Source organism: Cololabis saira, chromosome 16 (assembly GCF_033807715.1).
Source record: "Cololabis saira isolate AMF1-May2022 chromosome 16, fColSai1.1, whole genome shotgun sequence".
NCBI lineage: Eukaryota > Metazoa > Chordata > Actinopteri > Beloniformes > Belonidae > Cololabis > Cololabis saira.
Genome location: NC_084602.1, coordinates 36,699,390 through 36,767,391, shown reverse-complemented (window position 1 = coordinate 36,767,391; position 68,002 = coordinate 36,699,390). Strand labels below are relative to the sequence as shown.

Genomic DNA, 68,002 nt, shown 5'->3' with positions numbered 1-68,002 from the left:
TGTCTAGTGATTATTTAAAAATTTTCTTACACTTTGAAAAGGAAAAGTTTATTAAATTGTTTTGTTTACCAGTTGTTAGAGGCCTCAGTCAGGGTTGCCAGGTTGGGCGGGTTTCAGCCCAATTGAGCTGAAAAATATAGGACGGGGCAGTTGCTAAAATTTGGGCTGCTTTTCCTGGTTTTTACTAAATATTTAGGAGAAATTATTAACAAAAAAGTTTCCATTATGGCAGAGAAAAGTAGAAACTTACACAATAAACTCACTGATATTATATTTGCTTTAATCTACTCAATTTAATTGTAGTCTTTGTTTGGAGCCTGAACTTTTTTTGGCTGAATTTGCTTATGGTTTGAAATTTACTCAACATTTAATAATTTACGGTTTTAACATAGAGAATGTATGATTTGGGCTGGGTTTTCATTATTTCGTCACATTTGGGCTGGATCCTGTCAGATCTGGCAACCTTGACGTCAGCGCTGGATTTCTTAGTGACTTGTCTTTTTGGTCTTAAATTTAGTTTGAAAATGGTATTAAAAAGTAATAAATTGACCTCGGTCCAACCTGAAGACGGCCTGTATTTACCTAAAGGTTCAGCCGGGTTTGTTCAGACTAGCGGAGTTTGATTCAGCCATTGTTATCTTACATTTTTAGATGCACGTCTTATTAAAACGCCTGTGGTTCTCTTGTTTACGACATATTTCACACGTCCAGCCTCTCTGTTTGTTTTTGCAGCAACTTCAGGAGCGCAGTCAAGACCAAGACGACAGAGAATGTCTGAAACAGGCGATTACGGCGATGCTGAACTTCCAGTCCAGCGTGGAGCGAATCTACGCCAAGCACCAGCTCCGCCGCAAGCCCGGGTACACGCCGTCTCCATGACGACGCACATTATTACCGCTTAATCCTGGCCGGCCTTCTCTCCTCGTCATTTCATTTCATTTATTTATTTAGCACAATTTTTTTTTAAAACAGTGCATGGAGGGAACAAAGCCTGAAGGGCTTGTACAGAGTTCATCCCATCAACAACTGTGATGAAATAACAAAGATAATGTACAACAAATTTAAAAAATTATAAATATAAACGTAAAAGAGAAAATGGATACAAGGTCTGGATTACATTAAAGTTAAAGATTGAAGGTTAAGACAGAATAAGATGTTTTTTTAATAACTTTCTGAAGGAGGATAAATATAATGTTGACTTCAGCGACACATTCAAGTCATTCCAGAGTTTTGGATCTAAATGTAATATTAAATTGATGACCAGATGTTCCACAGAAGGGTAAATGAAGATTGCCACTGTGTCTAGTTGGGTATGAATTAAAATCAGATGAAAAAGTAAAAAACTGCTGGAAAGTGACAGGAAGATCTTGTTTTTTCTATTGATAAACTTATGTACAAACAAGCATGAGTGGAAAACAGGAATTTTATGATGGATAATAGTGAATATTTCATAAAAAGAGGTGCAGATGGTTCTACCAGACTGAGAGATTGTTCTTAAGAATCTTTTGTGGATTATTAGTAATTTGTTGAGAATAGTTGGATAAGTTGCAGACCAGACAATATTGCAGTAATTCATAAATGGAAATAGGAAACTTTAATACAGAGTAAAGTGAGCAGAGGGACGGATCAACTTTTTTCAGTATGCCAAGCATTTTCATTGATCTTTTTCAAATTTGATTAATATAATTATTCCAATTTAGACCTTCATCCAAAACATATGGAATGCTGAAACAGTCAAAATCAAATACATTATTAATTAATTCAATCATTAAATAAATGTACAATGAAATAAATAAAATTGGAAATACATAAATATATAATTTATTTAATATACAATAAAAAAAAATTAAATTGTGAATATTTCATTGGATATATATTTCATTATTTCATTACATATTTAATTATTTCATGGTTCCTGCATTGGCTGAAGCACATCATGAATTTATTTAAACCGTCACTTCAACTAATGTATATCCAATTAAATATATATTTATCATTTAATTAGTTAATGATACATTTGATTATTTAATTGTATATTAAAGTATATTTTTATGTATTTCCAATTATATTTATTTCATTGTACATTTATTTAATGATTTAATTATTTATTTATTTAATTTTGACTGTTTCAGCGTTCCATAAAAACAACAGCCAGAGATTTTATGTGTGATACTTGAAGGATTTCAGTTCCGTTAATTAATATTTTAGCTGCTTCTTTTGGATAAGGTTTATTTTTGTTGCAGAAGATCATAAAGTTAGATTTCTTTACATTTAGAGTTAGCTTATTGATCTGGAACCAATAGAGGGTCTGCATTGACGTGCAAAATTGCTAATATTCCGGTTGCATGTAAACGTAGTCTGTGAGTACAGTCGCTCGCACAACAGCTCTTTCCCATTTTAGATGTTTTCCAGTTGCTCAAACTGAAAGTTTACGCTTCCACTCAGTCTTTCTGTCACTCAGTCTTTCTGACACTCAGTCTTTCTGCCACTCAGTCTTTCTGACACTCAGTCTTTCTGCCACTCAGTCTTTCTGCCACTCAGTCTTTCTGACACTCAGTCTTTCTGCCACTCAGTCTTTCTGCCACTCAGTCTTTCTGACACTCAGTGTTTCTGACACTCAGTCTTTCTGCCACTCAGTCTTTATGTCTTTCTGCCGCTCAGTCTTACTGCCACTCAGTGGGAGAAACCCGCTGTGAAGTCGCATCTGTGACGTCATGCACATTCTCTCTATTAGAAACAGTTGATAATTCATGATTCCCTATCTCCCTGCAGCGAGCCCATGTACCGGCTGTACAGCCGGCAGATCCGCAGCAAACACCTGGCCATCAAGCGCATGAATGACATCCAGAAGAGCATCGACGGCTGGGAGGGCAAGGACATCGGCCAGTGCTGCAGCGAGTTCATCCTGGAGGGCCCGCTGACGCGCGCCGGCGCCAAGCACGAGCGCCACAACTTCCTGTTCGACGGCCTGATGATCAGCTGCAAGGCCAACCAGAGCTCGCGGCTGCCCGGCACCGGCAGCGGCGCCGAGTACCGGCTCAAGGAGAAGTTCGTGCTGCGGAAGAACCGCATCGTGGACCGCGAGGACTCGCCGGAGCTGCGGCACGCCTTCGAGCTGATCAGCAAGGACGAGAACTGCGTGGTGTTCGGCGCGCGGGCGGCGGAGGAGAAGGCGTCGTGGATGGCGGCGCTGGTGACGCTGCAGTACCGCTCCACGCTGGACCGCATGCTGGACACGGTGCTGCAGACGGAGGAGCAGGGACACCCGCTCAGGCTGCCCTCGCAGGACGTGTACCGCTTCGCCGTGCAGGACTCCGAGGAGAACATCGTGTTCGAGGACAAGGTCCAGAGCAAGACCGGCATCCCCATCATCAAGGCCGGCACCGTGGTCAAGCTCATCGAGAGGCTCACGTACCACATGTATGCTGGTAAGACCACAACGCCGCTGCTGCGGTCGAGTAACAAAAACACCCGTTTATCATATATGTCACTCTTCTGTACTAGGGCTGGGGATCAATTCAAATGTCAAGAATCGATTCGATTCCGATTGTTAAGATTTAGAATCGATTATCAAGATTTGATTCGATTCCGATATTGATTTGGGTTATTGTTATTAAAACGTTTTTTTGAGCTGTTGCATGAATTATATGACTGTAGTTCTGCAAAATATTACTACTAGTATTATATTGAGATTCAACAGCAAGTATTGCAGCTAATGGTGCTGTAAGGACCAATCAGCTCCCAGAATGCTGATAGAACTGCTTTCAGAAACATCATGGGTCAGAATTATCAAACAGATCCAGGGAGGAAACAGAGACGGATGAAATCGGTTTTATTTTTTCCCACATTACGTTTTTATTTGTTCCATTTTCGTCCTTTTGTCTTTTTCGTCTTTTGTCTATTTGGGTTTTTAATTTTTGAGCATTTGGTTTTTAGCATTTTTTGCAAATGTAACCCCAAGACAGTATATAAAGTAATGAAATATAGACAATTTATGCAACTATAACCCTTTAATTATTAACACTTTAATGTTTTCATACCTTTAAACATTTTTAAAGGCAAAAACATGGCACCAGTTATTTTCGTGTCCAACAAAACATTCCTTTTTTGGGGATAAACAAAAAAATAACCAAAAGTGGTAATGATGGAAAAAAAAAACATAAATAAAAAAAAAAAAAAAAAATCGATCTTTAGACATAGGAATCGATTTTTAGGAATTAATATGAGAATCGATTTAGAATTGGGAAATCGATTTTTTCAACACAGGCCTATTTTGTACTCTTTTCTCATTACTCTAATACTGTATTTGACCCGGTCTTTGTACGTTTTGACCGTATAGAAACGTAATTCTCGTCAGTTGTGTAAAATAAGAAAAATAGAAGCAAGATATCCAGGCACTTGGGACGAGGTGGATAAAAAGATAAAAAGCCTTTATTCAAAGACGGCTGCCAACATGTTTCGGCCTATCTGGCCTTCATCAGGGCAAAAGCAACACAGAGAAAGGAACCCGTATAAATAACCACAGGTGTGGTAATGAGCACAGGTGAAAATAATCACTCATCAAGGCGAAAACACAAGTGAGCCATATAGCAACATTTTAAGGTGGTATGGGGAGTTAAACTCATCACAACAAATAATCATTGGAATAAAACATCCATATAGCACACAAAAAAAGCGCTGCACGTATGAGCAAAAATGTCTCAAACCTGTGTTCAATAAGGTCTGAAAAAGAAAAAAGAAACACTACACAACATGAAACCAAAATCAAAAGGAAAGAACATGACACAAGCCAACAAGGGACGGCATATACCGGTAATTAAAATAGGCTACAGCAGCCATGACCACAAGGTATACAGGACTGTCTCAGAAAATTAGAATATTGTGATGAAGTTCTTTATTTTCTGTAACGCAATTACAAAAACAAAAATGTCATCCATTCTGGATTCATTACAAATCAACTGAAATATTGCAAGCCTTTTATTGTTTTAATATTGCTGATTATGGTTTACAGTTTAAGATTAAGATTCCCAGAATATTCAAATTTTTTTAGATAGGATATTTGAGTTTTCTTAAGCTGTAAATCATGATCAGCAATATTAAAATAATAAAAGGCTTGCAATATTTCAGTTGATTTGTAATGTATCCAGAATGTATGACATTTTTGTTTTTGTAATTGCATTACAGAAAATCACAATATTCTAGTTTTCTGAGACAGTCCTGTATGTCACTCTTTTTTACTCTTTTCTCATTACTCTAATACTGTATTTGACCTGGTCTTTGTACGTTTTGACCGTATAGAAACGTAATTCTCGTTAGTTGTGTAAAATAAGACCTGTAAACAGGCATTGTGGCATAAAATTGTCAAATTGGTTTAATTCACCGTAAAATTTTTACAGATTACTTTTGTAATACTGTATTTGACCTGGTCTTTGTACGTTTTGACGGTATAGAAACGTAATTCTTGCCATTGTAAGAATGAGATGTACCTGCTGTATTCTACTGCCCTTACTTTTTAACAACTTGTTTTTTTATTATTTTACCTCTTATCATTTTATTTCATTGTATTTGTTATTTACTGTTTAATTGTGTCTTGCCGCTTTTAATATTGATGTAAAGCACTTTGAATTACCTTGTGTTGAATTGTGCTGTACAAATAAACTTGCCTTGCCTTTTTCCTCAGATCCCAACTTTGTGCGCACATTTCTAACGACCTACCGATCGTTCTGCAAACCCCAGGAGCTTCTCACTCTGCTCATAGAAAGGTACCGTCATCTCTGAAATGTTCGGCTCTTGTAAATTGCACCTCCACCTTTCTGATGATGACGACCTACGGAGAGAAAATCCACTCCAAACATTTGTGTATTATCGGATTTGTGCGTATTATTAGATTTGTCCGTAACTTGCTCAAAGTTACGGACAAAACGATAATTACAAATTCAAAAAGCCTCCTACACACACAAATCCTTAAATACGCACAAATGTTTTGAGACGTTTTCCTCCAAGAAGCCTCACAGATTCGTCTGTACATGGTGCGTTTAAGGTCTGGTGGAAAGCTGGGTCATCTGAGTTTTCATCTGAGTCCAGCGTTATTTCCTCAATACTTAGTTAATTCCCATAAGTAGGTAAACCTACTACAGACCACCTTATCCAACCGTGATGACCGTCTTCTTGCCTCCAGATTTGACCGTCAGCCAAAAAACAAGTCCACCATCTAATTACATTTGTAAGGCTCATAAATGCAGATCTGTCCATATAATGAATTATAGACTATTACAAAGTAAATCTAATTATAATCAAATGTTGGAATACAACGTTGTTCCAACCTCACACTTCAGGTGTCGCTATCGCTGGCAACGATGAACCAATCAGAGAACAGGTTTATCATGCGCCTTAAAACCCGGTGCGTCTTATGTATGAAAATAGACCTGTTTATTGATATTGCGCCTAATAATGTGGTGCCTAATGGTCTGCAGAATAGTCTGGTAGTTGGTCTGGGTTCCTGCTCATCCGTGGTCGTCGTCTGGAGGGAGGGGCTGCAGGAGGAGTCGTTTCCTCTGCAGGGCGGCTGCACACATCCTTACCCTGCATTCACACTGAGAGCGTCGCGGGCGTCACAGGCAGCCGGCTGCCATTCAGTTTCTACGAAAACGCACCCGAGAGGCAGCAGGGTCAATTTGAAATTGAAAAATCTGAACTTTATGCAAATGAGCAGCGGCGACGCGGAGGCAGCGTCCAATCACAGACCGGGATTCCCGACGCGAGAATCCTCAATGCAGATTGTACTTTCATGTACACACAAACGTACACTCATTCACATGCGTACAGGAGCAGAGCTGTGCACTAACACACTTATTTTATCAGGAATTAATATATTTCATCCAGCAAACTGACATTTTTGTTGATTTGACTGCCGTTTTTACCTGAACTGATCACGCGAAACAATAACTGATGGTTGAGGAGCTGGATGGTCCCAACGATTTTATTTGCTATATTGATCCAACGCAAAATAAATAAAAACCGTGCTTATTAATCACAAAACAGAGTTTAAACATCATGACCAAATCCGCTCCGACCCGCTGTGTCAGTGATCATCGCAGACAGACTGCAGCTTCGCCTGAATTATGGTTCCGCGTTAAATCGATGGCGTAGCCAACGGCGTAGGGTAGCGCTGGGCGATATGGACCAAAAGTCATATCTCGATATTTTCTAGCTGAATGGCGATACTCGATATATATCCATATTTTTTCTGTGACATAATTGGGGTTTCCCCCAAAGCATTATAGCATAGCATCTCTGTTAGCATCTCTGTTAGCATCTCTGTTAGCTTCATTTTTTTCTGAGGCAAACCCTTAAAAAAACAGTAATTTTTAATACAAAGCCTCGTGCCAAATGTCACACAGGTTCCTTTATTAACAGAGGTCTGCACAATATCAAAATGTATAAAACAAATGAAATAAAAATAAACTGCCTGCATATATAGAATAAAAATGCTTCTTGAATAAAATAAAACAAATATCCCTTTCCTGCATAACAATTAAATTAAAATACACTGTGCAATTAATACAATGTAGACAGTAACAGGCAGACTTTTCCACTGAGGTTGACAGTTGTGCAAATAACAAAACATTTGTGCAAATCTCAAATAAAACATTCAAGTCAATTTGTCACAAAATAAGCTATATCAAAATCATTAAAAAAAAATTTAATAATCGATATAAACGATATTGTCTCGTACCATATCGCGTTTGAAAATATATCGATATATATTAAAATCTCGATATATCGTCCAGCCCTTGTGTAGGCTCTGCGTTGGTGTGACACTGAACCATAAATCAACCACCGGGAGCAAGGGCTCGTTGACGGTTGATGTTGATCCAGGACCAAACTTGTTAAGGAGCATCAAACTCACTCTTATCTACGCGGAAATAAGCTAAAATATAAAGAAGGCGTCCCAAAGTGTGATCTATGGTGAAATAGGAAACTGAAGATGTGCAGCTATATGAGTTGGCTGTTCCCACTGTTCCCTCCACTTCTGCAGCGCAGCTTTAGCCCCGCCCCCTGCATCTTTAGCCCCGCCCACTGCAGCCGTCAGTACAGTTGCTTTCAGTATGAATCTACCAAGCAGCCCCTCCGTTAACTGGATGTTGACGTGGTTTGAGCATCAGGACGACATCTTTCATGTGCAACCTGCTAGACGTCCCGGGACGGACCCAGAACAAGCTGGGACAGCGTCTCGGCTGGCCTGGAGACACATCAGTGTCCTCCTAAATTGTGGTGTTTACACAGTGAAACGCAGCGCTTCCTTTTATTTTGGTGTATTAATCATCGTACGGACTATAATCGACTCTAATCAGTCAGGCTCTGCTAATCCCACGTCTCTTCTCAGGATTGAAATCCCCGACCTGGAAAAGGCTGAGGACGACCAGGAGTCTCTCTGGAACGGAGATCATCCGATGGCGGCCGAGGTGCAGAGGTTCCGACGGGAATACGTGCAGCCGGTCCAACTCAGGTACAGCTGGAGTTTACAGGTTTACGTCGGTCCTTTTAAAGGAACCTTCCTGAGTTAAGACAAGTCCAGCAAATTTTGGTTGGGCTCAAACATGAACGTCAACACTTGTCGCATTAAACTTCTGTTTTAAGTTTCTGACAGGCGTCTGAAAGGTCATTTCACTTCAGTAGCTGCGTGGGTACAAACTCCCCCGACAAACTAGCCGTACAAATCCAATATTACGAGAATAAAGTCGTAACATTACGAGAATAAAGTCGTAATATTACGAGAATAAAGTCGTAACATTACGAGAATAAAGTCGTAACATTACGAGAATAAAGTCGTAATATTACGAGAATAAAGTCGTAACATTACGAGAATAAAGTCGTAATATTACGAGAATAAAGTCGTAATATTACGAGAATAAAGTCGTAATTTATGAGAATAAAGTCGTAATATTACGAGAATAAAGTCATAATTTACAAGAACTCTAACAGGAAGAGCAGTCTTCTTCTCCCTGTGTTAAAATGAGGAATATTGAGCATCTTGTGAAGTTATATTTATATATTTATAATATATTTAATAATACGACTTTATTTTTTACAAGGTAGAAATATTTTTGAACATGAACAACTGAACATTTTTTAATTTCCCAGCATTTTTAAATATTCCAGCAGACATTATACCAACAATGCACAATAATTGAAAAAAATAAATTAGCAAAATACATTTTTTGGCCATCTTTGAGCTTACATTGGGCCTATAACTGACTGCTGAAAATTGTAACATAGGCCTTGAAACAAAAACAAAAAATGCATTTAAGTGCATTGTAAAAAAAGTGAAAAAGAAGTGGATAAAACAAAAAAAAGAAAAAGAAAATCACTCCCTTTCCCATACAAGTGTTAATATGGGAAAGGGATTGATTTTCTTTTTCTTTGTTTTGTTTTATCCACTTCTTTTGCATCCTCTAAACATGCCATTATTAATTGTTTGTTTTTTTCCCCACTTATTCCACCGAACAGCAAAAGTGTTTTGTTTTTTTTGCTATTTTCGACCAAACAATTTCAGTTACCGAACATTCGGTGCATCACTAGAAATAAGGTTTGGCCAGGACTTTTGGTTCTGCTCGTCTGCAACAAAGCGCCGTGTCGTGTGAGGAAAAAAGAGGCTTCAGAAACCTGCAGATGAAATCACAGCGGGGTTGTCCAGTTCTTCTTCTACAGTCTACACTCAGAGCCCTGGTCTTCCCCCACTGAAATAAGGCCAGGAGGATGTTTTACATCAGTATGAAAGCTTTTAAATGGCTTTCTTTTTATGTCCTGAAGTCCTTTTACGATGCCACAGAAGTGTGTGTGTGTGTGTGTGTGTGTGTGTGTCTCTGCGTCTCTGCCTCACGGTGTTGTTTGGCTCGTTCACGCTCTCCACTTCATGTTCTCAGTGACTCACAGAATTACTTTTGTCTAGCCGTTGAATTTGTGTCCTTATAAGGAGTAACGGGGTCTGGACCGGTTTTGTTTGGACCATTAAAACCTGAGGGTTTTTAAATGTTACTTACAGGAACAGTTTAAAAAAACACCTGTTCATTTGTCAGGAACGAGTCCAGTGGTACAAACTCTGGAAACACGGCGTCACCTCTGAGCACTGGCTTTAGATAAAGGTCTAAAGGTTTGGTTTATTTTAAAACCAGATCATCCGCTGCATTGTCATATTTCTTTGTATTTACTGTATATGCACCATTACGTTTGATGTCAGATGTCCTTCTAACCAGCAACCAGAAGCATTGATTAGCCGCGTTGTTGCTCCGCAGGGTTCTCAACGTTTTCCGTCAGTGGGTGGAACATCATTTCTACGACTTTGAGAACGACCCCGAGCTGAGAAGTCGTCTGGAGGATTATATCACCAACAAGATCCAGCTCCGAGGTCAGTCTTGATACGTGGAGGCCTGACGTAGCTTAGGTTTGGTTGTGTTTGAATAAATAAAAAAACGAAATAAATCAAACAACCATAAACATACAGTCAAACTGGAACACAAACAGTAGCACCATCATCAACAGACAGTAGATCATCCAGCATACAATCCTAGACATAAGGCCTCCTGCAGATCTACATCTTCTTTCATTTATTTTTAAAAAATAACCAAAATAAACATTCAGCAACATGTTTAGAAATGTCTCCCAGTTCCCAGGCGTTACGTTACAACGTTTCTTCATCATTGATAATTCTGGCCAACATCATTTCCATCCATCGTTTAACATCTGGGGCGACTGGACTCGTCCGTGCTCTAAGAATTTAAAATCCCCCGTTCATATTTACTGTATTTTCCGGACTATAAGTCGCTCCGGAATACAAGTCGCACCAGCTATAAAATGCATAATTAAGAAGGAAAAAACATCTATAAGTCGCACTGGAGTATAAATCGTACTTTTGGGGGAAATTTATTTTATAAAATCCAACACACTGCAAAAACTCAAAATCTTACCACTAATATTTGTCTTATTTCTAGTTAAAATGTCTAATTTTTAGTCAAAAAAATCTCATTTCACTTAAAACAAGAGTCATTACCAGAAAAATTACTTATTTGACAATTTTCACCTGTTTCAAGTAAATTTTCACTTGAAATAAGGAGAAAAATCTTCTAGCGGGACAAGATTTATCTTCTCATTACAAGCAAAAAAATCTTGTTCCACTGGCAGATTTTTCTACTTATTTTAAATGAAAATCTACTTGAAACAGGTGAAAACTGTTGTTTTTTCCAGTGATGAGTCTTGTTTTAAGTGTAATGAGATTTTGTTTGACTAAAAATGAGACATTTTAACTAGAAATAAGACAAATATTCTTGTTAAGATTTTGAGTTTTTGCAGTGCACCAAGAACAGACGTGTCTTGAAAGGCAATTTAAAGTAAAACTAGAATAAAGGCAACAACAGGCTGAATAATTGTACGGTATGCTTACGTTACATGACACAACTAAGAATGTGCCTGGTATGTTAACATAACGTATTAAGAGTTATTCAGATAACTATAGCATAAATAACATGCTAAGAAGTTTACCAAACCATCCGTGTCACTCCAAATAACTAAAATCCAATGAAACCTTCATCCTCGGTGTCACTTTTAAACAACTCCGCTAACTCCAGAGGTAGAAGATGCAGCTTCCTCTTCTTCGTCGCTTACGTCAGACTCATCGTCAGTTGCAGTTTAGTGTGAAAATAACGTGTAAAAGTATATACCGGTAATAATGTGTTAATAATTTCACACATAAGTCGCTATGAAAAACTGAAGAAAAAAAACGCGACGGGAAAATACGGTAGATATATTTACATACAGGTATGGCCTCACAGAGCCATTTACTCACCTGTTCCAGTACTTTCTCCCAAAACACTAGTTTACATCCCCAAATCACACGTAAGAATGTCCCTATTTCACTCTGACACTTAAGATAAATTATTTCCTAATAAGCCCATTTATGAGGTTTTGAAGGAGTGAAATAAAATCTATGAATTATCTTGTACTGAATAAATTTCCCCTTCAACTCTCATGTGTTTCCCTGTATTTAGTAAGATATTTAAGCCTTTAAGACCCACCGGAGCGCCGGCGCTCCCGTTTACATATAGATTTTCAAAATGTATGTACAATTACAACCAAATAAAACAGAAAAAAATTATTTCTGCATGTTAAACAGGAAGAGTTTCACTTGCATATCCTGCATTTAGAGTCCCAGAGTTTTAATCCATTAAATTGTTTGGAAAAATTACATAATAATCCAGTAAAATTGCGGAAATCTTCATAATTGACATTGGGGTTTATTTATAGATCAGGTACGAGTTCACAGCTCGTCCATCGTTGACGTTTGCGTTCTTGCTTTTTATCAGAGATTTTAATGAAAGATTACCCAGCGACACACACACACACACACTACAGACTCACTATACAAGCCCACACACACACACAAACACACACACACACGGTTTACCGTGAGCAAAGCTGAATTCAGGGCCGGATGGAGACGCCATATGTAAACATATATATATATATATATATATATATATATATATATATATATATATATATATATATATATATATATATATAGAGAAAATTATGTATTTAAAAAAAACAACTAGTTTGAATTCATTCTAGATACATTTCCTGAGGTCTGAAAGCCTGATGTTACTTTTTCCATTGACATTTTTTTTTGGTAGTTATTTGCACTTTTTAGCAATTTATTTAGTTAGTATGGACTTCTAACATACAGATTATTAAAGATTGGCTTATATGGGTTGTTTTGATGCATAGCAAATAAAAAAACTCCATAAAATGGCAGTATAGTATGGAGAAATGTAAAAACATGCTTAGGCGACTTGTTGGTAGGTCATAAACGGTTAACCTGCACTTACTAAGATATTTAACCAATCCTCCTCACTCAGATCTAGGTCTTTCTGCCAAATGATCCTCATATTTGAACACATATCTTGTCGTAAACCATTAAATGTCTCGTAGAACCGGCTGCTTTGTGTGTTTTATACTGGGAAGGTCCAAAACTTCCATCACTATATTCTTGTTGTGACTAAATTTGTGTTTTTATTAACGATCACTGAGGCAGGATGCAAACTACGGAAGAGTATCAGGGCCAGGCAGGAGAAAATAAAAATTATATTTTAGAGGAGGAAGATTTTTTTTTTTCATTATACACTTAAGAAAAAAGTCGAAATGTCGAGAAAATAGTTGAAATGTTGAGATTAATGTTGAAGTACAATTTCGAGAAAAAAGTCGAAATGTATTTCAACTTTATTCACAAAATTTCGACTTTATTCTTGAAATTGTATTTCAACATTAATCTCAACATTTTTCTCGACTTTTTTCTCGAAGTGCGCGATAAAAAAAGATCTTCCCCTCATATTTGTTCTCCTGCATGGCGCTAATACTCTTCCGTAGCAAACAGTTGAAGGTGGAAGCAGGGATTTATTTCTCCGATCGTTCTTGATCGTCTCCACGCAGCCGTGTGCCGTCTGATAACTGCGACGGGCTCGTTTTAACTTCAAACGTTTGTTTTTTCAGGCAAGTCCATGAGAAAGTGGGTGGAGTCCATCAACAAGATCATCCGGAGGAAGATGCAGACGCAGACCAACGGCATCAGCCACAACATCACCTTTGAGAGCTCTCCTCCTCCCATCGAGTGGCACATCTGCCGGGCCGGCCAGGTGGACTCGTTCGACCTCATGACCCTCCACCCCATCGAGATCGCCCGGCAGCTCACGCTGATCGAGTCGGAGCTGTACAGGTGAGTGGCTGACGAGGTCTGGAGTAGGGCTGAACGATTTTTGAAAATAATCTAATTGCGATTTTTTTTCCTCAATATTGCGATTGCGATTTAATAGGCGATTATTTTTTTCAAGGTCCTCTTCGCATGTATTTTTCAACTACACAAGCAATACGTCAGTCTGTTTTATAATAAACAATGTCAGATTTATTTAAAGCACAGATTACAACAATAAAGAAAACAAATCTATGGCTTTACCTCTTTAACACGTCTGTACACACGAGTGTTATGGGTCCTCTCTGAACCCAATCACACGACACCAAACAGGGTTAAACTTTAGCCAAAACGAGGCGTAGTTTAATAGAAAAACAAAGAAAAATTCCGACAGGGAACAAAAAAACCTTCCTAACAGGGAACTCAGAACGTCTTCACAAATAATTTAAAAATCACAGAGGAAAAAAAAACACCAGCAAACTAACAAACAAACCAACAAAGCTCAGAGTTAACAAAACGAACCAGCAATGAACAACTGGCAGTCCCGCTGTTTAACCTCTCCTCCTGAAGCCTGAATTATGGTTCCGCGTTAAATCGACGGCGTACCCTACGGCGTAGGCTCTGCGTTGGTGTAACGCGGAACCATAAATCATCCTTGATAAACTGATGAGCTGCAGGTTCAGGCTCACAGCACGACTCCACTGTCCGCCGGCGCCCGCTCGTTCTCGTCACTGCGCGCAGCTCCTCGCCACGCCGACTCCACGCTCATATATTTAATACATTTATAAAGCCCATATATTTATAAATCCCCGCCCAGCCGAGCCCCAACACTGAGGCCATGGTAGATATAAGCCTGAATTATGGTTCTGCTTCGAACCAACGCAGAGCAAACGCTGTCACCGTTACGCCGTCATGAACCCTTCGGACTTCTCCGTCACTCCATTTCTCCGTGGTGCAGTACCCCCCGCGACCACTAATTCGCGATCTTTTCCTGAATGGTTTATCCGACTTTTTCCGGTCACAGTGAATCAAAGAGATAAGGACAACTATTGTGCAAAAAACAAACAAAAAAAAAAAATCACACATACACGAAGAAAAGAGCGCTGAAAGTTCACGACTGCTTCAAACCGGAAATGCGTTGCTACCAAGCGAACCAATCACAGCCTCTCGTCTGCGTTTGGTCTGCGTCGCCTCGACGCGTAGTTACAATTTTTGGGAGGTGCACGTCAGTGACGGCGTCAGTGACGGCGTTTGGTCTGTGTCGACGCGTACCACACGCCGTAGGCACGGCGTCGTTTTGACGCAGAACCATAACTCAAGCTTTAGGCTCTGCTCTTCCCGCTCTGCTCACTCGCACATCACGTGACCAGTCACGTGACCAGATCACGTGACTGGTCAAATCGCAGCCTTTGCGGTTAGAAAATCTAGTTTTATCACATCGCAATATTATCGCAAATGCAGTTAATCGTTCAGCCCTAGTCTGGAGGGGGGAGTAGCCGGTGTAGCTTCAGGACCTCATGACCTCTTTACCCTCAGAGCCGTCCGTCCGTCCGAGCTGGTCGGCAGCGTCTGGACCCGCGAGGACAAGGAGAAGAACTCGCCCAACCTGCTGCGGATGATCCGCCACACCACCAACCTCACGCTGTGGTTTGAAAAGTGCGCCTCGTTGTTCTCTTCGCCTCTTTTCTCGTCTGTGGAGTTTCCCCCGAACAAACGAAGCAAACGTGTGGTGTTTCAGGTGCATCGTGGAGGCGGCCAACGTGGAGGAGCGGGTGGCCGTCTTCTCCAGGATCATAGACATCCTGCAGGTTTTCCAGGAGCTGAACAACTTCAACGGCGTGCTGGAGGTCGTCAGCGCCATCAACTCGGTCCCCGTCTACCGGCTGGACCACACGTTTGAGGTGAGGAGGGAGGGAGGGAGGGGGAGGAACCGACCCGGAAGAACCAAGAATCAGGTCACCAGCAGGTTAGCAGGAGGTCAGATAGGGTTGCCACCCGTCCCGTAAAATACGGAATTGTCCTTTATTTGAGAAAAAAATGTTGCGTCCCCTATTGAAGTAATACGGAACACGATTTGTCCCGTATTTTCATTAACGGCCCAAACACACGTCTGTCAGACACACATCAACACTAAATTTAACAATAATGAACAAAACAAAACACAGAAAACATTAAGGCCAGCAAAATCTTTGTGGCAACAGGACCTGCTGCGCTCTGGGCTCATATCTTTATATTATTAAAAGTTGCGTTCCATATTGAACCAATACGGACATATATTATTCTTATTTATTGATGTCATAATCTACAGGTGAAGGTCGGAAAATTTGAATATATTGCAAAATGTAATTCGTAGTAAATTTAACTAAAGGTGAAACAAATATATTATTTCCCACTACATTCAAAGGGAGATATTTCAAGCCTTTATTTGTTATGATTTTGGTGATTATGGCTCACAGTTTATGAAAACCCCAAATAAAAAATAAATTAGAGAATATTTTATGAAATCAATAAACAATTCCATCATCAAAATTATAACAAATATTTAACATATCTTGCTTTGCATGTAATAAGACTAGAATATATTAGTTTCACCTTTTAAGTTGAATTATTGAAATAAATTAACTTTTACACCATATTCCTCACATGTAGCTATATTCTACATCTTGGCTGATGTTACATACGTAGCATAGGAGGCTATTTCAGTTGCTAGTATGGTTGGCTAGTAATGCTATTAAAGCACTTTAAACTTTAAATCGAAGCATTTTGTTTTTTCATATAAAATAAACATATTTCTATGCAGTTTAGAAGTTTTGGGGCTTTTTTTGGCTCCTGCGCTGCTGAAATCGGGGCCTCCCTTATTTCTATTTCTGAAAGGTGGCAACCCTAAGGTTAGCAGCAGGTTACCAATAGTTTCATCTTTCAAAATAAAAGCCCTGCTAGGAACAGACAGGTTTCTGCAGTCGTTATTTCCAAAGCTTAACCACATGGTCCTGGTGTATCTTGGGTTTTATTCAGCTGCCAAAAGATGCCTTTATTTCAGACTTTGTGTTGTCCTCCGTCTCATTGAACCCGCGTGACTGTTTCCTGCTCACATCCACAGGCAATACCAGAGAGGAAGAGGAAAATCCTGGAAGAAGCCGTGGAGCTGAGCCAGGACCATTTTAAGAAATACTTGGCCAGACTAAAGTCAATAAACCCGCCCTGCGTGCCTTTCTTTGGTAAGTTTCCTACTGGCCTGTGCAGATCTAAGAACATTCAACTTCAGTCCATGTTTTCATTTCAGTCTGTATTTGGCTGCTTTTAGTTTCAGCTATTTAACAGTTCTGCTCCCGTATCCGTCAGGTATCTACCTAACCAACATCCTGAAGACGGAAGAAGGAAACCCGGACTTCCTCCGATGCCACGGCAAAGACTTGATCAACTTCAGCAAACGGAGGAAAGTGGCAGAAATAACGGGAGAGATCCAGCAGTACCAGAACCAGCCGTACTGTCTGAAGGTGGAGCCGGACATCCGGGTGAGAGTTTCCCGCCTGCCGGCCTCCCAGTTCCACTCTCCATCCAGATATCTACAACCTAACGTCTCTTTTCTGCGTTTCAGAGGTTCTTCGAGAACCTGAACCCCATGGGAAACATGAGCGACAAGGAGTTTTCCGACTTCCTGTTCAATATGTCTCTGGAAATTGAGCCAAGGAACTGCAGGCAACCTCCTCGCTTCGTAAGTGGTTTTATTGAGATGTTTAAGAAGTACACTGCAAAAACTCAAAATCTTAACAAGAATGTTTGTCTTATTTCTAGTTAAAATGTCTAATTTTTAGTTAGAAAAATCTCATTAAACTTAAAACAAGAGTCATTACCAGAAAAATAACTTATTTGACAATTTGCACCTTTTTCAAGTAAATTTTCACTTGAAATAAGTAGAAAAATCTGCCAGTGGGACAAGATTTATTTTCTCATTACAAGCAAAAAAAATCTTGTTCCACTGGCAGATTTTTCTACTTATTTTAAGTGAAAATTTACTTGAAACAGGTGAAAATTGTTGTGTTTTCCAGTGATGAGTCTTGTTTTAAGTGTAATGAGATTTTTTGACTAAAAATGAGACATTTTAAATAGAAATAAGACAAATATTCTTGTTAAGATTTTGAGTTTTTGCAGTGTAATGAGACCAGCGCCGGTTTTCCTGGTGGAGGTTTGGTTCTGGGCTGCAGTGGAGCTCAAAGTTACCGACGGAGACAAATTTATTGAACAACAAACTGTCCTGGAAGCTAAAACATCCAAATCAATTGCAATATTACACAAAGTCAAACACCTTCTTAATCAATCATCACTACACACCTTGTACTGCTCCTTCATACTTCCATATATGAGCTACTGTGTGGAAGTGTTGGGGGACACATCTAACCCTGCGTTCACACTGAAAGCGTCACGGGCGTCATAGGCAGCCGGCTGCCATTCATTTTCTATGAAAACGTGCGTCGAGAGGCAGCGAGAGCAGCGGGAGCAGAGCGTCAATTTGAAGTGGAAAAATCTCAACTTTATACAAATGAGCAGCGGCGACGCCGAGGCAGCGTCCAATCAATTTTTGACTAAAGATGAAACATTTTAACTAGAAATAACACAAATATTCTTGTGGATATTTCCCCCTCTACGTTTCGAAAAATCTCTTCATTTACACGAACCTGCATAAATATCTGTTAAGGTGCTATGAGCAGCCAAACCTACAGGGGGCAGTGTAACGAGAAGTAAATAAATAAGATAAAGTCATGCTAGCCATTCAGAATCCTGGAAAAAAACATCAACAAATGACACGTGTAACTTCCAGTTACTTCCAAGATGAACGAGAGTCTTTAGTTTGGAGTGAAAGAGAAGTGGAGTTACTTTTAAGTGTGACTTTAGAATATAAAACAGGTAAAATACAAGAAAATATTGACGGTGGCCAAACAAATTGTAAACACAGGTCGCACACATGACACTGCAAAAACTCAAAATCTTACCAGGAATATTTGTCTTATTTCTTGTTAAAATGTCTCATTTTTAGTCAAAAAATCTCATTACACTTAAAACAAGAGTCATTACCAGAAAAATAACAATTATCACCTGTTTCAAGTAATTTCTCACTTTTTTCCAGTGATGAGTCTTGTTTTAAGTGTAATGAGATTTTTTTTTTACTAAATGAAACATTTTAACTAGAAATAAGACAAATATTCTTGTTAAGATTTTGAGTTTTTGCAGTGTGGTGACGTTTCTGTCTCATAATGTGACGTTCTGAAGCCTAAATGTCCGTTTCTCTCCGTTTACAAGCAAACGTGAAGACGGAGTTTTTGCAAATCTCCACTTTGGCCGGAGTTTTCAGAAATTATGGTTTTTGGTGACTTGGGGCTTCGTTTTCCTGTAACCAAACGGCCAAAACGCATGAAAACACCACCGTTTTTGCTCCGTGGAAACGGGGCCTTAATTTAAACTGTGTTTGAAATATTGAATTCTTCTTCATCTGTAAAAATGACTGATTACGTGCTATTCTCCTCCGTCTCCTCCGCCTGCAGCCCAGGAAGACGTCGTACCCCCTGAAGTCCCCGGGGATCCGGCCCGTGCGGACGTCGTCGTCCGGGACCCTGAAGGGCCACCCCGTCCCCCTGGAGCGGGAGCCGCCCCACAAGACACTCACCTTCCGCAGCATCGCCGAGACGGAGCTGGACACCATGTCGTCCATCTCGGTGCCCACGTCCCCCAACACGCCCACCCCGCCCCAGTCGGCCTCCTCCGACCTCAACTCCGTCTTCATGGAGCACGACCTCAACAGCTCCTACGGCAGTGAGTTCTACCACAAATAACTCACGTCATCCACAATAGCCGGGAGGGAATATGTCAAAAATCATAATCACTTGGTGACAAGTATCTGATATTTGGCATGGTGGTAGGTTTGGACATAAGGTTTTAAAAAACCACCGCAAACAAATTGGGAAAACGGCCCCCTAGTGGCCGGTTTGCAGAAAAGTCATATCTCAGCTTCTCTTAGTCCTAGATCAGCGGTCTCTTTAGCGCTGCCCTAGTGGCTCCTGGAGCATTTTCAGAAATGTTTGACTTTTTTTTCCCTTTATTTTTCTCTTTTTTCCCCCCTTTTTTCTCTTTTTTCCTTTTTTTTCTTTTTTCTCCTTTTTTTCCTTTTTCTCTTTTTTCTTCCTTTTTCCTTCCTTTTTCCTTTCCTTTTTTTAATCTCAACATTTTGACTTTTTTCACGAAATTCTGACTATTTCCTCGACATTTCGACTTTGTTCTCAACATTTCGACTTTTTTCTCGACATTTCGACTTTTCTATCGACATTTTGATTTTTTTCTCAAGATTGTACTTCAACATTAATCTTGTCATTTCAACTTTTTTTCTCGAAATTTCAACTTTTCTATCGACATTTCGACTTTTTTCCCGAACATTTCGACTTTTTTCTCAACATTTTGCCATTTGCCTTCATTCTAAGGCTTATACAAGACTTTTCATTTTTTGTGGCTCCAGACATATTTGTTTTTTGTGTTTTTGGTCTAATATGGCTCTTTCAACATTTTGGGTTGCCGACTGCTGTCCTAGATTGTTGTATATTGTCACTTTCAGGAATTCAATTCTGAGATAAATGTCCTATTTCAAGGTCATGTTGAAGGTCAAATTTAATTTTCAAGGTCATTTGTTGCCCAAAAAACTCCTTATCTCTAGAATTAAGTCACATAGAAAGATTATATAGGGCTCTAGACCTCTTTTTTCACCCCCAAGGAATGCAATTTTCTGTTTATTGGACAGGTCACTATCACTGTAGTGTCAATCTTATTGGGTGAGAACAGTGGCCTTCATTCAGGCTTAAGATGAACAGAACCTTAGAACTAAGTCACAGTGAAAGAATAGGATTTTATTAAAATAACATCAGCTGTGCATATTTAAACTCACTTAACACCTACAACAACAACCTCTATCGCCTCGCTTATTGATTAATTTTGAATTTTCTGCAAACCTGCCATTTTGAACACGTATATAAAAAAAATAAAAATAAACAGTAACATCTCCATATGCACATAGGTTTGAAAAAGAAGTAGGAAGAAGTTTACACTTTTTCCTAGTTCCTACCCCTTTATAACTCTATGAATTTACATTATTGCTATTATTATATCTACACAATATCCATATAAATATAGTCTATATAAATACTACGTAAACATGCCCATTACTACATAATTATCCATATAAGTATATAGAAAATATAAAACGTAAATATTATATCAATATATAGAAAATACAAATATTATATCAATCTATATAAATATACACTATATAAACTACATAAATATCCCTATAAATATATATGTGCTACATACATAATAAATACCGGTATATAACATATATTACATAATTATAACTATCCCTCTCAACATATAATATATACTACATAAATATCCACATAAATATCTAAACATATCTTAAGCAAGTATAATATACCATTTTTCCCTCTTTTATTTGTTAATCACACTCCTCATTAACCCATTTCCTCTTCCATATACCTGTTTATAAATCATTTTATGTTAGTACTTTGTTTCATTTCCTGCTCCAAACTTTTCCACAGATTCTCCACAGTTCCATATGCACATGCTGCACATTGTGGTTCCTACTTTGTTATTTTATGTTATTATAGCCCCTTTCTCTCTCTCTGAACATTCCTCTGATATTTTTTGGTAGTAGATTATTCCTTGCTTTGAACATTATTTGCGCTGTTTTGTATTTAACCAGATCCATAGATTTCAGTGTGTGTGATTTTATAAACAGTGTGTTTGTGTGTTTCTCTGTATCCTGCATTGTTTATTGTCCTTATGTCTCCTAGTAGAGGCTGCAACTAATCATGTCCGTGTGAATTCTACAGGCACCAACTCTGTATTCTCCACAGTTCTCCTACCGCCATCAAGTGAGTCTGACAGATTTCTCTCTTTTACCGTGTTACTTTCCTGTGACGGCGTCCTCCCTCCTTCACCTCCTTCACCTCCTCCTCTGTTCCTCCTCAGAGTACCAGTCCGTCTCCTGCGGCAGCCTCAACCAGCTCGTAGAAGACCGGAAACCGCCTCCTTTACCTCCTCGGAGGAAAGACACCTCGGGTGACTTAAAGGTAAGAGCTCCCTGTCCCCGAACAACACGGAAATGTAACGTAGGAGACTGTCGGTCTGGTCCTGGTTCCTCTAAACACGTAAATGTAACGTAGGAGAACCCCTCGGTACCTTCCTGGTTCCTCTAGAACGGGGGTCGTCAACGCGCGGCTCTTTAGCGCCGCCCTAGTGGCTCCTGGAGCTTTTTCAAAAATATTTGACCTTTTTTCTTTTTTTTCTCTTTTTTAATTTTTTTTCTCCTTTTTTCCTTTTTCTTTTTTTTTTCTTTTTTTCGTCCTTTTTCATATCTCGACTTTTTTCATCAAGTTTTTTCTCGACATTTCAAATTTTTCCTCAACATTTTTACTTTTTTCTCGACATTTCGACTTTTTTCTCAGGATTGTACTTCAACATTAATCTTGACATTTCGACTTTTTTTCTCGCAATTTCAAAATTTTCTCGACATTTCAACTTTTTCCTCGACATTTAGACTTTTTCCTCAATATTTCGACTTTTTCCTCAAGATTGTACTTCAACATTAATCTCGACATTTCGACTTTTTTCTCGAAATTTCGAAATTTTCTCGACATTTCGACTTTTTTCTCGAAGTGCATAATGAAGAAAAAAAATCTTCCCCCAGTTCTAACTAATATAGAAACATGCAGCATGTGTTGCCTTCATTCTAAGGCTGATACAAGACTTTTCATTTTTTGCGGCTCCAGATATATTTGTTTTTTGTGTTTTTGGTCCAATATGGCTCTAAAACATTTTGGGTTGCCGACCCCTGGTGTAAACTGTTTTTCTTCTTCTCCTTGTGTCCCAGCTGAGCTCCAAGTCCGACAACCCTCCGGCCGTCCCCCCCCGGCTGCCCCCCCCTCTGCCGAGGATCCAGCCCCGGCCGCTGGTCTACAACGGGCCGGCCCTGGACGGGCCGCTGCCCAGCCCGCCCCCGCCGCCGCCGCGGGACCCGCTCCCGGACACGCCCCCGCCGGTGCCCCAGCGGCCGCCGGAGATCTTCATCAACTACCCGCTGAACCTGCAGCCGTCGCCGGTGGGCCGCTACCACTGGGACTTCGGCAGCTCGCCCAGCTCGCCCAACACGCCGCCCAGCACGCCGTCGCCGCGCGTCCCGCGCCGGAGCTTCACGCCCAGCGTCAGCCACAGCAGCCTCTTCCCGCTGCCCATCACGGCGCCGCCGGTGCCGCCGCGGCAGAACTCCAGCCCGCAGCTGCCCAAGCTCCCGCCAAAGACGTACAAACGGGAGGCGCCGCCGCCGCTGCAGCCGCCGCTGGAGGGCCTGTCGCTGCTGGAGAACGCCGACGGCAGCCAGTGAGGCAGAACTCAGTCGGACTCAAAAGCTACTGGCCTGAAAGAACAGCGCCGCTCGCCCGGCGACGCCCACTGTGCCTCTCAAGGGATTAGCTCCGCCCCCATCCCCAACCCTCGGCGGCGTCCCGGCTGATTCGAGGTGAAGGGTGAAAACCATAGACCTAAATACGTAGACGCTCCATGGAGCTGCTGCGATACGTCAACGTCGCCGCCATATTGGATGTTCAAGACTGCGCTGTAAACTAATACAAGTAAATGGAATTATTTTCATAAAGCGCCTTTCTACAAAGAAATGTAGGTTTTACGTCTCATTTATTCATTCACACACGCACTAATATACTTGGGAAACAGTTAGGCACCAAATATAATATATTTAATTTTCTCAGATGGTAAAAATAAGAACTTTATTGATCCCACATAGGAGTAATTCATGTTATATCAGCTATAGAGAACAAGGTAGTGCCGAAAAACTATATATATCCTCCCTCACAAAAATAAGAAAAATGGAGAAACGTATTTTCTCATCAACAAAACAAATTTTACATTTTTCAAATAACAAAATAACATATTTGAACCGTTTTTCAGACAATAAAATAACTGAAAAATCTGAAAAATGGTTCAAATATGTTATTTTGAAAATTTGAAAAATTAAAAAAAAAAAATTTTGATGAGAAAATGTTTCTCTATTTTTCTTATTTTTGTGAGGGGGGGATATATATTGTTTTTCAGCACTACCTTGTTCTCAATAGCTGATATAACATGAATTACTCCTATGTGGGATCAATAAAGTTCTTATTTTTGCCATCTGGGAAAATTAAATATATTATATTTGGTGCCTAACTGTTTCCCAAGTATATTAGTGCGTGTGTGAATGAATAAACGAGACGTAAAACGTACATTTCTTTGTAGAAAGGAGCTTTATGAAAATAAGTCCATTTACTTGTATTAGTTTACAGCAGTCTTGAACATCCAATATGGCGGCGACGTTGACGTATCACAGCAGCTCCATGGGAGGATACGTATAGATGTCTACGGCGAGGACTCGCCCGTCTCCACGAAGATCCTCACCGTCGCCGGAGGAGGGCGGGGCCAGCGAGAGGGGGAGGGGCTTTGTTTCTCTTGGGCATTGACTTCGTCGGGATTGTCGTGGGTTCGAATCCGCGTCCACTCATCTGCTTTTTCCTTCAAGCTGAAGACAAAACAGTTGCCAAAGTCTTATTTTTATGCAGGGGGATAAGGGATTAGTTAGTTTCTTTTTTTCAGCAAATGTGACACTAAAACGTCAGAGGTGACACTGAAGCCCCGCCCCCTCCCCCGTGACTCCGCCCCCTTGCATCTCAGCTGTACACTGTGACTGCACCGTAGCAAGTCGAACTGACTGATGATCGTTTTTGTTTTCGTCTGAAGCCACAAAAGCGTTGCCTTTTTTTAAAAAAAAGATTCCAACAGCGGTGACCTCCGACCCCTCCGACGCCTCGGCCCCCAGATCGAGCCCAGAACACTCCGTTTGGGCGAAGTGGGGCGGACGCGAGGCCCGGCCGGCGGTCATCCCGCTCTTCACGAACTGATGTCTTAATCCGACACTGTGCTCTTCTCTTCTCCCCCGAAGAAAAACACCAAACCTTAAAATGATATAAAAAAACCAGAATGAATAAAACGTCTCCCTCCCTCCCGCACTCACACGGCCAGCTCTTCTACATTTGTATTAAAACTTTGCACTGGAAGCGTTTTTCCCACCAAAGCTGGGTCAGCCCCCCCACCATCCCCCCCATAGCGGCTGCTCCAAAAAAACATGAAAAAGAGGAACTTTTTAACCCCGACTTCTTCCTCGCTCACTTTTCTCCTTCATTTTCGCTTGAAACGACCTCGTTTCACTTCAGAAAAGACTCAAATAATCCATGCATCACGCTCAGATGTGCCTTTTTATTTTTGTTTTTCTACTTTCCAGAAATAAGCAAAAGGTGTCTAAATTGCTTGAAAATAAAAGTTGCCTATGTAATGTTTAGAACAAAAGCTATACACTATGAACCTGTACATGTTTGTCCATACTGTGTATATATAACATGTATACACTAACTAAATAATTTGTATAAAGTGACTTCTTTTTTTTTCTTTTTCTTTTTTTTTCTCCCCTCATGTCTCGTAGCTCCGCCCCCCGATCCGCCTCTAATTCATCAATAATCCAACGCTGCTAGTTGGCTTTAAGAAAAAAAAAGAAAAATAGACAAAATGAGAGAAAAACGCAGCTCACTGTCTCTTAACGTACTTAACAGACAATCTCCAGGTGAAACGCTGCAAGGATTTACCCGAGAAAAAGCCATTTTTTTCCAGCCCCCGCTCCCCTTTTTAGGTTTTTTAAAAGCAGCGAAAAATTTAAATATGCCAAGAACTTCACCGAGACGTGGGTTAACGCCTCGTACGTCCCACCAAAGGCCTTTTCTGCTTTTCAGAGACTTTTTCAAGCTCGCAGTCATTGAAACGGAGGTTGCAGTGGACACACACACACACACACACACACACGTAAACACACACACTGCAAAAATCAAAATGTTAACAAGAATATTTGTCTTATTTCTAGTTAAAATGTCTCATTTTTAGTCAAAAAAAATCTCATTACACTTAAAACAAGACTCATCACTGGAAAAAACAACAATTTTCACCTGTTTCAAGTAGATTTTCACTTAAAATAAGTAGAAAAATCTGCATGTGGAACAAGATTTTTTTGCTTGTAATGAGAAGATAAATCTTGTTCCACTGGCAGATTTTTCTACTTATTTCAAGTGAAAATTTACTTGAAACAGGTTAAAATTGTCAAATAAGTTATTTTTCTGGTAATGACTCTTGTTTTAAGTGTAAAGAGATTTTTTGACTAAAAATGAGACATTTTAACTAGAAATAAGACAAATATTCCCGGTAAGATTTTGAGTTTTTGCCGTGCACACACTCGCATTCGGTTGTATGTTTTGAAGCATAGTGAAGAATTGGACTTTTTTTGTTTTGTTTTTCTCTGAGAAACACACTTTGTGCACTTTAGGCTGTACTGTTGAAGAGCCGCGGCTGCTGCGGGTTTTAACGCCGGTCCCGGCCGACCCGAGCAGCCACCCAACTCGCTCTACATGGATCAGGGCAGATATTTTTAAAAAACACGAGTCGACCACCTCACTTCCTCCCCGCCTTCGGCCGGCTCTGACGTCTGGGCGCCTCAACCGGAAGATAAAGTACATAAATCCCCCCGTTCCCCCGTCCCTAAACCCCCAACCCCCTCTCTGCTCTGAGCCGGCAGAGCCGCCGCCGTCGTCATGACGACGGAGGATGAAACTGTTGAACAAACTCGGGATGAGAGGGGAGTCTCTGGAGGATTCCCGTCGCCATCGGCTCACGTTCTGTCCACCTCCCCCGGTTCCCCGTGTCAGTATTGGTGGGGTTTAGTCTTGCAGATATGTCTCTTCTTTGTTTTGTTGTTTTGTTTTTGTTTTTTAATGCTTCATCCTTTTAAAACGCCCATCCCCCGACTGATAACAGGTTGGTTTTTCCTCTTGGTGGCGCTATAACAGCTTGATCCAGCAGTCGGTTTGTTTGATGGTATGTGGCCTTTTAACTGCTTTGTATTAATGGTCTTGATAAGATTAATAAATCACCCAGTCTTATTTTGTACCAAACTTAGTTTTGTCTCTTTATTTCTTGCTGTAAACCTTGTATTTGCAGATGTAGAAGGGGATTACGGAAGAGTATCAGGGCCATGCAGGAGAAAAAATATTTGAGAGGGGAAGATTTTATTTATCTTTTATTGTGCACTTCGAGAAAAAAGTTGAAATGTCGAGATAAATGTTGAAATACATTTCCACTTTTTTCTCGAAATTGTACTTCAACATTATTCTCGACATTTCGACTTTTTTCTCGAAGTGCATAATAAATAAATCTTCCTCCTCTAAAATATTATTTTTATTTTTCTCCTGCCTGGCCCTAATACTCTTCCGTAAGGGATGAAGAGCTGCTCTCTGATTTATCTAAGATTTACACTTTAGTTGATGTAAGTATATTATATTAGAAAGTTACTGTTGAAAAAGTCAATCATTTACTGAAAATTGATGAATGACAATAAGTTGCCATGGAAACTTAAGTGTCCTGTGATGAAATGTTTCAGGTGTCTTCAGTCAGTCTGACTATTTAAAGGGTTAAAAGTGTCCGTCTGCGTCCACCACGCTGAACATGGACCAGAGACGGTGAACGAGGATCAGAAAGAACCTGCTAGACCAGGGGTCGGCAACCCGCGGCTCTAGAGCCGATACAATAGGGCCTTCGCACTGTAAGTGCTCGGGCCCTAATAATAATGGCTTAGATTTATATAGCACCTTCAAGGCACCCAGAGCTTTACAGAGATCATTATTCATTCATACACATTCTCCCCGGTGGTGGTAAGCTACAGTATGTTTGTAGCTACAGCTGCCCTGGGGCAGACTGACAGAAGCGTGGCTGCCATATCGCGCCAAACGGCCCCTCCGACCACCACCAACATTCATACACATTCACACGGGGCAAGGTGGGTTAGGTGTCTTGCCCAAGGACCAGAGGTGTCAAGTAACGAAGTACAAATACTTCGTTACCTTACTTAAGTAGAAATTTTGGTTATCTATACTTCACTGGAGTAATTATTTTTCAGACGACTTTTTACTTTTACTCCTTACATTTTCAGACAATTATCTGTACTTTTTACTCCTTACATTTTAAAAACAGCCTCGTTACTCTATTTCATTTCGGCCTTTAAAAAAAAACTATCCAGTTAAATTGCTCCATCCGGATAGAGTGAATTTGGTTGTGGTTGTTTCAGATGTTCTTGTCCAGTTTTGTTCTTACATCCGTTCCCTCAGATTCCTGCAACTAAACTTGGATGTACATTCCAATAAAGGTTAGGATAAATGATAACATGCCTCTGAAGTTTGACTTTTTGCACCATTACAATACTTATAGGCAACTAGTCATCATATCTCCTGCTCTCTGAAACACATGTTACTGCTCAATAGTACACATATATGGTTCTTTAATATATTTACATTATACTAAGATGCATTCATTTTCAATGGCTTTTGTCCTTAATGGCTTTTTTCCCCCTGACATTACTTTTACTTTTATACTTTAAGTAGTTTTGAAACCAGTACTTTTATACTTTTACTTGAGTAAAAAACTTGAGTTGATACTTCAACTTCTACAGGAGTATTTTTAAACTCTAGTATCTATACTTCTACCTGAGTAATGAATGTGAATACTGAAGACACCTCTGCCAAGGACACTATGACAGCAACTGCGACAGAGCGGGATTCAAACCGCCAACCTTCCGATCATTGGACGACCCGCTCTACCACCTGAGCTACTGCTGCGTCTATGGGGATGCGTGTCTAAGGAAATGCTCTGGATGCTCCATGACCTCTCAGGAGGTTCCTTGACGTCGTTGAGCACTACGGGGAAACATTTGTACATTTCTCATCTAAACAAAAAACGAAAAACTTTATGTTCAGTTTGTTTCATGCAAATGGCTCTTTTTTATTGTCCAAACTGTTCGACTGTTATGTTCAAACATAGACGATCCCAGAGGGACGCCGGTGCTCCATCTCCTCGCTTCAGTTCGGTGTCCCGGTTGTTCCAGGGGGAAGTGAAGTCGTCCCGGATCAAACATCCGATCAACGCCGTGTCCCGGTTTGGTTTTCAGCGAATCTCCTGGAGTCAGACGGTGCTGCAGGGCCCCTCGCTGTCCTCGCTGTCCCACAATCCTACGCTGCTCGGGGCCACGGCGTTGTTCCCCCGCTGCTGAGTCAGCACCGGCCTGTCCAGAGAGATGCAACGGTTCAGAGCCGACGCAGAGGTCCGATCGTGACACGTTACCGTATTGGCCCGAATATAAGACGGTGTTTTTTGCACTGAAATAAGACTGAAAAAGTGGGGGTTCGTCTTCCATTCGGGGTCTAGACATTATACCCATTCACAACGCTAGATGGCGCTAGATGGCGCCAGATATATCTTTAAAGCGAATGCTGAACTTAACTCCCCAGGCCAAAACTACGGAAGAGTATCAGGGCCATGCAGGAGAAAAAATATTTGAGAGGGGAAGATTTTTTTTTATTTTGCACTTCGAGAAAAAAGTCGGAATATCGAGATTAATGTTGAAATACAATTTCAAGAATAAAGTCGAAATTTTGTGAATAAAGTCGAAATTTCGCCTTTTTTCTCAATATTTCAACTTTATTCACGAAATTTTGACTTTTTTCTCAATATTTCAACTTTATTCACGAAATTTTGACTTTTTTCTCAATATTTCAACTTTATTCACGAAATTTTGACTTATCTCAAAATTGTACTTCAACAATAATCTCGACATTGCGACTTTCTTCTCGAAGTGCATAATGAAAAAAAGATCTTCTTCCTCTAAAATATTATTTTTATTTTTCTCCTGCCTTGCCCTAATAATCTTCCATACAAAGTGAACCCCTGTCACAAAGAATAAAAATAAAAATAGCAGTAGCACGAAGAAGAAAAATAAAAATAGCGGTAAGAAAGAAAAGAGAAGAAAATAGGAGAAGAGATAACAGAAGATGGAGAAACGAGAAAAGTGGGTCAAAGATTGGCAGGTAAACCGGCAGCTGAGGAGAAGTTATGATGCAAACTTCAAGATGATGATTGGAATGAGGCAAAATAACATGCTTTTTCTCTCAAATATATTGTTATAATCATTTGTTTCAGATGTACTGTAATTATTTTATGTATAAAAGTTGAATTTGGTGTTCAAAAAGTCTTTCTTCCAACTTTTTTCAAACGTCTTATAATCAGGGTCGTACAGAAGAGTATTAGGGCCAGGCAGGAGAAAAATAAAAATAATGTTTTAGAGGAGGAAGATTTTTTTTTCATTATGCACTTCGAGAAAAAAGTCGAAATGTCGAGATTAATGTTGAAGTACAATTTCGATTTTATTCACGAAATTGTATTTCAACTTTATTCTCAAAATTTTGACTTTATTCTCGACATTTCGACTTTTTTCTCAAAGTGCACAATAAAAAAAAATCTTACCCTCTCAAATATTTTTTCTCCTGCATGGCCCTAATACTCTTCCGTAGTCGTCTTATATTCGGGGTCGTCTTATATTCAGGCCAATACGGTAGGTCCTTTTTTAAAGGAAAAAAAACAACGTAAACACAGTGAAACCTGTCGGATGGTCCCACCTCAAGGTTTCCCTGTTGGGGTGGAAGGTCTGGAAGTTTGGCCTCGCCGGGGCCTGGATCGGGACGAAGCCTTGCCGGTTGTCCTTCTCCGGCGCCGAGTCCGTCTGCTGCGGGTCGTCGGGTCCGAGGAGACAAGACAGAAGAGACGATGTCATCAACGGGAGTGAAACCCGCTGACGTGCAGCCGGAGCTACGGACCTGCTTGGACGGGTCGTCCCAGATGGGCCTGAAGGCACTTTTCAGGTGCAGCGGCGGCGAGCCCTTCCTGACGCTGACCAGTCGCTTGCTCAGGGAGCTGATGAGGCACGGCGTCGGCCCGTCGCCGTACGGCCCCGCAGGGTTCCTGGGCGGGGGGTGCGGGGTCAGTCTGGGGATCTGCCACCTCACGCAGACGGCCCTGCCCCGGGGCGGCGACGGCGATGCCGGAGCCTGCTGGCTGCCCGACGGCTTGAGCAGCACCGGCACCTGTTGTGTAGAGTTAATCAGTGTTGTGCATGAACGCGTTCAAATGAACACGTTCATTGAACACGTTCATTTCTGTGAAAACGTTGAACTGAACGCAACATATTTGCAAATAAAGAACTTGAACGTGAACTTGTTCCTTCTGCAGATCACAAACTGGAACTTGAACTGTTCAGATTATGTGAGTTTCAGCTTCAGTGTTTAGGTCCAATTGTTACGGAATAATCCTTCTCATTTTACCAGCGGGCGGTGCCACACATTTAAAATACTCGATAAGATGACGACTTCACACTACATTACCCACAATGCAGTGCACACACTAGCATAGCAACGGGCACCATCTCCATGGCAACGGCGGTCCGAGCCCGGTGCATGTTTACATGACCAGTGAAGAGAGAGACGTTGCAGACGCAGCGTCAGATGATGCCTCCGTTTATGATTATTTGCGGGAATTTTACACATTGTCTCCCAAAGAGTCCGACGGTAAAAATCTAACCTTTCTAAGCAAATTGTGTCCACCTGCGCTGAGAAAACAAGTCCGAACGTCTGCCTCGTACGTCTGCCTACTAAATTTGAAACGTCATGTGGAATTAAAGCATCCGTCCGGTGTGAGAAAATATCTGCAAGTCCTTGACAATCAAATCAAAGTGATCAGGAAAGACCAAGACCAAAAGCCCCAAACGACCCCAGTCCCCCTGCTGCAGCCAAAGACAAACTGATAATGGACGACATTGTTGGAGATTTACAGCCACTGAGGAAAGTTGAAAACCACTAGGACAATACATGACTGTATACAGCAGGGTCTCCAACCCTGTCCTGCATGTTTTAGATGTTTCCTGCATCATCACACCTGATTCTAATTAATGGTCGTCATCAGCTTGTCATCCAGGTCTGCACAAGTCTGACAGTCATTTTTATCAGGGTTCTGAGGGGAAACATCTCAAATATGCAGGATCAGGGCTGAAGACCACTGGTATACAGTGAACAGTTTTAGGATAGGGGGGCATTTCCTTCGTACTTCTCACCTAAAAATATTGAAATGAACTGAATTTGAACTAGTTGAAAATGAAAATGGTGAACTATGAACATAAACTATTAATTTTTAAACTATATGAACTGAACTTTAAACTAGTTCATGAAAAGTATGAACTTGCACAACACTGAAGTTAATCCAACCTGTTACAGTATAAGCCTGGTTTTGTCTCAGCCAATCAGAGGGCTGGTGGTTAGTACAGTATGTAGGGACCCGGATGTTGTTGTCATTGGTTACTGTTGCTAAGGACGTTGAAGTAAACGGTTAACAGCAAGTCACTCTCTCTAGCTGCGTCCGAAATTCCACACTTCCACCGTGAGATTTTTTAGTGCGTCCGAAATATTAGTACGTACTAAATAGTATGTTCTACCCATACTCATTCCGGAGAAATGTATTAGTATGGATTGATGGACACTAGGGTCTACAATTTTACAAATGTACAATATGTAAAATTGTAGACCCTAGTTTTATAGACTGGGCTGTAACTTCAGAATCATGTAACCCTGTAGGCATTTTTGAGGAAAAGATGGCATACAGCATTTTTTGAAAGATCAATGTGTCCCAAACCAGAATCCACCGTATGCCAAAAAAATTAGACCCCTGGTTTTCTATATTCCCACATTCAAGATGGCCACCCCATATGGTAAATTGGACTGTAAACGCTGTTGCCTATCCTGGTTTAGGCTCATAGATCAAGCAATTCCTAAGTTACAATAATACTGTGTTTGGTATCATTTTAAAGGAGATATTTATAGCTCTCTTTCAAACCTAAAGTTGAACTTTTCTGACATACTTGGAGGTCAATAGAGCTCCAGAAACCCCAGAGAATGTTAATTTTTCACCATTTTCGCCTATGTTATTTTTATTTGTATTAACTCTGTGACACCTAGGAATACCAGAGACATAAAAAACAAGTACAGCAATACTCACTTTCATATACAGTTTCAGAAAATGTATAATATCACCATATTATTTCTATCTTGTGGGTGATTGTGTGCTGGAATTCGTGGGCAGTTAGGATGCTGAAATACCGCAGTCAAGCAGCAGGTGGTGAGTTGCCACAACAACGAGTTAGCAAGACAACTAGCTAACATGGATGTTGCCAGTGCAAATATATGTGGTGGTGTTCATCTCCTCTATTAAGGGTCAGTAACAGTAACAATAATTTTGAAAAGATGAATCATGTGTTTAAGTTAATCAAGTCATTTAAAAAAAATATCAACCAATTTCCTGGATTAAAGTTAAAGTTAAAGGAGCTTGAGGCCGGATTGTGGCAGGATTTATGAAAAAAATCTGTATACATTTTAAGTTTTCTAGTAATAATGTCAGATGAAGCGTTCCAAACCCAAAAGAATGAGCCCTCTAGTGTATCTCTCCTTTGCCTTGAACAGGCTGTGTGCTGCAAAATGTGCTGCAATTCAGTCCCACAGGCCAACATAGCCCGGTAGGACTTCTTCTTCAGTCTGACGGGATCCTGTACTTCCGGTGTCCACCACCGGGTTCTAGGATTGCCGCCACGACAGGCACCGGAGACCTTGAGTCCACAACTTCGAGCCGCCGCGCCGACAATGGAGGCAGAGAACGATGTCCCCCGCCTCCCCCGGGATCCTAGAGAAGTTCTCTCGGAGGTGAGAGTTGAAGATGTCCCTGACAGAGGGCTCAGCCAGAGGTTCCTCACAGACCCTCACAATCCGTTTGGGTCTGTCCGTTCTGTCCACCTTCTTCCTCCTCCGCCAGCGCATCCAACTCACCACCAGGTGGTGATCAGTTGACAGCTCAGCCCCTCTCTTCACCCGAGTGTCCAAGACATGCGGCCGAAGGTCAGATGAAACGACAACAAAGTCGATCATTGACCTCCGGCCTAGGGTGTCTTGGTACCACGTGCACTGATGGACACCCTTATGTTTGAACATGGTTTTCATTATGGACAAACTGTGACTAGCACAGAAGTCCAACAACAAAACACCGCTCGGGTTCAGATCGGGGAGGCCGTTCCTCCCAATCACGCCTCTCCAGGTATCACTGTCATTACCCACGTGAGCGTTGAAGTCCCCCAGTAGAACAATGGAGTCCCCAGTTGGAGCACTATCAAGTACTCCTCCCAGGGACTCCAAGAAGGCCGGGTACTCCCCACTGCTGTTCGGCCCGTAGGCACAAACAACAGTGAGAGACTCGTTTTCCGACCCGAAGGCGCAGGGAAACGACCCTCTCGTTCACCGGGGTGAACTCCAACACATGGCGGCTGAGCTGGGGGGCTATAACCAAGCCCACACCAGCCCGCCGCCTCTCACCCTGGGCAACTCCAGAGTAGTGGAGGGTCCAGCCCCCTTCAAGGAGCTGGGTTCCAGAGCCCAAGCTATGTGTGGAGGTGAGCCCGACTATCTCTAGCCGGTATCTCCCAACCTCACGCACAAGCTCCGGCTCCTTCCCCCCCAGCGAGGTGACATTCCATGTCCCCACTGTGAGGGTTGATGTCCAGGGATTGGGTCGTCGACGCACCCCGCCACGACTGCTACCCAGCCCACAATGCACCGGCCTTTCATGGACCTTCCTGTGGGTGGTGGGCCTACTGGAAGGCGGACCCGCGTCGCCGTTTCGGGCTGAGCCCGGCCGGGTCCCACGGGAAAGACCCGGCCACCAGGCGCTTGCCTACGAGCCCCAACCCCAGGCCTGGCTCCAGGGAGGGGCCCCGGTGACGCCGATCCGGGCGACGTTACGGTCCTTTGTTCTTTCTCCTCCATGATTGGCGTGAACCGCTCTTAGTCTGGCCCGTCTCCTAGGACCCGTTTGCCATGGGAGTCCCTACCAGGGGCGTAATGCCCCTGACAACATAGCTCCTAGGATCACTCGGGCACACAAACCCCTCCACCACAGTAAGGCGGGTGGCGGTTCAAGGAGGTGAAAAATGTGATTGTTCAGTGAAATTTTTGATGAATTAAATTGATGAAAATCACTCAGGCCTTTGAATATTGCTTACTAATAATAGTCTTTACAAAATGCTGGTCCAAAGAATGAATGGTGGTGAATGGGACTGAGCTGGTTACAGCTATTTCAAGCCTTATAATAACTTCTCACAAAGAAAAAGTATGGTTATATCATACATTTCCTGACTCGTCAAAGTCCATTGGGTATTGTGGTTGTTATCTTTTGGGTCGTTGATATCTCTTGATCCCAGAAGATAAAATTAACTAGATAGTTTAGGCGAAAAATTGTATGGAAATGTGTGTAATTTATGGTTTAAGGAGGCCGTGTGACCTCTATGTTTGTCAGAAAAACACAACCATGGGCTCAGATAAAAGCTGAGAAGGTCCCCTTTACATTGATACCAAACAATCATATATCTACTATTGACAAATAGGAAACTGATCACCATTTCTAACTTTAGACGACAAATCAATAGTTGTGCTAATTAATCAATAATTATGACTAAACGATAACTTTGACAGCTTAGCATACGGCAGAAATGGATTCAGCACAAAAAAATCATACAGAAACAATAGAGAAAGTGCTTTTCCTCAAAAATGCCTACCATGTTGTTTTCTAAGGGGCTTTTTCAATTTTCGGCCCTGACTATTAAGCTTAAAGTAAGGTAAGAGCACCTGGCTGTCCTCTTCCTCCTCCTCCTCCTCCTCCTCCTCGTCCTCGCCCTCGGCCTCGCCGCTGGCGCTGTCCGCCTCCCGCCGCAGCGTGCCGTCCGGGCTGCCCGAGGTCACGGAGGAGTAGTCGAAGGCCGAGGTGTCGTCGGGGTCCGTGTCGAGGTCGGCGAGGCCGCGGCGGGCGCGGGGCGCCTCCGGTTCGCCGGCGTACTTGGCCGTGGCCTGGCTGAAGGTGCCCTGGCCCGAGTCGCTGTTCTCCGCCCAGCCGGACGTGTCCGGGGTGAGCAGGGAGCAGTGGGGCTGGCCGCAGTGGTGGCCCGGCTGGCTGGGGGCCGGCGGCTCCCGCCGGCAGCCCTTCCTCCGCACCGGGCTGCACGACCAGCACTCCAGACGCATGTTGGTGAGGTGGGGGGGCGGCGGGCCGTCCCTGGGGGGAGGAAGAGCAGCAGGATACAATGGCAGAAGCAAAAAGGTACAAAAAAAAGGTTTCGTGATCAGTTTTCAACATTTTTATTTACTGTTTTTGCAGGTAAATGCAACTCTCACATGTGGAGTCCCTCAGGGATCGCTGCTTAGACCGCAGCCGTTTATCATTTACATGCTTCTGACTTGTAACAACCGGTTAAATAAGGCAGAAAGCAAACATAACACACTGCAAAAACTCAAAATCTTAACAAGAATATTTGTCTTATTTCTATTTAAAATGTCTCATTTTTAGTTAAAAAAAATCTCATTACACTTAAAACAAGACTCATCACTGGAAAAACAACAATTTTCATCTGTTTCGAGTAGATTTTCACTTAAAATAAGTACAAAAATCTGCCAGTGGAACAAGATTTTTTTGCTTGTAATGAGAAGATAAATCTTGTCCCACTGGCAGATTTTTCTACTTATTTCAAGTGAAAATTTACTTGAAACAGATGAAAATTGTCAAATAACAAGTTATTTTTCTGGTAATGACTCTTGTTTTAAGTGTAATGAAATTTTTTGACTAAAAATGAGACAAATATTCCTGGTAAGATTTTGAATTTTTGCAGTGCAGATCCAACATAGGAGAATTTTTAATCATTTCTTTTCAAAAATAAGGTTAATTCATCAGGTCACTGTAACTCCATGCAAGCGTCCGACTATCGTAGCACTGCGTGACATCGTCTCTCTGTCCATCTCCCTCCAGCAGCTGAACTTTATTGAGGTTTTTGTAGTGAAATGAGGAGGAATCATAGAGATAACTTCTCATTTCAACTAACTGGATCAGCCGTTCCTCATCATGACTGTTTCCTACAGCGCTTTCAACCGGCTTTCAACGTGAGAGACAGGAAGAAAATAGAAGCAGGACGTCCGACAAATGTTCAGCTCAAAACGGCTGCGTCGCTGCGGCGTTAGGACAGTCCAATAGAAAATAAAGCAATGGAATTGATTTTGTCGCTGACGCTCGCATCGCATGCATGACACGGTGTAAAGGCTGATTTATGGTTCCGCGTTACACCAACGCGGAGCCTACGGCGTAGGATCTGTGTCGATTTAACGCAGAACCATAATTCAGGCTTAACTCCGCCGGCCGGAGCGTCCTCCATTTTTTCGTAGCAGTGTATCGCGTCATTCAGGCAGCCAATCAGCACAGAGCCTCATTATCATAGCCCCGCCCACTCAGAATCCTGCATAGATAATGAGGTTAGAAGCGGTAAAGATAAAGACATGGCCCAGAGGCTGAATTTCTAATTTATATAAAAAAAACAATCAAAACCTTGTTTTTAAGACATTCAAGGCCTGTTTAAAATAGACATTAAATGCCATAATAGGTCCCCTTTAAAGCGGCCCCTCGCCTGCCAGCAGTCCCGCCGGTGGCCAGCAGAGGGCGGCACTCACCTGTGAGCAGCGCCGGGCGGCTCGTCCCTGGCCTGCTGGCTCGGGCAGCAGCCTGCGGGAGTTGAACCGGCGACCGCAGCATCACAGGAGCCGCTGCGGAGGAGAGGAGGACACGAGCATCAGCATCGTCCTCTGAGTCGGACCGTATATCTGAGTAAACCCATGTGTACCTGTGTCTGGGCTCGTCTCCGTCCTCCCACCGCACGTCCTCCTGCAGGATCTGGTGGCAGCGGGACAGGACGCTCCTCAGCGCCCGCTCGGCCCCCAGCAGCAGGCTGCAGTCCGGGTGCTCCTTCCCCGTCCACTGCAGCAGGTTCTGGGGGGAGACGACCCAACACGGCAGCCGGGTGGCTGCTTGTTAGTTTGTTTGTCGTCACCGATTTGTTTTGAATGCATCTAAAACTAGGGCTGGGGATCGATTCAAATGTCAAGAATCGATTCCGATTCTTAAGATTCAGAATCGATTATCACGATTTGATTTGATTCGATTCCGATATGGATTTGGGTTAGTGTTATTAAAACAGTTTTTTCAGCTGTTGCATGAATTATATGACTGTAGTTATGCAACATATTAATACTATACTGCAAAAACTCAAAATCTTACCAGGAATATTTGTCTTATTTCTAGTTAAAATGTCTCATTTTTAGTCAAAAAATCTCATTACACTTAAAACAAGAGTCATCACCAGAAAAATAACTTGTTATTTGACAATTTTCACCTGTTTCAAGTAAATTTTCCCTTGAAATAAGTAGAAAAATCTGCCATTGGGACAAGATTTATCTTCTCACACAAGCAAACTTACTACTTATTTTAAGTGAAAATCTACTTGAAACAGGTGAAAATTGTTGTTTTTTCCAGTATATAGTGTTTTTTTCCATATATATATATTCACACACACACATATATTCACACACACACACACACACACACACACACACACACACACACACACACACACACACACACACACACACACACACACACACACACATATATATATATATATGTATATATATAATAAAAATAAATTAATATTTATTAATTATTATTGAATTTGTTGATGTTATAAAATGTATGAATATATATTGTTTTCAATTATATCTAAATGTTAAACTGGTGAATGACTTTTTATTTTTTCTTTATTTTCTATTTTTCCTTTCTTTTTTTCTAGATGCTACCTCTTTAGGTTTGCTTTTAATTTTTGGTTGTAATGTACTGTGGGGTACATTACATTACACAGTACTGTGTAATGTACTGCACTCCCACACATACTGTGTATACTGTATGTGGGACCCTGGGAAGAATAGCTGCAGTTTTGCTGCAGCTAACGGGGATCCAGATAAAGCTATAAAAAGCGTTGCTGCGTACCCACCTGGATGTGACTCAGGTAGCCGTGCACCCGGGCGAGCGGCGCCAACAGCAACGACAGCAGTTTCATTTCCTCCCTCTCCATCTGGCCGCCCTGTGGGAGCAGGCAGAGCATCCGTCTGGTCTCCTCACCGCCACCTCAATATAACCACAAACAAACAACCGTACCTGCAGATGGCGGCTCCTCTCCGGCCGGTTCAGGCCCTGGAACTCCAGAGAGAGGAACGACGCCAAGGTCGTCGTGTAGCCCAGGTACATGTCTGAAAACGCCGTCTGAACGACCCGGAGACAGAGAGAGAGGTCATGACCGGGCGCATTTCCACTAGTACCTACTCAGCCCGACTCCACTCGCCTCGGTTTTGCACTTCTCCACTAGGGGTCTAACGTGCCGAGTAGATACTTTTTCTGTATCTGTAGAGGGAATGTGCATGACGTCACCAGTGGTGTAAAGTAACGAAGTACAAGTACTTCGTTATTGTACTTAAGTAAGATTTTTGAGAATTTGTACTTTATTGATACTTTGATTTTTCTGTACTTTTCTGTACAAAAATTGTACTTTTAATCCGCTATATTTAAAATTGGACACGTCGTTACTCGCTACAAATTAAAGACTTCCATTAAATGAAAATGTAGGCTATTGCCATGAGAACAGCACAGCGGGGGCTGATTTATGGTTCCGCGTTACACCGGCGCAGAGCTACGGCGTAGGGTACGCGGCGACGCACACCCTACGCCGTAGCCTACGGCGTTGAGTGTGCGTCGATTTAACGCGGAACCATAAGGCGGACGGGAAGGAAGGGGTCCGCGTTAAATCGACGCAGAGCCTACACCGTAAGGTACGGCGTAGGTTACGCGGCGAAGCGCACCCTACGGTGCGTGTCGCTGCGTACCTTACGCCGTAGGCTCTGCGTTGGTGTAACGCGGTACCATAAATAAGCCTTGAGCGGCAGCCGACGCGTGTCCATGGGCACCATTCTTTGATTCCACCCCTTCTAAGGTGGTTTTGGCATTAAAAAGTTAAATCAGTTGAAGAGTCTCCTGTCAGCGGGGCCAATGGGGTACAGCAGCAGTGATGAGCAAAGGGAGAAATTAAAATGGAGTAATGGAAACAAACGCTAAAGGGGCCAGAATAATATCACCATTATTTAGAGTTGTAAGCAAATTCTTGGATTCTTCATTTCTTTGCAATCCTTTTGAAAATAATTTTGTACTTTGAATTTTGTACTTTGTACTTTTTACTTTTGTACCTAAGTACATTTTACACCATGTACTTTTGGTACTTTATTATATTTAATTTGAGATACTTTTATACTTTTACTTAAGTAATTTTCTTATTGGGTACTTTTTACTTTTACTTAAGTAATTTTCAAGCAGAAAATTTGTACTTTTACTTAAGTACAATATTTTTGTACTTTTTCCACCTCTGGACGTCACAGATGAGACTTCACAGCGGGTTTAGCCCACTGAGTGTCAGAAAGACTGAGTGACAGAAAGACTGAGTGTCGGAAAGACTGAGTGTCAGAAAGACTGAGTGTCAGAAAGACTGAGTGACAGAAAGACTGAGTGTCGGAAAGACTGAGTGTCAGAAAGACTGAGTGTCAGAAAGACTGAGTGGCAGAAAGACTGAGTGTCAGAAAGACTGAGTGTCAGAAAGACTGAGTGACAGAAAGACTGAGTGTCAGAAAGACTGAGTGGCAGAAAGACTGAGTGTCAGAAAGACTGAGTGACAGAAAGACTGAGTGTCAGAAAGACTGAGTGTCAGAAAGACTGAGTGGCAGAAAGACTGAGTGTCAGAAAGACTGAGTGTCAGAAAGACTGAGTGACAGAAAGACTGAGTGTCAGAAAGACTGAGTGTCAGAAAGACTGAGTGTCAGAAAGACTGAGTGTCAGAAAGACTGAGTGTCAGAAAGACTGAGTGGCAGAAAGACTGAGTGGCAGCGTAAACTTTCAGTTTGAGCAACTAGAAAACATCTAAAATGGGAAAGAGCTGTTGTGCGATCGACTGTACTCGTAGATTTAGCAAGAAATCTGAGTTATCGTTTTACAGACTGCCGAAAAATACGCTTAAGAGAGCAGGGACATTATCCACTGGGAGGTGCCTCTCACCCTTCTTCTCCTTTCCTCTTCCCTTCCTCTCTTCTCCATTTCCATTTTTATTTATTATAAGTATCTCATAGCTATCATTTTTGTCCATCGTTCCTATAGTTTCTTGTGCTGGCCCCCCTTTTTTCTCTTTGTTGCATGTTTGCAGGCCGGAGCTTCAGGAGCTGCGTGCTTGGGGCGGTCCAGGCCACCGCTCCCCAACCCCCGAGCAATAATTGCTCGGGGGTTTATCTTCTGGGTCTCTGAAAAGCGTCTAGAGACAACATCTGTTGTATTAGACGCTATACAAATCAAATTTAATTGAATTGAACACAATCAAATACGTCACAGCAGCTTCACTCCAACCTCCTACTTCTGCTCCAGGATTGTAGTGGAAAAGAAACCAGGCCGAGTAGAGCCGAGTAGGTACCAATGGAAAAGCGCCAGTAGAGGCGGAGTGGACTCACGTCGTTCTGCCCGATGAGCTGCACCAGGATGTCTCCCAGCAGGGACTTCCAGTGCTCGGCGGACAGACGCTCCTGCAGGGTGTTTCTGAAGAGCACGTGTCGCTGCAGCAGCTGCTCCACGAACCTCACGTAGGTCTGGCTGCAGCACAACGGAGACACGCGTCAGAACATCGTCTCTGACCCCAGACTTCTGAGCCTCACAACGGCTCAGTTTCATGCTAATCAGGACCCGTCCCTCTGATGATGATGCCCCTTTTCCACCAAACCGGTTCCAGGGCTGGTTCTGGTTCTGGTTCTGGTTCTGGTTCTGGTTCTGGTTCTGGACCAGTGCTGAGTTTGGAACCAGACTTTCTGTTTCCACTGACAAAGAATTGGCTCCGGTTCCAAGGCACCAACTCTTTGCTGGACTTGAGCGGAGGGGGGGGGGGGGTTATTAAGACCAAATAGCAAGACTGGGAGACGGAGACTAGTGATGTTCAATACCACTGATTTCCTTTCCGATCCGATAGAGTAAAATTCAGGCTGGTATCGGCGATACTGATTCGAAACCGATACATTGTGCAAATACCCCTAATGTGCAGGTGAATCTAAAAAAAATACGTATTTTAGATAGTTTAAAAATACAAAAAATCAGAGTAATTTATTTAGCTACTTATTTTAAAGTCAGAAGTTTACTGAGGTAGCTGAGTGTTTGAAAAAGGTGTTTCCATCACTAAAAAAGATCTTAAGTAAAATAATAAAAGCATTAAAATAAATAAGAGAATAATAAACAAAAATAAGAACTACTATAAAAATGAAAATGAAAAAAGTAGTTTCTACAAGCAGCGTGTCATTTAGACAAAATCTAAATAGTTTAGTTATTTTTCACCGTATTCCTGTTAATAATGATAATAATAGTACATTTTATTTATAATGCACTTTACATTCCTGCGAATCTCAAAGTGTTACAGTTTGATAATTAAAAATGAAGTAGAAATAAAATCAAGATAAAAGGATAAAAAAGTCAAGACATTGGTAAAAAGAGAATAAAACAATTAAAAACAGCAATTAGGAAAAAAAGCAACAGCATTGTTAATGATATACATTAACACAAATAACTGAAGTATCGAAAGTATCGATATTTTAGTTTGAGAATCGATTTTAGAGCAAACAGATCTGGTATCGGAAGTATCGATATTTCAGTTTTGATCTGCACATCATTACTTAGCACCCGAGCTGTGGAAAAGGAAACCAGTTCTCAGCTGGTTCTCAAATTGAACGACTTGTGAACCAGAACCAGCACTGGAACTGGTTTGGTGGAAAAGGTTTCTGAGAAATACTCAAAACTAGTGTCTGATTGATCAGTCAAGTTAGTATTTATCATTCCTTTCATCAGCTTCAGGTCATTTCCATGGCCCCTCCTTCATGGGAGGGTACCAGCGGGCCCTCTGCCTCCGCCCCCCCCTCACCTGCACCGGTACTTACTACGGCTCCAGGCTGGTCTGGTGAGCCGGCGGCGTCTTGTACTTGTCGTAGAGCTGGTTCAGGGTGGAGACGTACTCCCACTCCGAGTGCAGCAGCTGCATGGCCACCTGGTGCCGGGCGTCTGTAACGACACGAGAAGGTTCAGCCTGGACTCCCGGGCCGGGCTCAGCCCGCCACCGCCCCCCCGGCGTGACCTCTGACCTGTGCCTTCGCTCAGGCCGGCCTTGAGCCCCTGCAGGAAGCAGTGCAGCAGCAGTCTCCCCCGGGACGGGCAGGCGGGGGGGGAACCGGGGCAGCCGCAGCACCGCTGCTCCCCTGCAGGATCGCTGCTGACGACAGAGGACGGATGAGGACACGTCGACCTGCTCAAAACGCTCCTCCGCTTCAACAAACACCGCAAACTAACACTTTAATATGCAAGATTATTGCTAAATAATCAAATAAACCTCAAATACTATAACAGCAAAACAAAACAATGGAAAAAAACACATTTAATGATGATATAAAACTTGAAAATGTTTGCTTGACAAGCTTTTCAGGTGCAGCGCCAGCAGGGCAAGACATCAGCCATCCTCTTAGAGAGGTGGTTGTTACCGGGCATCAGTCCGGAGAGGTTTATAAGTCATTTCTGGACTATTTGAAGGTAATCGTTGGCCAGAGAGGACGATCAAACCTTTGAGAAGGTTTCCATTCTTCCCAGGAGTAGAGATCCCAGCAGGTAGGCCGAGGTCTGCCCCCGCAACGCTCAGAGAAACCTTCATCTCAGCCTCTCCAGGCGTCAGCTTGCACAGTAAATGTCCAAGTTCATGAGATTACGATTAGAAAAAGACTGAACCAGGAGATGGGCTTCTCTTTCTTTCTATTTTTATGATGTCATGATGTATAAAACCTAAGCTCCTCGATGGTGAAACGATTCGGTCGACGGTCCGTCAAAGACTTCGATAGAGAGCTAAAGTTACGAGCCACGATTCAACAGTACGGCTTCGGACGGACACTTTCCGTCAAGCAACTGATCCTGCAGGAGCTTCCCGCCACACCGGGAGGAAGAAAGATGAAAGAGAGCAAGCCAAGTCCCAGGACATCAGGAGGAACCTGCCACAAGCCTCTAGAGGTGCAGAGGAGCTGCACGACTCTGCAAAGTACAAACAACGACGGTCCAAGCTGCTGCAGAAGAAGGTGATACACTGCAAGGTAGACATTAATATTTGGTACAGTTACCAAGAACCAGTGGTCCATGGACATTAATATTTGGTACAGTTACCAAGAACCAGTGGTCCATGGACATTAATATTTGGTACAGTTACCAAGAACCAGTGGTCCATGGACATTAATATTTGGTACAGTTACCAAGAACCAGTGGTCCATGGACATTAATATTTGGTACAGTTACCAAGAACCAGTGGTCCATGGACATTAATATTTGGCCATGAATCCAGTTTCCTGATATTTATATGTACTTAATTTCTACTCCGGGGAAATACACGAAGCAAAGCTTGAAGGCTTACAAAAGTCTTGACGCTTGGTCCGACTTCAAGGCAGGATTTGTTGGTGAAATTAAAGTGACGAGGACATCGAACTTTATGATTTGACCGTTTAACGTTAGCTACCCAAAAATCCAACATTACCTGATACAAAATAGGAACCACAAATCCACGTTTCGGTGTCTGGAATCCAGTTGTTTCTGTGAATTGCAGTGATCCATTTGTCTCTCTTAAGATTATTTTTTCGGCAGTCTGTAAAACGATAACTACGATTTCTTGCTAAATCTATGAGAACAGTCAATCGCACAACAGCTCTTTCCCATTTTAGATGTTTTCCAGTTGCTCAAACTGAAAGTTTACGCTGACACTCAGTCTTTCTGACACTCAGTGGTTGTAACCCGCTGTGAAGTCGCATCTATGACATCATGCGCATTCCCTCTATACAAACAAATTGAACTGAATTGTATCTCTGATCTACAACAGATCCCAGCAAAGCACCGTCCAGTCTCTGGTCCTGAGATACGACGAGCTTCCAGAGGGCTCCATCCTGACCTGCAGCCCCTCTGACCACCTCAGTGTCTGAACTTTCATCAAAATGCAAACTAAAGATCTAAACATCTACTAAACTAAACCTCCCTGCAGCATTCTGCCTGTAAACGTAGGTCCTAATGAGTTATCTGACCCGGTCCAGGTCGTACCTGTCCCTCTGCTTGCCGGATCCGTCGCCGTAAAGCTGCACGATCTGACACCGGACCGCACCGAGCTCCTCCTGCGGAGGGTGCAGAGTTCACCCGTTAGAAAAGTCTGACCTCATGCTTCTGCAGAGAGAAGCGTTAATTATGGATTCTGCTGGCCCGGGTCCAAGGCCTCCGGGTCTCACCCTCAAGGACTCCACCAGAGCCTCCAGCCGCAGAGCTTTCTTCTGGCAGCTCCTCCGGTTCTCCTCCAGCTCCTCTCTCAGGAAGGAGTCTCCGTGCTGGATCTGGCCCAGCTCCAGCAGGGCGGAGGTGAAGCCCATCTTCAGCTCCGTCACCATGCACTGCAGCTGAAACCACCACAGGGCAAATGAACGCAGAAAATGTTGCCCTGAATTCCATTTTTGATTCATTTACCGTATTTTCTGGACTATAAGCCGCTACTTTTTTCATAGGTTTTGAACCGTGCGGCTTATACAAAGGTGCAAAGAGGAACCTCTGAATCTAGTTGAAAATTGTGAAAAAGTAGACCTGAAAAAGGTGGGATGGAGATTGTTTGCAGACCTAGTATTAAGGTGATGAATTTGGGAATTGAATTGAAATAAAGAATGAAAACAAGTTGGAAGTAGCTTGTGAATGGATTGATAAACATAGACAAATCTGAAAAACATTTACAGCAGAAATAGGGAGAATACTTAGGGATTGGAACAATGGGGTGGATCTAGTAAGTCTATTGGAAAATGTAATCATTTTGATAAAACGTTTTTGCAGGATAAAGATACAGTTGAGGTTGCTCATGAAGGTACTTGCCCAAATGGCATTGCAGTATGAAATATAAGGATAAATCATAGTGTAATATAAATTAATACAGATTTTTCTTGATAATAGATGCCGTATACGTCTGATTACTCCAATATTCTTTGCAATCTTGTTCGAGATGAGTGCAATATGATTTTTCCAAGTGAGATCTTCATCAATCATAACACCTAGAAATTTAGTTACCGCAACTCTTTCCAAAATGTTATTGGAAATTTCTGCACATCCGATGAGATGCATGTTTTTAATTTTGCAGAGAGCTTGATGTGAGCCGTGTGTTTGATAGAACCAGGCTTGTTTGTGAGCTGGGTTTACCTTGGAGATCTCCCCCACCAGCTCGGCCTCCTGAGGCTTCATGATGTGAGCAGAGACACTAATGAGGACGGACCGAGCTGCTGATGGTAACCCTGCAACACCAGAGGCTGGTCCGGGTCTCTGATTGGTAAAAGCTGAGGGTTCACAGAGTTTATTCACAAATACAGATAACAATCAATTGAGGTAAGTTTGTAAAATGGGACTCTCCAGAAGCTTATCATTCCAGATTTTTGGGCCTTTACAGGTTACACTGAAACTTGTACATTTCAGTTTCCTTTTCTTTCCCTTTAAAAGTTGTTTTCCGCTTGTGGTGAGTTCATGAGATGACAGAGTCTGTCATTGAGTCTAAACACCACATTATACATTACACAGGCATTGTGGAAAATGTTACACTCAGTAAGTTTCAGAAGCTTATATCCATAAAAAAGAGGATCAGAGGGAGAATTAAATTTGCTCCATGATATAACTCGGATCACTTTCTTTTGTAAGATCTGTAATTTGTCAACATAACTTGGATATGTATTAAACCATAAAACATTACAATAATTTAAATGAGGCTCAAATAGAGACCGGTACAAAGTTAGGAGAAGCTTCAAGAGGAAGAAAATGTCTGTAAAATAAGCAGACATATTTATTCTTTGATAGTATATTCCCAAACATTTAATCAATTCTACCCTCTCGATAGCTCTACCATTTATCACTATTTGTATATGTTCAATATTACTTCGGTTTCTATTTGAGCAAAACATAGTTAGTTTTACTGATATTTAAAGATAATCTATAGCATTTAAACCAGGAGTCCACCTTGGTCAATTCTTCATTCATAAGGTTTTGGAGATATTCCAGCTTCTTATGTGAAAGATATAAATTTGTGTCATCTGCAAAAATAACTTTATGCAGGATGTTAGAGGAGTTCTCAAAATAATTTACGTATAAGATGAAAAGAAGCGGTCTTAGTATCGAACCTTGTGGGACTCCATGTTTAATGGTTTTACATTGTGATTTACTATTATTTACATTTACGCATTGCTCCCTTTCATATAAGAAGCTTCTGAACCAACTGAGTGCAGTTCCCCTGACACCATAATGCTGCAATTTGCCTAAAAGGATTTCAAAATCGACGGTATCAAACGCCTTTGATAAATTATAGAAAAGGTTTGGGATAGTTTGTCGGTACCTGCTCAGATGTTGCTCCCGCCAGCAGCCCCTCTGCCAAGGAAGTGGCCAAAGAGCCAAACAGCTCAGCCCTGCAGGGAAAACGGCTGCAGGAGCCAAGATCCCTCCGTTACGGGTCTGTCAAGGGAAAAACAAGCTGGGAACAGAGAGAAAAACAAATGAAAACACACACCACAAGATGGATTTCTGTTCTCAAATGAAAATCTATTCAAAGATGAATTAAATACACATTAATGGCTCAAATATCCTCTATCAAAACCAATCTATTTGCTAGAAATCACACTTTTATTTTGAACACTTTTAAAAAGCAACTTTATTATGCAAAAATAAAAAATGCAAAAAAAGAAAGAAGAGAAATTGTAATTGCCACTGATGACCTAAAATAAATAAACCAACCTTACCTGACTTAAAGCTCCTCCACAGATCCAGATATCAGAGAAAAAGGTGCAGTGAATCCTGAAATCTGCAAAAACGTCCAGTTTGTCCTCCTCTGTGAAGCCTGTTTTGAGTCATTTGCGGTTTTCCAGAGTCGTGCTGCTCCGTGTGGAGAGCAGATGTCCCGCAGGACGCCCTGCATGGATGCTGAGGAGGAAATACTGCTTCACATGCTGCAGGCTGCAGGCTGATTTATGGTTCCGCGTCACACCAACGCAGAGCCTACGGCGTAAAGGTACGCCGTCGCTTTAACGCGGAACCATAAATCAGCCTTTAGTCCACCGTGCTACACCTGAGTGCATCTACTCAACTACTATTTATAAAGCACATTATAAAGCACACGACGAGCATGGACTCAATGTGCACAAAATTACAGGTTTACAATAACAGAAACAGACAAAAGTATGTCAAGAGAAAAACAACATGTAGAGTTTACTCAAACGCCTGTGAAAAGGTAAGTTTTTATTCTGCTCTTGGTTTTCGTTAGAATTCTGGCTGCAGCATTTTGAATAAGCTGGAGTTTATGTAACACTTGCTTTGTCAGTCCTGCAAAAAGTGCATTGCAATAATCTAATCTACTAGAGATAAAAGCATGAACCAACTTTTCAGAGTCTGATTGTGACATCTTACTGAAAACATCTTACTTTAGATATATTTCTGAGATGAGAAGTCCTGGAGACATTAGCTATGTGTTTCTGGAAGTTAAGATCAGCATCTAAATATATATATATATATATATATATATATATATATATATATATATATATATATATATATATATATATAGTGCTGTTTTCATGCAATCAAAATTATATACAGGATATATACAGGACTGTCTCAGAAAATTAGAATATTGTGATAAAGTTCTTTATTTTCTGTAATGCAATTAAAAAAACAAAAATGTCATACATTCTGGATTCATTACAAATCAACTGAAATAAATAGTTGAAAACTAGCTACTATGGACTGAAATGCTTGTGCTCAATGCTTAATATAATATTTGTATTAATTCGTTTTATTAAAAGTAGGTCAATGTCAACTTCATTAAGTTTGCACAATGCATGGTTTCAAAATGAACTTGCATTTAAAATATTTCCTTATCTGAATATTTTATTTAACATTCACAATGACTAAATCTGGAGACAATTAATACATACAGGACTGTCTCAGAAAATTTGAATATTGTGATAAAGTTTTTTATTTTCTGTAATGCAATTAAAAAAAAAAAGATTAAGATTCCCAGAATATTCTAATTTTTTGAGATAGGATATTTGAGTTTTCTTAAACTGTAAACCATGATCAGCAATATTAAAATAATAAAAGGCTTGCAATATTTCAGTTGATTTGTAATGAATCCAGAATGTATGACATTTTTGCATTACAGAAAATAAAGGACTTTATCACAATATTCTAATTTTCTGAGACAGTCCTGTAATTCATCATTCAGACTTCATAACTTCAGAGTTTTTACAGTGCAAAAAACTGTGGGGGACAAACAGATATGTCCAGACTTACAATGAATATTTATTTATTTATTTATTTATTTATTTATTTATTTATTTATTTATTTATTTATTTATTTATTTATTTATTTATTCATTTATTTTTTTATTTTTTTATTAACAGCACACCAACTGATTTTTATTGGAACTACGATAAATGTGTTTATATTAACTTCCACTTCCTCGAAATAGACATAAGGCGGAAAAAAACACAAATTTAAGATCGTTTTTAACTGAAAACTCAAGAAAATAAATACCGGGCAGCGAGCAGCACCTTGACTCCGCCCGCCTGGACGACGCGGTGATGCAAATCGAGCACGACCGTGAGCGTTTGCTAGTGGGCGTGGTCTAGAGGCAACGCTCGAATCTGATTGGCCAACGGCTTCACAGCGTTTTCAAAATTTACAGAAGTAAAGCTGTCAAAACAGAAGCTGAGCAGGTGAGAGAAGGAGACCGATTTACTGTGAAGTTTGACATATTTTGTATCTTTTAAAAAAAGCTGCAGGGCTGTTTATTCTTTTATGACGACTTTCGGAGGGAGAATTCATAGACTTTCATTCGTTTTGTCTGGTTTTTTAGCTGAAGTATTAGTTGCACCGCTGCTAACGTTATTCGCCTCAAGGCTGATTTATGGTTCCGCGTTACACCAACGCGTAGCATACGGCGTAGGGTACGCGGCGACGCGCACCGTACGTGCGTAACCTCTGCGTCGATTTAACGCTTCAGCCGCATGGTTGTCTGCAGTGGCGTCGATTTAAGACTCTCGTCTCATATCGTTTCTTTTGGAGACAATTACTCAAAAATACAGTGAAACATAGTTGAATTTAGCTGGGCTGGAGAAAGGTGGTCTTTTCTTGGGGGTAAAAGTCCGTTTTCAGTACTCTGGACCAACTATAACCCCAGTTCAAAATAGCTGGGTCACTAAAAACAGAGTGCAAGAGTTAGGAAAAAACTAAAACATTTCAAATATTCAAAGTGAGGTATTTTTAATTTTATGAATTTGATGGCAGCAACATCTCAAAACAAAAGGTTGGAGCGAGTCTCACCTGGAAGAACACAAGCTTGGGTTAAACTACCTTTTGAGATTTTGAACTTACAGTACATGTTATCATCAAAAGATTCTGAAGAAATCTCTGTGTGAACAAGACAAGCCCAAAAATGAATAGTTGATGCTAGGGATGGGCGGTATGGACTAAAAAATGTATCACGATAATTTCTGGCATTTATCCCGATAACGATAAAAAAAATACCAATTCAACTCCATCTTTGTAACTATGAATCTATCACCACATTCAGTCTTTGGAGCCCCCAAATCACTAAAAGAATACTAAATGCTACTAAACTACACCAATTAAATTGAATTAATAAAAACTAATTAAATTAGTTCACCTGTACTGCAAAACTGTAATGACTCAAATGAAACAAGTTTGAAATGTAAGAACAGATTCAACATTTATTCAAACTGTACGGCTTAAACAGTGGGATAACAGTGCAAACAGCAAAAGTACCTTGTCCTTCAAGTTTTCTTAGCTTATAAAATCACTAAGAAAAAAATACAACCTGATAAATAAAGAAACAGGACAAATAAATAAAAGTTCACTGAAAATAAAATCAGTGATGACCTCTTCTAATATAAATAAAATGTGCAAATTAACCTGTGGTTGGAACATGTCACAAATTAGATACTATTGCAATTTTTTTTCGTAATAGTCAAACGTTATATCAAAATTTAACAACCATTTCCTTCTGTTTTTGCAGACTGTGCACATAATAGATGATGTTTGCTCCTCGTCTCTCTTTTTAAATCCAAACCAGTTCCAGATAATGGAGCTGGAGCCTCGTTTAACAACGAGCTCCTCGCTCTCAGATCCGCCTTCCGCCGTGTTTGTTACACAAAAACATCATCAACGGGAATTTATCCTTTTTACCGCGAGATACAAATTCTTACCGTGGGGAATTTTTTTGACTGTATAACGTGAACGTTAAAATATCGCCCATTAGTGGATGCCCATAATTTTTGGTCCCTCGGTTGGTGCGACATTAGAAAGAGGCGTTGTTCTCTGATAGAAAGCAAAATACAGGTTCAGGAACACCTTCAACAGCTGAGAACATTTGTGTATCATGAAATTAAAAATGTCAACAAAGAAAAGGTGGGACAACTCGGCCTCCAAAACTCCCGTCAGCGGGTCTCACGTTGAAACCAAGAGCGTTTATTAGTAAGATTTGCAAACCGTTCCGTTCTGTTTTTATTTACACTTTACTGCTTTTGGACTTGGAATTGTTCAAAAAAAAAAAAAAGTTTCTGAAAGTGATTTGGGTATCCGGCTAAAACGATGCTCCAGTCTGGAGGTGAATGTTTTTGAACTGAACACCTGAATTTATCATCCCAGTGTTTCCTGTCAGCAGTGCGAGGGACCGACGAGATGAGAACCAGCGAGTTTGACTCTTCATCGGAGGAGGATGATGTGGGACAAGACGAGCTGACTCCCTTCCACATCTCCTGGTAACTAAAACCACATCCAGTTTCAGTTTTAAACTTCAGTAAAAACATTAAAACTGTACTTTAAAAGGATTCTCTGCCTGTCGTCAAGGTTACCTCTGTCCAGCGTGGAGTGCTCCCAGCATCTCGGCATCAGCGCGTTACCAGGTGACGTATTCATCATTTTGGTAACCTTTTCCACATTTTAAAAACTATTATTGGAGAGTAAATAGTTTCTGTTTCTGACTTTCTCTCACCTGCAGGTTGCAAGTACAAAGATATCCGTAGATGTCTGCAAAGAGACGTTGGTAAGATCGCCTGAAGATCGTCCAAACCGAACCGTTTAATTAGGGCCCGAGCACTGACAGTGTGAAGGCCCTAATGTATCTGTAGGAATTGTTCTTGTTATCCTCGTTCTCGTTTTTCTTCCAACGAAATGAGGGCCTTTTTTCCCCCTAAACGTGCCCCAAAAGTCACCAAATTTTGCACGCAAGCCAGGCCTAGCGAAAAATGTGATTATTTAATAGTTTGCATTAATGGGCGTGGCAAAATGGCTCAACAGCGCCCCCTAGAAAACTTTGCGCCTCAAGCCCCACAATACGGTTTGACGTACATGCACAAAAATCGGTACACACCTGTATCATGTCACAACTTAAAGAAAAGTCTCTTGGCGCCATGGCCGAAACCAAACAGGAAGTCAGCCATTTTGAATTAATCGTGTAAGTTTGGCGCAATTTATGCCATTTCTTCGGCCGTTAATACTGCTCGAACCGTAACGTGCACCCAGGTGTGTTATACATCAAAATGTGCGTCTCGATCCTGCGACAACTCGCATTACTTTTCTCTTTCAAAAGCGTTACCGTGGCGACGCTAGACGCCAAAAAGCGCACCCCCCCTTCATCTGATTGGTCCATATTTGATAGTTCCTATTTTCTGCCATAACTTTTGAATGGTTTGATATAAAGACTCGTGGGTGGTGTCATCTGACTTGGTTTTGAGTTCTGTACCATAATTGGTGTAAATTAGCCCCGCCTCTTCTTCTGATTGGTCCATATTTGATAGTTCCTACTTTCTGCCATAACTTTTTAATGGTTTCACATAAAGAGTCATGTGTGGTGTCATTGGACTCGATATTGAGTCCTTGACTTTTATTGGTGAAAATTGCACGTGCGAGGGCCCGTTCATCGCTTTAATTTGTTGTGTTATTTGTAGAAAAAAGGGAAGTTAACGGGTATGAACTGAACGTTGGGTCCCGGCCGTCTCGTCACCAGGGGAGCTGCAGAACCAGGGCGTCCAGGACGTGTTCGTCTTCTGCACCAGGGGAGAGCTCAACAAGTACCGGGTGCCCACGCTGCTGGAGGCCTACCGGCTGAGGGGCTTCACGGTTCACCACACGCCCTTCCCCGACGGCACGGCCCCCGAGCTGGAGCAGTGCTGCCAGATCCTGGACGAGCTGCAGACCAGCCTGGACCGCAACCGGAGGACGCTGATCCAGTGAGTGGCGCCGTTACCGCTCAGACAACCCGGGTCACAAAGGAGGAGGGGTAAAAGTCCTTCTGAGGCGTCTGCAGCCAGAGCCATGTGGGTTCCTCATGAAACAAAATGAGATGAATGAGATGAGAAGCCGTTCATGGGCCGTTAAGACCCATCAAGGGTGATAGTCTAGTGGCTACAGAGGAGGGTTTGGATGTTGAGGACCCGGGTTCGAGCCCCAGAATGGGCAAGGCCTTAACCCTAATTGATCCATAAGTTTGGTAGGGTTGTGTGGCAGTCTTTGATGGTTGTAGCCCTGAGCAGTAGCTCACAACTTATGTGACTCCACACAGATCGATGCTGGTACCGACCGACAGGGTCTGTGAAGCCGTTGGTTTCCCTTAGCGATGGTGCCATACATTCTTGTTGTCGTCTGGCAATCTCTAATCTTTAACTAAAAAATAGAAAATTGATTCTCCAAGACTCAGTTTGAGGGTCCAGTTAATTCATTTATTCCAATACCAATTTTGGTTGGTTGTATAGTTTAACTTAACCAAGTTTATGTAGGAGGATGTTTTCAGTGTATTCCAGCTCTGAACATTAAAGACTTATTTACTTACTTAAGACTTACTTAAAAAGAAAAGGTAGGGTAAGCAATTCTGCTACGGAAGAGTATTAGGGCCAGGCAGGAGAAAAATAATATTTTAGAGGAGAAAGATTTTTTTTTCATTATGCACTTCGAGAAAAAAGTTGAAATGTCGAGAAAAAAGTCAAAATATATATATGTGTGTGTGTGTGTGTGTGTGTGTGTTTATACCAGGAGCTTCTCCTGATCCAATAACGGTTAAAAGTAGACCAGAGCATCTTAAAACGAGCAGAATACTTCTATTTTAACTGAGTCTTGAGATACATTTGCTTATATAAGAACAATGGGCTCTTTACTTGTTGATTTCATGCAGTTTTGCTTCCTTTTACTTCCACTTCCTAACTCCAGCTGCTACGGAGGCCTGGGACGCTCTGCTCTGAGTAAGATTACTCTTTTATTTTGACAAGTCACCATGATGTATTCTCCTCCAGCCACGTTGATGTGTTGATGCTCTCTCCTCATCACTTGCCTCCCGCTCAGTCGCCTCCTGTCTGCTGCTGCTGCTCTCCTCGTCCATGACGCCCAGTAAAGCCATCGAGATCCTCCGGGAGCACCGAGGTGGAGGAGCCATCCAGACGGTGAAGGTGAGGCCTCCTGATTTCATTTGATTTGATTCAATTCAGCTAGCAGTGAAAGAGAGGGCTCAACTGAAAAAAGAGCAGAATTTTACAGTAATCAATAGAGGGAATGCGCATGACGTTACAGATGCGACTTCACTGCAAAAACTCTTAACAAGAATATTTGTCTTATTTCTAGTTAAAATGTCTCATTTTTAGTCAAAACATCTCATTACACTTAAAACAAGACTCATCACTGGAAAAAAATTTTTCCCCTGTTTCAAGTAGATTTTCACTTAAAATAAGTAGAATTTTTTTGCTTGTAATGAGAATATTTATCTTCTTATTACAAGCAAAAAAATCTTGTTCCACTGGCAGATTTTTCTACTTATTTCAAGTGAAAATCTACTTGAAACAGGTGAAAATTGTCAAATAAATTATTTATCTGGTGATGACTCTTGTTTTAAGTGTAATGAGATTTTTTGACTAAAAATTAGATATTTTAACTACAAATAAGACAAATATTCCTGCAGCTGTTTTTGCCACTCAGTGCAGTAAGGGGGCTGGTCCATTGGGGAAGTGACGTCAATGCATTCCCTCTATAAAAAACATACAATTACATACAATTTTAAAACATAAAATTTAAAAGTTAAAAATATTTCATTTTCCTCCTCTCCTCCCTCCGTCCGGGCTGAAGCCCATGTGGAAGTAAGACACGGTGTAGTTCTTCGGGCGACCACCAGGGGCTACAAGCGCGAGTCAAACTCCTTTAATGTCCTTATTAAAATGTTCAGTTGGGTTCAAAAAACAGTTTTGGTCTCCAAAACTAAAGTTGAGGTGAAAATATGTTGAATGATTAATGTTTTGTAGTTGTGATGTTTGTTTATTTCAGTGCTAAAAATAGTAGAAAGAGGTGATTATTTAAAAATAATCTGAAAAAGATAAATATAAGCTGGGGTCACCTTGAAAAACTTGAACATCTTAGTGTTTGAATTTATTTATTAAAAGAAAATTTCCTGGATTAATACCGTATTTTCCGGACTATAAGTCGCTCCGGAGTACAAGTCCCATTTTTGGGGGAAATTTATTTGATAAAATCCAACACCAAGAACAGACATGTCGTCTTGAAAGGCAACTTAAAATAAAAATAGAATCGAGGCAACAACAGGCTGAATAATTGTACGGTTTGCTTACATCCATGACACAACTGAGAACGAGCCTGGTATGTTAACATAACATATTAAGAGTTATTCAGAAAACTATAGCATAAATAACATGCTAAGAACTTTACCAAACCATCCGTGTCTCTCCAAATAACTAAAATCCGATGAAATCTTCATCCTCGGTGTCACTTTTAAACAACTCCGCTAACTCCAGAGGTAGAAGATGCAGCGTTTCCTGAGCGGTTTAGTGTGAAAATAACTTACTATTAATAATGGTAATAATGTGTTAATATTTCACACATAAGTCGCACCCAAACCATGAAATAAAATGCGACTTATAGTCTGGAAAATACGGTATTAACGTTGGCGATGAGCCAAAGACTTTTTTTGAAAGGAATGTTCCTGGATGTTTTTTTTCCCCACTTCTAAATATCCTTTTTTTCTGTTTTTCTTTTCTGAAGCAATACAACTTCCTCCACGACTTCCGGGAGCGATACGCCGCCTACAGAGACGGTGTCTCCACGGAGCGATCGGTGTCTCGGTGATGCTGCTCCTCGCCTCAAATCAAACCCTGTTAAGATAAAAATGTCTTCACATTTAATCTGAGTTCGCTGGGTTTCACTAAGAACTGCCATTTGTGAAAGTTTGCTCTAATTTATTTGTTTTCATTCTCGTATTCAAATTAAGGACTTGAGAGATTCTGATTTTGTTTGCACTAATTTTTCTTTTTAAAAAGACATCAAACAAATATTTCAGGTAATTTTTGAGTCTGTGAGCTACGAAACGGCTTATGCAAGTAAAATCATCCAGTGACCTTTTATTTCTCTTTCATGGATCAATCACTTCATTGGTTAAAGATTGAAAAACAGCAGATGACGTGCTCGGTTCTTTTTTCTAGCTGTTCGCGCTGATCCACCATTAACGAGCTGATTTGCTTCAGTCGTTTTATTCTGGTTATAAAATGTCAAAGAATATTTCTGTACAAAAGCTTTATATCTTTCAAACAACACATATTGATGATGATGGTCTGATTATCTGTCATATCTTCCCTGCCAACTTCCCACACTGCAAAAACTGAAAATCTTAAGAATATTTGTCTTATTTCTAGTTAAAATGTCTAATTTTTAGTCAAAAAAATCTCATTACACTTAAAACAAGAGTCATCACCAGAAAAAACAATTTTCACCTGTTTCAAGTAGATTTTCACTTAAAATAAGTAGAAAAATCTGCCAGTGGAACAAGATTTTTTTGCTTGTAATGAGAAGATAAATCTTGTCCCACTGGCAGATTTTTCTACTTATTTCAAGTGAAAATTCACTTGAAACAGGTGAAAATTGTCAAATAAGTTATTTATCTGGTGATGACTCTTGTTTTAAGTGTAATGAGATTTTTTGACTAAAAATGAGACATTTTAACTAGAAATAAGACAAATATTCCTGGTAAGATTTTGAGTTTTTGCAGTGCAAAGATTGTCTATTTGTTAAGATCACGACTGGCGAGTAATAAAATGCTTGTTTGCAGATTCATTTTTTTCTTTAGGCTGTTAAATTTCTTCTTTCTTGGTAAAATGTAAGTGTCGTTCGATTTTTCTAGGATTCAATATTGCATGTTAACATTTCATAGCCCATTTTCAGTCTCATTCGTGGTTTTATTTGAGCTTCGGAGACAGTTAACGACGTGTCCTCTGACGTAGTCAAGACACTCGGTCAATGTTAAATAATCTGTTTGAACACGAATCACTTTCCCAGTTAGATCCAGGTAATTACTTTATTTATTTATTCATTTAACTGGTCATGCAGTGCAGATCAACAGATGTAAACACCTACAGTCACATGACCACAAATCTCTGAACTTCATCTCAGCTACAGAATCCGCCACCAGTCCAAACTTCAGAGTGGGATCATTTTATTCAGATTCAAATAAAATCACTTCCTAGATGTGACACAATGGGGATATAAGTGGCAAAAGATAATTTCCCTGAAATGACAATAAATACTCTTAACAGTGAAACTAATCCGAGTAAAAGGTGACAGATTTGATTGTGTGGGGGGAGACGAGACGCTGCAGGGAGTGCTTGATATCCTGAAAACAAAGACGGCTAAATTAAAACACATGGAATATAAATAAACATCCAAAGTAGAATATTTGGAGTTTGAAATACAAGGAAGACGAGAGAAGCTGCTTGGCTACAGGAACACGGGTCCAGACGATGCTCCGGTCCGGACTCGGGGATGGAGACAAGTACAAGTATGAAAAGTCACGCAGTTAAAAAGTTGATGTTGGGAGACGGCCGGTGGCCGATCGTCCACGTGCAGCACGTCCCGTTATTGATAAGAGTCCCGCAGCCGTCAGAGCCGCTGCGGCGTCCGCACCGCTGGGTTCGGTGGCAGGAATAAGTCAGGGGGGGAATAAAAGCTTAATGCAGCTCAGCTTTAATGTTCGCAGATAAATCAACACTTGAAAACCTAAACTAATCTGTAAACCCTCAAAAGTTGGGAAATATGATGAATAGAAAAAGAAAAAAAAAAAACTTTATTTAAATCCCAAGCATAAAAAAAAAAAACCCACACGATTCAAAATGAAAAAGATAAACTTCTCCATCAGGTTTGTCCATGTTTTCCATAATTTTTCTGAGCGGCGGTGCTATGAGAGGAACGCTGTGACCACGACAAAGTCTTTAAGAGGCTAAATGTTTCTGAAATGACTCGGTGTGTGGGATCGGGGGGTCCAGGGTCCGACCGCTGGAGGTGTCTGGTGTTGCAGAGCCGAGCGCTGGTCTCCAGCAGGTCCAGTCGTCCAGCACCCGGCCGCCAGCGGTCCCCGCGGGGCCTCCTCCTCCTCCGACGTCCCGTTTAGGAGCTCACCAGAACATAGATCATCCTGTCAGGAAGACAGAACCAGACCAACCCGGGTTTAAACATAGACATATATACGTAGACGCCCATGGAGCTGCTGTGATACGTCAACGTCGCCGCCATATTGGATGTTCAAGACTGCGCTGTAAACTAATACAAGTACATGGATTTATTTTCATAAAGGGCCTTTCTACAAATACATTTGCATTTTTCTTTCACACACGCACTAATATACTTGGGAAACAGTTAGGCACCAAATATAATATATTTAATTTTCTCAGATGGCAAAAATAAGAACTTTATTGATCCCACATAGGAGTAATTCATGTTATATCAGCTATAGAGAACAAGCTAGTGCCAAAAGACAATATCTTATTTTCTGGACTATAAGCCGGTACTTTTTTCATAGGTTTTCAACCATGCGGCTTATACAAAGGTTTCTATTCTGTGGATTTTTCTTCCACCGCTCGGGGCGCTCCAACTGGAATTAGAATCAAAACTAAGACAAAATAAATGCAAAGAAGAATACACTACTTCTTCTTTAGCAGATAGAAGTAGGTAGAAGCAGATTTTAAACAGATAAATAAATACTGGTTATTTTCTCTTGGTTCTGTCCCGTTTTAATCAGCAAAGTTGCTGCCGTGTTAAAAGACACTGTTAGGAAAGGATCTATTTAGGTACAAACATGTACATCATTTACAGTTCAAAATCCTTCTGTACATGTAGTAAATATCTAATCTGACAACATAAATATCTGCAGCTTATAGTCCAGAAAATACGGTATATGTCTATGGGTTTAAACCCCCGGTTTCAGGGGGGAGGTGAGTGTGGGCGGAGCCGCACGTACCCGTAGAGATAGTAGAAGAAGGACAGCAGGTAGAAGGCCAGCTTGCACCAGCCCTCTTTTTGACAGTAGGCCAGGATGTCGGCGTTCATGATGGTCGTGGGGTCGTAGAGTCCGGGGCAGCTCATCACGGGTCGGCTCATGTACCTGCGGGGCAGAGACACGTCAGCGTGAATCAATCAGAACCTTCCCAACCCCCAGACCTTAAGAGGAATTGGATAAAGCCCATCAAACGTGTTTTCCATGTAAACCTCAATTCAGGATTACTATTTCCATGTAAACTCGAAGCAAAATAGTTTAATTCTGAATAATTATAATTAATTCCGAATTAAAAAACATCATGACAAAATGACGAGAAAAACATCGAAATGTCGAGAAAAAAGTCAAAATGTCGAGAAAAAAATCGAAATGTCGAGATTAATGTTGAAGTACAATCGAGAAAAAAGTCAAAATTAAAAAAAGAAATAAAGGGTCAAACATTTTTGAAAAAGCTCCAGGCGCCACTAGGGCGGCGCTCTAGAGCCGTGGGTTGCCGAGCCCTGATCTGGACATTTCTCTTGCGCGACGGGAGAAGACAATAAATCAATACATCTGTATTATTGTGCGGCATGAATTCTCAGAGTTTTGCGGATGCGGGCGGGAGTGGATATAAAGGCTGTAGGTGGAACACACACGTTGTGGGCGGTAATGGTCAGAAATTCGGCAGGATGAAGGAAACAGTCCCGGCAGGATGAAGGAAACATAGCAGGGACTAATACGCACCTCCAGACGTGGTAGGCCAGCAGCGGCAGGTTCAGGAACAGCGTGAGCCACTCGGCCGCGCAGAAGAACATCACGCAGAAGAAGAAGTGGATGAGGTACTCGGGCAGCACCAGCTGGAAGGAGAAGGAGGAAAACATTAACGTTCCAGCCCGGCGACTAGTGTCGTTTTTGTCAGCCGGCTTCAGTTCTAGTTTCAGTCCAGTCTTTGGGTCAAGCTATCATTTTAGTTTTAGTCACGTTCATTCTCCTTTTAGTCGTGTCAAGTTCCAGTCGACTAAAAGTCTGAGCATTTTAGTCTTATAATCAGAATTGTCTATTTTAGTCTAGTTTTAGTCAAATATTGTATTTAGCCAAACCCATTTTACAATTGAAACAAGGTTATCTTATTATTATTATATTATTGTTACCTTATAGACTCAAGAATACATTCATTCCAGATACAGAAGGATCTAATTTGAGTTTATTTATTTTTCCACTTTTCTCCCATCTTTTCCACGTCTATGTAGGAAAGTGTATCCAAAGATCTAAAAACTAAACTGGTTTAAAAGACTAAACCAGAGAAAACAACTTCAAAAGTGGATATTAAGGATCTTTGTTAGAACATTTCTTCTCGTTTTGGTCAACGAAAATGAAGACACATTTTAGCAGAATATATATTATTGTTTTTATTCCTCTACGATATTGCATTATATATTGAATTATCGTCACATGACCAGCATTTTCGTTGCGTCTCGTTTTCCTCAGCTGATAAAGGTACGTTGACGACGATATTTAGCCATAATTTTCGTTGACGACAGCAACTTTACCGGCGAGCCGGTTCTGCTCCCTCACAGTTGTCTCTCTTCTGCTCGGACCCTCAGATAACTTAATAACAGCGTGGAGAACAGTCGGACGCTCCTCCGAGACAACGAGTCCTTTCACTAACGAGAGGCCGAGCTGTTCAGACGTCTAAACATTTCACTCAAGAGCCCAATAAGGAAACTAAAGACTACTTCCGTTATGTCTTATTTGCAAATATAAACATTGCTTTAACAGTAACGAATTAAATAATTGATTTAACACTTAAATGCTGCCTCAAACTAAAACCTCACCAGTTAGATGTTGACATTAGGACGGTGAGACTTGTCTGATGTGTAAGATTAGGGCTGGGCGATATATCGAGATTTTAATATATATCGATATATTTTCAAACACGATATGGTACGAGACAATATCGTTTATATCGATTTAAAAAAAAAAAAAATTTTTTTTTTTTTTTACATTTTTTTTTTTTATGATTTATAGCTTATTTTGTGACAAATTGACAAATTGAAATGTTTTGTTATTTGCACAACTGTCAACCTCAGTGGAAAAGTCTGCCTGTTACTGTCTACATTGTATTAATTGTACAGTGTATTTTAATTTAATTGTTATGCAGGAAAGGGATATTTGTTTTATTTTATTCAAGAAGCATTTTTATTCTATATATGCAGGCAGTTTATTTTTATTTCATTTGTTTTATACATTATGATATTGTGCAGACCTCTGTTAATAAAGGTACCTGTGTGACATTTGGCACGAGGTTTTGTATTAAAACTGACTGTTTTTTTAAGGGTTTGCCTCAGAAAAAAATGAAGCTAACAGAGATTCTATGCTATAATGCTTTGGGGGAAACCCCAATTAAGGCACAGAAAAAATATCGAGATATATATCGAGTATCGCCATTCAGCTAGAAAATATCGAGATATGACTTTTGGTCCATATCGCCCAGCCCTATGTAAGATGTTGGTAAATTACATCAGAACATCTACTAGTACAGTGGTCCCCAACCCCCGGGCTGTGGTTCATTTGGTACCGGGCCGTACAGAAAGAAAAAATAATTTCTGTAGCCCCGACTGATGATGGTTGACTCTCAAACTGATGGTTCACAATGTTTTTATTCCTTGGATGTAAATACACTGCAAAAACACCGTAAGAGCTATAAAGGAATAAAATAAAATAAAGTTAGTCTTTCTACATTCATATAAGTTTAATTTAACTCAAATACAGACCGACGCAGCTGCTCGCACGGCTACCGTTAACCACAATACATCAGTAACCATGGCAACCAAACTCAAGCTGGACATAAATACGGCATAAGATTTGCAAAGAAAACAAATCCTCATCAGCAGGTGCTTTTTGTGTCAGTTAGGCTCCACTTTAGCATTCTCGACACTCGTTTAGTCTTTCAGACACACTTTCTACTGCCGTTAAACTTTTACCGTTAAAGTCCGAAGCGCCGGATGTTTACAAGGTCTCGGTGAGACGCCTTCAAAATAAAAGCACTAAGCATCGGTCTCCTTAATAATAAAATAAAAGCCTGGCTTTAAATAACGTTAATGAGACATAAAAACATAAAAACACATTTATAGAAATACTCATTTTAAAAAGGTCATTTACAATTTCCATTATTAAATTTTTTCGCAAATTATGTTTTATTATTATTATTATTATTATTATTATTATAACTATAGAGAAAATACCACAGTTTTTTTTTATTTTAATTTTTTACCTTGTCTGCACACATATTGATTGATACCATGCAGGTAAAAACCAAAGGCATATATATGTGCATTATTACTATATTTAATATATATATATACATATATATATATATATACGCATACATATGCATACACATACATAAATATACACATACAAACCCAGTGATTTTTTTTTTCTTTCTTAGTCACAGTTTTTAATGCCGATCTTGTCATTTTATTTAGGTTTTAATCAGCTACACCTTTAGATTGGGCCGTGAAAATATTGTCAGACATTAAACTGGTCCACGGTACAGAAAAGGACGGGGACCGCTGTACTAGTGGACAGGAACGGGTCATTTTCCTGCTTCTGTCGTGCGTCACGGCCTCCGACCGCAGGTAAGAGCGGAGGAAGCCCGTCAACAACAACATTTGCGCATCTCAACATCAACATCTTTTTGCATCGAGTCAAGCGGACGGATCATCCCACGTCTCCATGACGACACAACGGAGAGAGGGGACCATGCTGCGAGCACGAGCGGCGCCGGAGCGGCAGCCGGCCTCGGGTTCAGGTCGGGTGCGGGTTCGGGGGGGCAGATGGAGGCGCCACATGGAAGCCATGCATTTGGAGAGGAGCGGCGGGCGGAGGCAAACCTGCAGCCCACAGATGGAAAGGTGAGGCACGTGTGGGAGGACGGGGGTGCAGGATGGGAAGGGAAGGGGTTTGCAATGTGCTCAAGTCCTGCACTGCACTGTTGCTGCCAAATAAAACTATTAAAAACGGCACCAAAGCCGTGCCAAGTGAGTCAAATAGTCCAAATTACGAAAAGACTGGCCGCAGAGAAATAAAATAGTAATAAATCGATCCAATGTTCATTTCATTAGGATCTACTCCTCCTACTGGGGAAATTACCGTCCAATCAGAGGCCCCTAATAATGCTGAGCTGGGAGGTGTTGGGATTCGGCTGCCATCTGCCGTGCAGGCGGGTGGTGCCGGTCCGAGCCAACGCTGAGCTCACGTCCAGCTAGATCTGCTAAATCTGGACCTAAACTGGAGCCGCCACCACACAGACCTTTAATTATTCATCCCCAATTTCCTTCAACCTCAGTCAATGTTTGCCGCAATTTGCAGCTTTAACTATCAAAACCTTTTTCTTCGGTGTCCGAAAATGGCTGAAAATCCAGTCTGAATAAAAGCTTCGTCTCCAACTGACACTCTATGCAAACAAAGGGTTGACTCTAATAGATCATGCATGTTTTGAGCATTTGCAAGTCTTTTCAGTTAACAGCTACACCTCATCCATTCATCAGTAATCCTACCAGTCAAGCATCTCCCATGAAGTCTTGGATTTCGAGTCTTAAGAAGTGACTAAAGTTCAACAAAGCCTAAAGATCTTGCCGGATGAGTCAAATCTAATGCTTTAGTAAAATCATGCAACCTGAACCGAGCGTTTTGAGGTTTGCAGATAAGACTGTCGCAGCATTGTTGAAATCCACATCCAAATGCTCAGAAATAAAGAGATTAAAAGTAGTTAAAATAACAACAAACAGGACAAATAATTAAAGAACAGTATCCGTCTAATCCGAAGCTGGAGCTTAACGTAGTCAACTGAAAAGACCTTTGCAAACACTTCACCGTGCAAAATGACAAAGACTTCAGACTGAGTTGAACTGAGCAGGCATTTTAAAAACTGGTACAAACCTTTAATGCAATTTTGACTCGTCTAATCTTTTTGACCTTTTCAATTGTCTTTTTGACATAAAGACAAAGTTTAAAAGAAAAAAATAAATAAAAGAAAAAGATCGTAAAAAACAAACAGGCATTAGAGTTTGACAGCTGACAAGATCACTGAATTCACAACAAGCAGGTTATTTAGCATAACAGTGCAGAAAAATGACAGAAAAAGACCGAAAGGTGGAGAAAGTTACTAAAATATCTTAAAGCGCATCTGCATGCAGTCATAGAGGGAGGCGTCAGCGGTGTACGGGACACTTACCGGATTTAACGTGTTACATTGATCTATAGGATTCTTGTAGTCGGTCTTCAGCTCGTCAAACGCAATAATCTGCAGGGAAGATGAAAGAAACAAGGTGAGATGCAGAAGCACTTTAGGCAGCGCCGCTGGTGTAAAAAAATAAAAAAGGCCCCGGTCCACATGGTGTAAGACTCTTGTTGAAATGTGTTGGTTCTGAATGTGAAGTTGCACAATTTAATATTTTTGATTTTTGATACTTAGAAAAAATATATATTTTTTTATGTTTCAGGAAATGTTAAGTTTAAAATAATTTTCTTTTTTTTTCTCGAAAACAGTTTACTAGTTTGCATAATATGTAAAACAAATTCTTATATAATTATTCTCATAAAAGAAACTAATTGGTTGTTTTTAATCAAGTAATCTGTCTTGTTTTCTATCGTATATTTATATTCATTCATTCATCATGAATTATTTATAATTGGGCTTTAATAAAGCAAAAGTAAGTTTTATCCGGTTAAAAGATGAAATATTTAATAGAATAATCGACCACCAAAATATGCGATAGCTGCAGCCCTACTAATGTGTACAGAATAGAATAGAATAAGCTTTATTGGCCAAGTATGAACATGCCAGACAGGGAATTTGTTTTCGTTTTTTTTTGCTCACTGAACCCAGATTTAAATAATTACAAACAGTAAATAGACAAATGACAGCTCTTATTAACATAAAAGTGAAAGGTGCAGCAGTATGAGGTAGACATGATTATTGAAAGGTGCATTGTTACAGCATATGATTTTGGTTTTTATTATTACCGGTATTATTATTATTACTACTATTATTATTATTGCACAGTAGTTGATTACTCCGAGACTCCGAGTGTTGATATTAACATATATTATTAACATATATACAATTTTTAAAAAAAGAAGTGAAAGGTGCAGCAGTATAAGATAGTCATGGTTGTTGAAAGGTGCATTGTTACAGCATATGATTGTGGCTATAATTATTATTAGAATAGAATAAGCTTTATTGGCCAAGTATGAACATGCCAGACAGGGAATTTGTTTTAGTTTTTTTTCGCTCACTGACTGAACCCAGATTTATATAGTTACAAACAATAATAAACAATGGCTCTTATTAACATATATATACAATTTTTTTAAAAGTGAAAGGTGCAGCAGTGTATATTTGGGGATATCATGGAGAAGACTTTGAAGGAGATATTTGAAGAAATAAGAATGCAATAACAGTTGCATAAATAGACAGAAACTGAAATGATAATAAATCATGTTGGTGTGTATTTGGCCATTACACCTGATTCTGAACATTAGTTCTTTGTTTTTAAATTGGATATATAAATAAATCTGGCTTTTTTTTTATGTATTTATTTATTTGCACAATGACAACAGTCATTTTTTTTTTATCATACAAGGACAAATAATTTGTGCAGGAGAGGAAAAGAAGCCCGAAGGGCTTATAAAAAATCCTCCCCCTCAATACAGAATCACCTAAACAAATCAATCAATAGAAAAAGAATAGAAAGGAAAAAGAAAAGGTAAAAGAAACAAAGAAAAATACAACAAACACCCAAACAAAAATATCCATGAAATGGCAATTTCATTTCAGTAAGAATAGCCTGTTAATTTTGTCTATATAAAAGATACCCCACCAAGCTGGTCCTAAACATTTTTAAGGATGACACTAACTTAAGAGATCTATCTAAACAGTTCCAGAGTTGAGGGCCATGGAATTTGATAAAGGATTGATGACTGGAGGTACGACAAAGAGGTAAATGAAAGTTCATCCCTCCTCTCTAACTGAATAAGAATGAATATCTGATGATAACAGAAAAAAATTATGAAAAGTGCCTGGAATGTCTTGTTTGAAATGAATGAACTTAAACATAAACAGGCATGTTTGAAACTTGTTAATAGAAAAAATTTATAATAATTTAAATTTGCTAAATAAGGGTGCAGAAGGTGCTTGATGAGAAGAATATGAGATCATTCTCAAGAATCTTTTCTGAATTAAAATAATTGGTTAAGGCTTGACTTTAAATTCAAATTTAAGATAAATTAAACCAAAATATATGAAGTTTCTTTTTTTCTTTAATATGCAATAACAGTTGCATAAGTAGACAGAAACTGAAATGATAATAAAACATGGTGTGTATTTTAAACCGTGAATGACGTCACCAGCCTGCTACATGCTACCTAGCCGGCTGACTGGCGTTTTACACGTTTTTTTACGTGCGATTTCAGCCTTTTTTCGCCAGAGTTTAATTAAATTATTTAATAGTTTGGATGTTTTATTTTAAAAAAAAAAAGAAAAAAAAGGAGCGTTTTTCCCAGCCGTCTTGGTTGTAGGTTTAAGGCTTGATTTATGGTACAGCGGTAACGTCGACGCAGAACCTACGCCGAAGGGTACGCAGCGACGCACACCGTACGGCGTGCGTCGCCGCGTAGGGTACGGCGTATGCTACGGCGTAGGGGTCTGCGTCGATTTAACGCGATTCAGGCTTTCCACGGGGCGCCGAGGTCACGTGACCCGCCCGGAGAGGGGGCCGCGGGAGCGCGCAGAGCCGTTAGAGCGCGCACACTCACATGCCAGATCGCGAAGAAGATGAGCGCCGCCGTCAGCAGCAGCGCCAGCATGTAGCAGAAGGCCGCGAACGTGAACGCCATGTTGGATCTCCGCTATAGCTGCTGCTTCGGCCCGGATGATGCAGCACGTCCCGTCACTAGCGTCTTCTTCTCGGAGAAGGGGTGAGCTTATACACGCGGCAGCGCCACCTGGTGGACTCCATGAGGAGATTCACAGGGGTCGGCAACCCGCGGCTCTTTAGCGCCGCCCTAGTGGCTCCCTGGAGGCTTTCAAAAAAGGCTTTTTTTTTTTCCTTTTTTTCTTCTTTTTTCCCTTTTTCTTCTTTTTTTCCATTTTTTCCTATTTTTTTCTTCTTTTTTTTCCTTTTTTCTTCTTTTTTTCCTTTTTTTCTTCTTTTTTCCTCTTTTTTTCCTTTTTTCTTCTTTTTTTCCCTTTTTTCTTCTTTTTTCCCTTTTTTCTTCTTTTTTTTCCTTTTTTTTCCTCCTTTTTTCTTCTTCTTTCTTCTTCTTTTTTTCTTCTTTTTTTTCATTTTTTTCTCTTTTTTTCTTCCCTTTTCCTTTCCCTTTTAATCTCGACATTTCGACTTTTTTCTCGTCATTTCGACTTTTTTCAATTCAGTTTATTTGAGAAGGGACAGTGTACATTCATATACATTTAGAATTAAAAATGCAAATGCACCCAATTTTAGCTATAGAGCTAGTTTCCATTGGCAGTCCCCCGGCTAAAAATATAAAAGAAAGACAAGTTAAACAACAAGTTAAAACAAATACAAATAAAACGTGCAAAAAGTTTCTGTTCTTGTTATTTTGCTTCTATTTAAGATAGAAGGAACAGGAGAACAACCTGACACATCAATTGTCATAATAGAATTTTCATGAAATTTTGACTATTTCATTGACATTTCGACTTTTTTCTCAACATTTCGACTTTTTTCTCGAGATTGTACTTTTTTCTCAACATTTCGACTTTTTTCTCGAGATTGTACTTCAAAATGAATCT

At 40.8% G+C, this 68,002-nt stretch overlaps 4 protein-coding genes and 1 non-coding gene across 5 annotated transcripts in view; 3 read left to right on the top strand and 2 right to left on the bottom strand.

The window, feature by feature from the left end:
* Positions 1–23,409, top strand: part of sos2 (son of sevenless homolog 2 (Drosophila)) — an 86,706-nt gene extending 63,297 nt beyond the window's left edge. The window contains exons 9-23 of the mRNA XM_061743708.1: positions 733–860; positions 2,773–3,428; positions 5,681–5,762; positions 8,387–8,509; positions 10,296–10,408; positions 13,546–13,768; positions 15,278–15,397; positions 15,480–15,642; positions 16,842–16,959; positions 17,084–17,256; positions 17,340–17,456; positions 19,282–19,549; positions 21,634–21,675; positions 21,773–21,873; positions 22,674–23,409. Of these exons, the coding sequence (XP_061599692.1) occupies positions 733–860; positions 2,773–3,428; positions 5,681–5,762; positions 8,387–8,509; positions 10,296–10,408; positions 13,546–13,768; positions 15,278–15,397; positions 15,480–15,642; positions 16,842–16,959; positions 17,084–17,256; positions 17,340–17,456; positions 19,282–19,549; positions 21,634–21,675; positions 21,773–21,873; positions 22,674–23,183 (2,937 nt within the window). The 3' untranslated portion in view covers positions 23,184–23,409. The remainder of the gene's footprint in view (positions 1–732; positions 861–2,772; positions 3,429–5,680; positions 5,763–8,386; positions 8,510–10,295; positions 10,409–13,545; positions 13,769–15,277; positions 15,398–15,479; positions 15,643–16,841; positions 16,960–17,083; positions 17,257–17,339; positions 17,457–19,281; positions 19,550–21,633; positions 21,676–21,772; positions 21,874–22,673) is intronic.
* A 5,279-nt stretch (positions 23,410–28,688) lies between these two features.
* Positions 28,689–43,487, bottom strand: si:ch211-67f24.7 (uncharacterized). Its single transcript, XM_061743329.1, has 12 exons — positions 43,321–43,487; positions 42,928–43,055; positions 42,727–42,847; positions 41,263–41,401; positions 38,882–38,986; positions 38,718–38,807; positions 37,515–37,660; positions 37,345–37,437; positions 35,454–35,905; positions 30,586–30,852; positions 30,388–30,494; positions 28,689–28,997 (listed from the first exon to the last, which is right to left on the bottom strand). The coding sequence occupies exons 1-12, from the start codon at positions 43,485–43,487 to the stop codon at positions 28,689–28,691; spliced, it is 2,124 nt and encodes a 707-aa protein (XP_061599313.1).
* Positions 43,488–51,539: 8,052 nt separating this feature from the next.
* Positions 51,540–56,572, top strand: cdkn3 (cyclin dependent kinase inhibitor 3). The gene is made up of 7 exons (XM_061743600.1): positions 51,540–51,649; positions 51,738–51,793; positions 51,889–51,933; positions 52,897–53,119; positions 54,093–54,124; positions 54,225–54,328; positions 55,926–56,572. Exons 1-7 carry the CDS (start codon positions 51,570–51,572, stop codon positions 56,007–56,009), a joined length of 624 nt encoding a protein of 207 aa, XP_061599584.1. The 5' UTR covers positions 51,540–51,569; the 3' UTR covers positions 56,010–56,572.
* Positions 53,390–53,520, top strand: LOC133463009 (small Cajal body-specific RNA 14). Its single transcript, XR_009784332.1, has one exon. It is a non-coding gene; the product is annotated as a small Cajal body-specific RNA 14 (non-coding RNA).
* A 780-nt stretch (positions 56,573–57,352) lies between the features above and the next one.
* On the bottom strand, positions 57,353–67,158 carry cnih1 (cornichon family AMPA receptor auxiliary protein 1). Its single transcript, XM_061742972.1, has 5 exons — positions 67,003–67,158; positions 64,421–64,489; positions 59,926–60,038; positions 59,167–59,310; positions 57,353–58,344 (listed from the first exon to the last, which is right to left on the bottom strand). Exons 1-5 carry the CDS (start codon positions 67,081–67,083, stop codon positions 58,317–58,319), a joined length of 435 nt encoding a protein of 144 aa, XP_061598956.1. The 5' UTR covers positions 67,084–67,158; the 3' UTR covers positions 57,353–58,316.
* Between the last annotated feature and the right edge of the window lie 844 nt (positions 67,159–68,002).

Bases quoted from the DNA above. Each gene is read 5' to 3' on its own strand.
- cnih1 (XM_061742972.1), bottom strand. From the start codon at position 67,083: ATGGCGTTCACGTTCGCGGCCTTCTGCTACATGCTGGCGCTGCTGCTG. The intron at 64,490-67,002 runs GTGAGTGTGCGC...TCTTCCCTGCAG, and splicing joins TCTTCTTCGCGATCTGGCAT to ATTATTGCGTTTGACGAGCT. The intron at 60,039-64,420 runs GTAAGTGTCCCG...TTCTCCTTCCAG, and splicing joins AATGTAACACGTTAAATCCG to CTGGTGCTGCCCGAGTACCT.
- cdkn3 (XM_061743600.1), top strand. From the start codon at position 51,570: ATGAGAACCAGCGAGTTTGACTCTTCATCGGAGGAGGATGATGTGGGA. The intron at 51,794-51,888 runs GTGACGTATTCA...TCTCACCTGCAG, and splicing joins CGGCATCAGCGCGTTACCAG to GTTGCAAGTACAAAGATATC. The intron at 54,125-54,224 runs GTAAGATTACTC...CCTCCCGCTCAG, and splicing joins CCTGGGACGCTCTGCTCTGA to TCGCCTCCTGTCTGCTGCTG.
- si:ch211-67f24.7 (XM_061743329.1), bottom strand. From the start codon at position 43,487: ATGAAGGTTTCTCTGAGCGTTGCGGGGGCAGACCTCGGCCTACCTGCT. The intron at 43,056-43,320 runs GTAACAACCACC...CTCTGTCGTCAG, and splicing joins CCTCTCCGGACTGATGCCCG to CAGCGATCCTGCAGGGGAGC. The intron at 30,853-35,453 runs GTCAGGGCCGAA...TCTACACAACAG, and splicing joins ACCTTACTTTAAGCTTAATA to GTGCCGGTGCTGCTCAAGCC.